The 72089-nt window shown below is 45.2% G+C and overlaps 1 protein-coding gene across 3 annotated transcripts; it reads left to right on the forward strand.

Annotated features, from left to right (window-relative positions):
* Positions 1-21990: 21990 nt before the first annotated feature.
* LOC109744387 (probable potassium transporter 14) lies at positions 21991-34505 on the forward strand. Of its 3 annotated transcripts, none has more exons than XM_020303500.4 (10): positions 21991-22438; positions 25577-25805; positions 25897-26145; positions 26294-26344; positions 26447-26707; positions 31156-31208; positions 31290-31404; positions 31584-31838; positions 32711-33321; positions 33771-34505. In XM_020303500.4, the coding sequence occupies exons 1-9, from the start codon at positions 22142-22144 to the stop codon at positions 33295-33297; spliced, it is 2097 nt and encodes a 698-aa protein (XP_020159089.1). In that variant the 5' UTR covers positions 21991-22141; the 3' UTR covers positions 33298-33321; positions 33771-34505. The 3 variants fall into 3 exon arrangements, with proteins under 3 accessions (XP_020159089.1, XP_020159087.1, XP_073364461.1); XM_020303498.3 differs by having other exon boundaries at positions 32711-33233; XM_073508360.1 differs by lacking the exon at positions 21991-22438 and adding an exon at positions 23487-23574 and having other exon boundaries at positions 32711-33233.
* Positions 34506-72089: the final 37584 nt, after the last annotated feature.

A 72089-nucleotide genomic window follows, 5' to 3' on the forward strand; every position in this document is an offset into this window, starting at 1 on the left:
TCATTCAAAGATTTAGTGCCAAACATTTTAATGAATTCTTCTTCTAACAACTTGGCACAATTTTCCTTTCCATCACACTCACGAAAGATATTAAAAATATGAAGCATATAAGGCAAACTCAATTCCATTTTTTTGTCGTTTTCTTTTATAGACTAAACTAGTGATAAAACAAGAAACTAAAAGATTCGATTGCAAGATCTAAAGATGTACCTTCAAGCACTCACCTCCCCGGCAACGGCGCCAGAAAAGAGCTTGATGTCTACCACGCAACCTTCTCCTTGTAGACGTTGTTGGGCCTCCAAGTGCAGAGGTTTGTAGGACAGTAGCAAGTTTCCCTCAAGTGGATGACCTAAGGTTTATCAATCCGTGGGAGGCGTAGGATGAAGATGGTCTCTCTCAAGCAACCCTGCAACCAAATAACAAAGAGTCTCTTGTGTCCCCAACACACCCAATACAATGATAAATTGTATAGGTGCACTAGTTCGGCGAAGAGATGGTGATACAAGTGCAATATGGATGGTAGATATAGGTTTTTGTAATATGAAAATATAAAAACAGCAAGGTAACTAATGATAAAAGTGAGCACAAACGGTATTGCAATGCTAGGAAACAAGGCCTAGGGTTCACACTTTCACTAGTGCAAGTTCTCTCAACAATAATAACATAATTGGATCATATAACTATCCCTCAACATGCAAGAAAGAGTCACTCCAAAGTCACTAATAGCGGAGAACAAACGAAGAGATTATGGTAGGGTACGAAACCACCTCAAAGTTATTCTTTCCAATCAATCCATTGGGCTATTCCTATAAGTGTCACAAACAGCCCTAGAGTTCGTACTAGAATAACACCTTAAGACACAAATCAACCAAAACCCTAATGTCACTTAGATACTCCAATGTCACCTCAAGTATCCGTGGGTATGATTATATGGTATGCATCACACAATCTCAGATTCATCTATTCAACCAACACATAGAACCTCAAAGAGTGCCCCAAAGTTTCTACCGGAGAATCACGACGAAAACGTGTGCCAACCCCTATGCATAGGTTCATGGGCGGAACCCGCAAGTTGATCACCAAAACATACATCAAGTGAGTCACGTGATATCCCATTGTCACCATAGATACGCACGGCAAGACATACATCAAGTGTTCTCAAATCATTAAAGACTCAATTCGATAAGATTACTTCAAAGGGAAAACTCAATCCATTACTAGAGAGTAGAGGGGGAGAAGCAACATAAGATCCAACTATAATAGCAAAGCTCGCGATACATCAAGATCGTGCCAAATCAAGAACACGAGAGAGAGAGAGATCAAACACATAGCTACTGGTACATACCCTCAGCCCCGAGGGTGAACTACTCCCTCCTCATCATGGAGAGCGCCGGGATGATGAAGATGGCCACCGGTGAGGGTTCCCCCCTCCGGTAGGGTGCCGGAACAGGGTCCCGATTGGTTTTTGGTGGCTACAGAGGCTTGCGGCGGCGGAACTCCCGATCTATTCTATTCCTCGATTGTTTTAGGGTATATGGATATATATAGGCGGAAGAAGTACGTCAGGGGAGCCACGAGGGGCCCACGAGGGTGGAGGGCGCGCCCAGGGGGGTGGGCGCGCCCCCCTGCCTCGTGCCTTCCTCGTTGCTTCCTTGACGTGGACTCCAAGTCCCCCGGGTTGCTTTCCTTCCAAAAATAACTTCTCCAGAAGGTTTCATTCCGTTTCGACTCCGTTTGATATTCCTTTTCTTCGAAACACTGAAACAAGGGAAAAAACAGGAACTGGCACTGGGCTCTGGGTCAATAGGTTAGTCCCAAAAATAATATAAAAGTGCATAGTAAAGCCCATAAAACATCCAAGATGGATAATATAATAGCATGGAACAATCAAAAATTATAGATACGTTGGAGACGTATCATGCGCCCACCGGAGCTCCTCGTCGGTGCCACGCTAGAGCTTATCGGCCCACCTCCATGCAGCGACGAGGCGCCCAGCGCCTTTGTCCTTCCTCGTGAAGTACCCGTCTTCGTACACCTCCTCCGCACGACGACGCGCCTGGCCCCAAAGCTCCGCCGCCTCCTTTTTCCAGGCGCCATCACGGGCTTCATGGGCCGCCTGGTACCTGGCTTCCTCCTCCGCCATCTCCTTCTTGAACGCCACTTGCCTGGCTTTCTCAGCCGGCGGCAGCGACTTCCACAGACAAAGATTGTATTGGCCCCAAAACCAATCCAAAGTTGGGGGGTCCGGCGCAACCTCGTCCGGCGGTGCGTAGGGGTCCTCGTCACTGCTATTCGAGTGAGCGTCCTCGGGGGCGGCGACTCCTCGTCGGCGCGTGGGCTGACCGGCGGTGCCATGGCAGAGATTTGAGAGAGAGAGAGAGAGGGCGAGCAAGGGGAGGATGTAGATGAGAATGCAGGCGGGACGACGTGAGCAAGGTAGTATTTATTGGCGGCAGGAATCTAGATCGACGGGAACAGTACACACGCCGGTCGCCGGAATTTACGAGTACTGTAGTTTGAATTACACACGATTCCCGCAACAAAATCCGTGTGTGAACATAATAGCTGACGGTTTCCAATACAGAACCGCGTCTGATTAATGAACCCCGCCACTCACCTACCAAACCTCGAGCCACGAGATAGAGTGCCAATCGTGTGGGGGCGGTTGTCTTGCCAGATCTTTACATTTTCTTTTTTGAACAACAGGTATTTACATCGTTTGATGATTTTTTAACTCGCAAACAAGTACACAAAAATATGATTTTTCAAACCGTTATGGTTAGCCGTTGCACGTAGATGTAGTTCAAATTTGAATTACGGTCATTAAATGGCTAGAAAATCACTTAAATGTCTTTAAAAGGTCAAATGACCCCTAGAATTTTCCAAATTTTCACATGACAGTTGTAGTAGTGCACGTTAAATGTAGAAAAATTTTAAAGGCCGTAAGAGGAAGCTATCTCCTATTCGTCATCAAACATGCATTGTTCCCTCTCGGAACCACGAGCCTTCTAGTGAGTTGCTCCGGTTTGTGAGGGGGTGTGTGTCCAAACTTTTGTCAAACAGGCCAATTTTTTTACCACATCATCTTGGTGGCATGACATTACATCAAGCAAGGTTTCATGTTTTTCTGATCAATTTTTATTTTTTGGAATTAAAATGCCATGGCACTCCATGCATGTGTCCATGCCGTGAGACCAATATGTTTGAAAATTCCTTCTAATTTACTGCACATGGAATTAACTCGCACACAAGTACACAAAAATATGATTTTTCAAACCGTTATGGTTAGCCATTGCATGTAGATGTAGTTCAAATTTGAATTACGGTCATTAAATGGCTAGAAAATCACTTAAATGTCTTTAAAAGGTCAAATGACCCCTAAAAGTTTCTGAATTTTCACATGACAGTTGTAATAGTGCATGTTAAACATAGAAAAAATTGAAGGCCGTAAGAGGAAGCTATGTCCTATTCGTCATCAAACATGCATTGTTCCCTCTCGGAATTTAAATCCCATGGCACTCAATGCTTAATTGTGTCATAGCCGTTAGACCAATATGTTTGAAAATTCCTTCCAATTTACTGCACATGGAATTAAATCACACACAAGTACACAAAATATGACTTTTCAAACCGTTATGGTTAGCTGTTGTATGTACATGTAGTTCAAATTTCAATTACGGTCATTAAATGGCAAGAAAATCACTTAAATGTCTTAAAAGGTCAAATGACCCCTGAAATTTTCCAAAATTTGACATGACAGTTGTATTAGTACTACAAATTTTCTCATACATTTAAAACACCATCTGTTGCCACTTTACTCCAAATTCGTCTTTCACAGCTAATAAAAAAATATCTACAACATCACACAGTTGTTTTGTAGGAACCGTTTGCGATGAAAATATCTGGGTCTATTTAAGTCTTCCTCCTTAAGCTTCGCCGGCTCCAGTGCCGGCAACCCCTGAATCCATGAATCCCGATCCCCATTCCCGCACCCTCTTCTTGCAAAGATGACACCGTGGGAACGCTTCGTGAAGGCCCGTACGACGGTCGCGTCCCCCTCGAGCGCCGCCGCCTGCGCCGAGAGTGCTGCGCATCCGCATTGAGCACGGCCGCTTCCGCCGAGAGGGCGTCTGCCGCAGCCGACAGTTCAGCTACAGCAGCTGAGACGGCTGCAGCTGCTGCTGCAAACGCCGAGAGCGCTCGAGCTGCCGTCCGTGCTGCCGATGTCTCCCTGGCTCGGGTCGAGGCCATCCACGCCAAGATCGAGGATGCACACGCCTAGATATTCCAGGCCACATCGGAATCCAGCATGCAACCCACGTCCGAAAAGGCGGCGGTGGCCAAAGAGCACCTGCTTCCTCATGAGGTCGCCGAGCGGGAGCTGGAGATGCAGGAGGCGGTGGAGATCGAGGAGCGCCGGGAGGAGGAGTTGCGCGTGGCCGAGATCGAGGTAGAGAAGAGTCTGCCCGTCGAGAAATCAACGGTGGAGTACCAACGCGAGCTCTGGCGCAGCCACTACTACGAGTACTACAACCTTGAGGGCGGCGCCGAGGACGAAGACGCGGTCGACTTCAGCAGGGGGACGCGGAGTCCACCAACGGCGGCATGTCGCCAGGACAAGTCATCGATGTCTCATCTCACACCGGCGATGCATAGGTCGGCGCGGCGGCAGATTTGTTAAAATTATGCCTATTTAGGCTTTGTTTTTAATGCTGGTCTTTTGTTAGAGCAATGTTTAGGTCAACTGGCTCTGTTTAATTACTAAAATTGCTCGATTCAGTAAGTGTGGTCTGTCTGCTGTACGCTCTTTTGTGTGCCCAAATTAGCAAGCGGTGTTAAATTATGCAATGACGTACCCGGGGAAATTTCCACCAAAATTTGAATTATGAAACTCATCCCATACGCGTAAAGCAGAAGAGTCGTTTGCGATGCACACAATCGTTCAAAGTGAATGGTCCGGCGGCACCGCGCGCAAAGTTTCCCTCCACATTTCCAAAATTTTGGCCTACCGCCAAAATATCTACCCCCGCCCCCCTCCCCCTTCCCCACCCCCTTTTCTCCCCGACCACAAGTCACATTTCCCCTGTTTCCTCCTTCCTTCCTAAGCTATAGCCGCCTCCTCGCTTGCTTCCTCGCTCTCGCCGTCTCGCATCCTACCATCGGGGTCGCCATGGTCTTCTTCAAAGACCTCTCCAGCGGTTCCTCCTCCGGCGACGATTCCTTCACCACCCGGGTATGCCTCTCTCGGGCTATGACTTGGAATGTAGGATGTTTACCCGGCGATCGATTTGAGTCATTTCTTCCTCTTGTACCTCCCTAGGACCATCAGTGGCAACGAATGGAGCGGGGTGGCTGAAGATCTATTTGCTCGTTGTCACCATCAATCTCCATGCGTGAAGCTAGTTGCGTTTGAATCTGTGGACGGTGGAAGGAAGTTTCTGGCATGTGCACAGAAGGTTAGACCCTCTTTCGTTGTTACAAATCACTTGTTAGATGTGATTCAGACACTGTCACGGTCCCAACCCATTCATACCACACCTTCAACCAAACGCATCCTAAGACAGTGTCACAGTTTGTACCTAGCATCTAAAATTGTTGCCATCTCATCAGCGGTGCCATTAGAAAATTATTTGGCACCACTTCAGCAGTTTGTGCGGCCAACTTTGGTCCACACATTCGAGCAGCCAAGCAGTAAAATACTACTCCCTCCGTCCCATAATATAAGAGCATTTTTCACACTACACTAGTGTGAAAAACGCTCTTATATTATGGGACGGAGGGAGTAAATATTTATGGCACGAAGGAACTGGCAATCGGAGCAACTAGGTGCTCCGGAGTCCGGGTCCCTGATTTTTTTCCACTGCATCGGCTCGCCAGTGCAGGGCACCGGTGCGAGATGTAGCAACAATTGTCTTTACACCAGTTTTGGCATACATAGTGGACGGCCTTAGTGCTATTAGTTCTACGTTACTAAATTTGTGCATGTACACACGTGTTAGTATCAATTTGCTGTCATGCAAACACTGTCGCTATGTTGTTGCAGTTATATTACCTTCCTCATAAAATGTTCAATTTGTTATTTATTGTACATGAGTAAGAACTTGTACCGTTGTTGTAGTTAATTATAGCTTCTGATGTTTCAGAATTTGGTTGTTGTCTCAGTAGCAATTAATTCATTTGCACATTGATCTTTTTGAGAAGATATGTCACAATTAACATGTTTCTTCAGTTTTTCAAAATAAGCATTGGTGATTTTCTGTGTTGCTATAAACCCATTTCCCCTACAATTGTTACTGATCTAGATTTTAAATATTATAGGATGAATGGAAGTGTTCTTACTTGGAGTGGGTTGATCAAGAGTGGCCACAGTCTTTGAAGATGTGCCTAGCAAAGCTCTAGAGCATGTATGAGGAAGAGAATAGAGGTAGGCTTAGAGAAAGTGTTGTCAACACTGAAGAATATTTGAAGATGCGGGATAAAAAGAGGAAGGTGGAGAATGAGCTCAGATTTTTTAAATCAGACTTTGCTAAGATGGTGTTGGCGAAGGAGGAGGCACTTTCCCAGTTGGCCAGTGCAAAACAGGTTCTTACTAGACTGAAAGCAGAGGTGGATAAGACGGGCCTGGATGATCTCGATTAGGGAAATAAATATATTGTTCTTATGTAGTTGAACTAGCTATATGTTCTACTGTGCTGTTTTCATGTAGCTATCGTACTGTGATGTTATAATATATTTATGTGCCTGATATGAAATTGGCAAACAGTTGTTCGATATGAAATGTGAATTGGCGTAATACTGGAATTATTAATTATAAACTAATAAACCTGCTAAATGTGTCATGGAACTTTGCAAAAGGTTCTAGCAGTAAAAGTGCTTGTGATGGATAGTCCAATGCCACACAGTTTTCTTCATCAAATCGTGTGTGATGTAGTTGATAAAAGCAAACAGTTAACCAAGGAAGAGCGTGTGTAATAGTTACACCTTTCACACACGAGCCTACACATAAACTGTGTGGGATGTACATACGAACGGAAATGTTTTCCCTGGATTGACTATGTGGGATGTACATAAGAACGGAAACGTATTCCTTGGATTGACTGTGTCTGACATACATACGGACGAAAACGTTTTCCCTGGATTGACTGTGTGTGATGTACATAAGAACGGAACGTATTCCTTGGATGGACTGTGTGTGATATACATACGAACGGAAATGTTTTTTTGGGATTCACCGTGTGGGATGTACATACGAACGGAAATGATTGGGTTTCAATGCCTCGCCCGATCGCACACGAGCTCATTTTGCCCCAGCCTATGTCCCAGGAGGGCCTATCCCCGACGGTTTCTGGGTCATGTGGGAAGGACCCCCCTATCACCCACACTCACTTGGCGACGGTTCCAAATGTCATCACGGAAAGGGGTTAAAAACCGTCTGTATAGCACCGATGCGTACTAGTGGATCGAGATTAGGATTTGTCACTCGGGAGTATCGGAGAGGTATCTCTGGGCCCTCTCGGTAATACACATCATGATAAGACTTGCAAGCAATGTGACTAATGAGTTAGTTGTAGGCTGATGTATTACGGATGAGTAAAGAGACTTGCCGGTAACGAGATTGAACTACGTATGAAGATATCGACGAACGAATCTCGGGCAAGTAACATACCGATGACAAAGGGAATGACGTATGTTGTCATTACGGTTTGACCGATAAAGATCTTCGTAGAATATGTAGTGACCAATATGAGCATCCAGGTTCCGGTGTTGGTTATTGACCGGAGATGTGTCTCGGTCATGTCTACATAGTTCTCGAACCCGTAGGGTCCGCACGCTTAACGTTCGATGATGATTTGTATTATGAGTTATGTGTTTTGGTGACTGAATGTTGTTCGAAGTCCCGCATGAGATCACGGACATGATGAGGAGTCTCGAAATGGTCGAGAGGTAAAGATTGATATATTGGATGATAGTATTCGGACACCGGAAGTGTTTCGGAATGTATCGGGTACATATCGGAGCACCGGGGGGGTTACCGGAACCCCCCGGGGGAAGATATGGGCCATAGGAGGGAGGAAAGGCAGCCCACAAGGGGTGGTGCACGCCCCCCAGGGGAGGAGTCCGAATTGGACTAGGGGAGGGGGCGGCGCCCCCCTTTCCTTCTCCTTCTCCCTCTCCTTCCCCCTTTCCCTCTTCGATAAAAGGAAGGGGGCCCGAATTGGACTAGGAGCCCAAGTGGACTCCTCCCACTTGGGGCGCCCCTAGGCCGGCCTCCTCCTCTCGCCCTCCTTTATATACGGGGGCGGGGGGCGCCTCTAAGACACACCAATTTGTTCCAAGCCATGTGCGGCGCCCCCCTCCATAGTTTACTCCTCCGGTCATATTGTCGTAGTGCTTAGGCGAAGCCCTGCGCGGATCACTTCACCATCACCGTCACCACACCGTTGTGCTGACGGAACTCTCCCTCGACACTTTGCTGGATCAAGAGTTCGAGGGACGTCATTGTAACGCCCACGATGCGGCTATATCTCCCACGTGTCGAGGCACGACTTAGAGGCATAACCGCATTGTGGGCGTTACAAGTTGGTAATCAGAGCCATCCCCGACTTAGGAGCCCCCTACTTGATCGAACCGCTGGCGTTGTTGAGTCTAGAACAAAATGTTTTGAGTCTTAGGATTATATATATCGGAGAGTAGGATTCTTTTTACTCCTCAGTCCCTTCGTCGCTCTAGTGAGGTCTCCTGACGTAGAAGTTTTGACTCTTCTCTCCTCAAATTTCACTAAAAAAAATTAGGATCACGCGGGTATCTTAGAATCGTTCCGATGGTTTTGTGACGAGAACATTGTTCTTGGTGCCTCCTGACATTTAGGGGTTGTGGCAGTGTCCCGGGGAGTTGAGCTCCGAGGTGTTGTCGTCACAATTTTATCGTTGCAGTTCTGGAATACCTGAGTTTCGCCGACATCGAAAATCTCTTTTATGCAGTTGTTGGTGAGATCACCTCGACGCCACCCAGTACTGGGGCGGGAGTTCGGGGGTATTGCCATAACTCGTATAACGGATGCTTTTCGAAGGTTGAGGTACACGATTTCTGAAGGTTTCTTGGTTATGTGTTGACGGATGGATACGGCTGGATCTAGGGATTGCTAGTTTGGGTGATATATTTTTGTGTCCCCTGTATCCCCAACACCAGATTGCATAACCAGAAAGTTTCGGGAGTTTATAAGTGGGAATTCAAGTAGCTCCTAGGATATCTTTCCGACAGACGCATGATATGAGATTGGGGTTCGACATCTAGTGGTCCGCCTTTCCACGGTTGGTTTTACAGTGGTCTCATAGTGTCTTAAAGAGTCCTTGGCTATGCCGACTCGGGGACGCTTCGTATGTCATGTGCACTGCCTTGTACATGATGGTGCTGTACGATCGAGCCCGTGTGGGCCCCACCACGAAAACTTCGGACGAAATCTCTATCATATGTTTGTTCCGGCTTATTCTGCAAGCCAATACTTTGTTTTGTTTTGAATTGTGGTATTCTAGTTGCTTTGAAGTCAAATGTTGACTCCATACCTTTTTCTAAGTGGCTTCTCAACTTAATGGAAGTGTGATGATTTACTATGGAATTCATTCGTTCATCCTCGTTCGAATGTTTATTGTGAAGACTATATGTTGCAATTTCTATCCGTTGATTCAACTTCTCTATTTGTCTATCAAGATGCTAACGGATGTCACCCTCTTCAGGATGGCTCCGCCAACGCGTCAGAATTCGGAACGCAATGAAGGGAGTCAGGCGAACCCTCCGCCACCACCTCCGCCTCCGGAGGCATGGCAAGCTATCATGGTAGCCACCAACGCCAATGCTCAGATGATTCTGCAACTCTTGCAAGAACGCACCCAAGGGCAAGGCAATCAAGGCCAAAGCAACAATCAGCCTCACTTCGCTACCCTCAACCAGTTTCTCGCAAATCAGCCCCAAGTCTTTCAGCTACTGTGCCGAGGCCACAGATGCCGATGATTGGCTCATGGACATCAACAAGCATTTTGAATGTAGCAATGTCAGGCCTGAGGATTTTGTCAAGTTCGCTTCTTTTCAGCTCAAAGACCAAGCTGCTGATTGGTATCAACAATACAAAGATTCCAGAGGAGGTCGTGTGATCACTTGGACTGACTTCTGTCGGGACTTCAAAGCGCACCACATTCCACAAAGTGTTGTTGAGAGCAAGCGTGAGGAGTTCCGCAATCTCAAGCAAGGCAACATGTCTGTTTATCAATTCAACATCCAGTTTCAGAAACTTGCTCGCTTCGCTAAACAAGACGTTCCTTATGAAAAGAGCATGATCTATCACTTCAGAGGTGGCCTTAGAGAGGATCTGCAGTTAGCTCTCGTTCTTGTTGAGCCTACTCAGTTTGATCAATTCTATTACATGGCACTGAAGCAAGAGGCTGCTCAGCTCAAGTGTGAGGCTTCTAAGAAGAGAGTCAGAGACGCAGTTCAGTCTTCTTCTTCCTCACTTGTGGCTGCTAAGCAACAGAAGTTCTGGTTGCCTCCTCCTCCTCCGTTTCGTCAGCCTTACCAGCAGAAGAACAAAGGTGGCCATGGATCTTCCCACTCTTCCAACCCTGGCTATCAGAACAAGTCTCAGAATCAAGCTCCAAAGTCCAATGCTCCTTATCACCGTCCACTTTCAGAGGTGACTTGCAACAAGTGTCAGCAGAAAGGTCACTATGCTAACAAGTGCTTCAACCAAAGGCGCCTTCTGCCTCCTCCTCCTGTGAGATCTTCCAGCAATGCAGTGGTCAAGCATAATCCCAAGTCTGCAAAGGTGAACATGATGAATGCAGCTCAAGCGGAGGAATCTACTGATGTGATAATGGGTAATCTCTCAGTTAATTATATTCCTGCAAAAGTCTTATTTGATACTGGTGCATCGCATTCTTTCATTTCAAGACCTTTTGTGGCTATGCATGATCTGGTTACTGAAGTATTGCCGAGTCCTTTGTCTATTGTTTCCCCGGCTCGACAAATGACTTCTCGAGTATTCGTTCGGGATTCCGTTATCAAGGTGGGCGACTATAAATTTCTGGCCGAACCAATTGTTCTTGGTGACTCGGATATTGATCTAATTCTTGGGATGGACTGGCTTTCCAAGCACAAGGCTCAACTTGATTGTGCTGCCAAGGAAATTCAATTGACACACTCTTCTGAAGATGTTATCATTTATGCCGCTCGTGATGAAACCATTCAGTTATTTTCTCTCAATGAGAAGGGAGAATTGAATGCCATCTCTCAAATTCCAGTCGTTTGTGAGTACCAAGATGTCTTTCCAGAAGAGCTTCCGGGTATGCCTCCTCACCGGCCAGTTGAGTTCGTTATCGATCTTGAGCCCGGCACTGAACCCGTTTGCAAGCGTCCATACAAGCTTGGACCCAAGGAGCTGAAGGAATTGAAGAAATAGCTCGATGAACAAGAGCGTCTGGGTTTGATCAGACCGAGTTCATCTCCATGGGGTTGTGGTGTTCTTTTTGTCCAGAAGAAGGATGGCACGGACCGACTTTGTGTCGACTACCGTCCATTGAACAAGAAGACAATCAAGAACAAGTATCCACTTCCCAACATCAATGAGCTATTCGAGCAACTCAAGGGTGCTAAAGTATTCTCCAAGCTTGACCTTTGTATGGGTTATCATCAGATTCACATTCGTGAAGAGGATATTCCCAAGACAGCATTCAGAACAAGCTTTGGTTCTTATGAATATACTGTCATGTCTTTCGGCCTTGTCAATGCTCCTCCAACATTCTCTCGGATGATGAATTTCATCTTCAACCCTTATACCAATGAATTCGTCCTGGTGTATCTCGATGATATCTTGGTCTTCTCCAAGAATAAGAAGGACCATGCCAAACATTTGCGATTGGTGCTCGACAAGCTCAGAGAGTATCAATTTTATGCGAAGTTTTCCAAATGTGAGTTTTGGCTCGATGAAGTTCTTTACCTTGGTCATATCATCTCTGCCAAGGGCATCGCTGTTAATCCCGAGAAGGTGTCTGCAATTGTGAATTGGGAACCTCCTCAGAATGTCAAGCAGCTCCGCAGTTTTCTTAGTCTTGCAAGCTATTGCCGAAGATTCATTGAGAATTTCTCTAAGATTGCAAAGCCTCTTTCCAACCTCCTCCAGAAGCATGTGAAGTATGTCTGGTCTCCTGAGTGTGACGTTGCTTTCAACACTCTCAAAGAGAAACTCGTCACAGCTCCTGTCTTAACTCCTCCTGACGAATCCAAGTCTTTCGAAGTTTTCTGTGATGCTTCTCTCCAAGGTCTCGGTGCTGTGTTAATGCAAGAGAAGAAAGTTGTGGCCTATACCTCTCGTCAGTTGAAGCCCAACGAAAAGAACTACCCCACTCACGATCTTGAGTTGGCGGCAGTTGTCCATGCATTGATAACATGGAGACATCTCTTGTTGGGAAGACAAGTGGACATATTCACCGATTACAAGAGTCCCAAGTACATCTTCACTCAGCCCAACCTCAACCTTAGGCAGACTCGATGGGTCGAAATGATTCAAGAGTACAATCCGAGTATTGAGTATACTCCAGGCAAGGTCAATGTCATTGCAGATGCTTTGAGCAGGAAGGCTTATTGCAACAGCTTAATCCTCAAGCCATTCCAACCGGATCTTTGTGAAGCTTTCCGCAAGCTGAATCTCCAAGTTGTTCCTCAAGGCTTTCTTGCCAACCTCATAGTCTCTCCTACTTTGGAAGATCAAATTCGTGAGGCACAACTCCTGGATACCATGGTGAAGAAGGTGAAACGTGGTATCGACAAGGGTCTTTCCAAATACAAGTGCTATCGCATTGATGACAGAGACACTTTGTTCTTCGAGGCCCGGATTGTGGTTCCTAAAGGTGATCTAAGGAAAGTCATAATAAACGAGGCACATAATTCTCTTCTTTCCATTCATCCTGGAAGTACGAAGATGTACCATGACCTCAAGCAGTCATATTGGTGGACTCGAATGAAGCGAGAAATCGCTCAATTCGTGAATGAATGTGATGTCTGTCGAAGAGTGAAAGCAGAACACCAACGACTAGCTGGTCTCCTTAAACCTCTTGCTATCCCAGAGTGGAAGTTTGATCATATTGAAATGGACTTCGTGACTGGATTTCCAAAGTCCAAGCGCGGAAATGATGCTATCTTCGTTGTCATCGACAAGCTTTCTAAAGTGGCTCATTTCCTTCCAATCAAAGAATCTATCACAGCAGCTCAGTTGGCAGAGCTATACACCTCCAGGATTGTCTCCTTGCACGGCATTCCACAATTGATTTCTTCAGATCGTGGAAGCGTCTTCACCTCTAAGTTCTGGGACTCCTTCCAGAAGGCCATGGGCACCAACATTCGCTTCAGCACAGCTTTCCATCCTCAAACTAGTGGCCAAGTCGAGCGAGTCAATCAAATTCTTGAAGATATGCTCAGGGCTTGTGTCATTTCCTTTGGCATGAAATGGGCAGATTGTCTTCCATATGCCGAATTCTCCTACAACTACAGCTTCCAAGCAAGTTCGGGCAAGGCCCCATTCAAGATTCTCTATGGCAGAAAGTGTCGTACTCCTCTCAATTGGTCAGAGACTGGTGAACGCCAACTTCTTGGCAATGACTTAATCACAGAGGCTGAAGAAATGTGTAAAGTCATCCGTGATAATCTCAAAGCCGCGCAATCGCGACAGAAGAGTTACTATGATAGTAAGCATCGTGATGTGGCTTTCGAGATTGGAGACCATGTCTACCTCCGCGTCTCTCCAATGAAAGGCACTCGTCGCTTCGGTATCAAAGGAAAGCTTGCCCCTAGATACGTGGGTCCTTTCAAGATCATTGGCAAAAGAAGCGACCTCGCCTATCAACTTGAGCTTCCTTCCAACTTCGCGAACGTGCACGATGTGTTCCACGTGTCACAGCTTCGCAAGTGCTTGAAGACGCCTGAGCGCACCATCAACTTCGTAGAGATTGACCTCCAAGAAGATCTGTCTTATCATGAGCACCCAGTTGCTATTCTTGAAGAAACTGAGCGCAAGACTCGCAACAAGTCAATCAAATTCCTGAAAGTGAAGTGGTCGCACCATTCCGACCGAGAAGCCACCTGGGAACGCGAGGACCACCTCCGTTCCGAATATCCGGAGTTCTTTCAGTCCTAGATCTCGGGACGAGATCCTCTCGTAGTGGTGGAGTGTTGTAACACCCCGGATGTAACTTTCCATATTTGTAACTCCAACTCTTGCCATTTTCGGCTATGTGTTATGATATTCCCCTCGTGGTTGGGTTTTGTTTTTCGTTTTGCATTTTTTTCATGTCATGCATCTCATGTCATGTCATCATGTGCATCTCATTTGCATACGTGTTTGTCTCATGCATCCGAGTATTTTCCTCGTTGTCCGTTTTACAATCCGGCACTCCCACCTCCTCCGGCGCACCCCTCTTGTTTTCTTTTCATGAGCGGGTGTTAAACATTCTCGGAATGGACCGAGGTTTGCCAAGTGGCCTTGGTATAACACCGGTAGACCACCTGTCAAGTTTCGTTCCATTTGGAGGTCGTTTGATGCTCCTACGGTTAACCGGGTAACCGCAAAGTCCTTTTGTGTGTTGCAGCAAAAACCCCCTCCTAACAGCGCAAAACCCATCTAAGTCACTTCCATGCTCTAGGTCGTTCGATCATGATCGTGTGGGCGAAAACCGCACTCCATTTGGAGCGTCCTAGCTCCCTCTACCTATAAATATGTGAGCCTCCCCGAAATTCCGGATCCCCGAAACCCTAGCCCCGCTCCTCCGCGCCGCCGGACGTGTCCGCCCGGGGCCGGACGCAACTGCGCCGCCGCCCCCGCCCACTCACGGTGCGCCACGTGGTGCCCGTACGCCGCGCCGCCGCCGGCCCGCGAAGCCCGCGGGAGGCCCCCCCGAGCCCGTCTCCTCGCCCGCGCGCCCCGCCTCCTTCCTCCTCCACGCCCGACGCCGGTCGCCGCCCATCCTCCGCCGCCATCGTCGCCAGCGCCACCGCGCCTCGCCGACCGGCGCCGCCGCCGTCCTCCGCCGCGTGGACCCCGCCTCGCCGCCGCCTTCTCCGTCTTCCCCGACCCCGGCGCCTCCTCCTCCTCCTCTCCGCCCGAGCTGCCGTCTCAACCCCCGAGCTCCGGCCGCCCCGCCCTCCAACTCCGGCCGCCGTGCGCCCTGAGGTCCGGCGAGACCGAGCCGGCCCGAGCCAGATCCGATCTGGAACCCTAGGGTTGACCTCTCTCCCTCCTCAAATTCTCCAAGTCCTTATTTTTTTACAGTACATGCACCTATTCATCGCATCATAACTCTCTGCATATAACTCCGTTTCGCGCGTGTAATATATCGAAATGTTCTTCTCGAGATTCTCTTCATTTTGTTCCATTGCTCCATGTTCATTTGAGTCCATCTTGATGCCCAAATTTCTGGTGCAAGAGTGCTAGTTGCTGTTATTTGTTGTTACTTATCAGAACTTAGGGTTTTGTTATCTTTGTCGCATTTAATCTGTGCATCTTATGGGCATGAGCTCTACATGTGTTTTGTTGTATGACATGCCATGTTTACAGGGGTGTATGCCATGTATTTTTGTGATCTATGTGGTGACTAGCACAAGCATGCAAACTAGACTTCGTAATGTTTCTGATTTCAGAGACTTAGTAATTTCACAAAGTCTGTGACTGCTTTTATTTTGTTGCTATGTATCCATGTGGCTACAGAGAGATCCATGCTTATTTTGGTAATGTTCAGTAAGGATGTTTTGTAAATATTGTTGTAATTGATCCATTCATGCCCTTGTTGGCAATTATGGAGTGCCATAGCATGACTCAATCTTGCTCTACTTTTTCTATAAAATATTTCTGGCAGATTGTTTACATGATATTCAATTTTGCCAAGCTTGTTGTAGTTGTTGCATATATGGTATGTATTTTCTCTTGCCATGGATAGCTTCATAAATATTCCATCTTGCTGTAGGTATGCTTGTTTTGTCATGCATTACCTTGTGGTGAGTGCATCAAGCTCACCAAGATGCCTTCATATTATTGTTTCTGCCATGCTCTGTTTTCTGCTAAGTCTGAAACCTGTTAACGAAACTTGCTATGTTTCCATGGTTGCCATCATATCTTCTGGTCCTTTTTGGCTTATAGTCAGTAAGGGACTTTTTTCATATGCATTTAGTAGAATACTTTATGCCTTGTTTTGCCATGTTAAGTTCCTGTAGCATGTTGATTTCATGCTCTGAACATTGCTACCTGATGCTGTTTCAGGCATGTCCAGTAATTTCACCAAGTCTGTGAACCTGTTATCTTTTGCACTTTTGCCATGCCTGTTTGAACCTGCTGTGGTGTGAACTAGCCATAGCTCAGTGTTCATCTTTTGTCAAGCATCTCCTGTAGATTACTCTCATATGCTTTGTTGCTACGTTGGAGTGCTGTAGCATTGTTACTTGTTGCATTCTAAGTGCTATCATGCTGTTAATCACAGATTCGTGTCATTCTTGTTTTGCTTGCCATTTGCAAACCGTGCATCCGTTTCCGGTGATCTTTATATCGATTTCGACCAAAATCATCTCATCTTTCCAGTGGCATGCTTGGTTTGCCAAGTTACTGCCTTTTTCATTATTTTCCTTCCGGAGCACGCATATGCATCGCATATCCCATCTCGCATATCATTCATGTTTTGCATCATGTTGCTTGTGCATTTCCCGTGATTGATTGTGGTTCCATTTCTTGTGTTCTTATCTCGGGTAGAGCCGGGAGACGAGTTCGTGAACGAGGAACCTGTTGAGTACGCTTACGAGGATCAAGCTTTCGACAACTCTGAGAACCTTGCAGGCAAGATGACCATACCCTCGAAATCACTTCTATCTTTGCTTTGCTAGTTGTTCGTTCTATTGTCATGCTACGCTACCTACCACTTGCTATATCATGCCTCCCATATTGCCATGTCAAGTCTCTAACCATCCTTTCCTAGCAAACCGTTGTTTGGCTAAGTTACCGCTTTTGCTCAGCCCTTCTTATAGCGTTGCTAGTTGCAGGTGAAGTTGAAGTAGGTTCCATGTTGAAACATGGATATGTTGGCATATCACAATATCTCTTATTTAATTAATGCATCTATATATTTGGTAAAGGGTGGAAGGCTCGGCCTTATGCCTGGTGTTTTGTTCCACTCTTGCCGCCTTAGTTTCCGTCATACCGGTATTATGTTCCTTGAGTTTGTGTTCCTTACGCGGTTGGGTGATTTATGGGACCCCCTTGACAGTTCGCCTTGAATAAAACTCCTCCAGCAAGGCCCAACCTTGGTTTTACCATTTGCCACCTAAGCTTTTTCCCTTGGGTTTTCGCGAGCCCGAGGGTCATCTTTATTTAAACCCCCAGGCCAGTGTTCCTCCGAGTGCTGGTCCAAACTAGAGCCCTTTGCAGCGCCACCTCGGGGAAACTTGAGGCCTGGTTTTAGTTGTACGGACTGCTCATCCGGTGTGCCCTGAGAACGAGATATGTGCAGCTCCTATCGGGATTTGTCGGCACATTCGGGCGGCTTTGCTGGTCTTGTTTTACCATTGTCGAAATGTCTTGTAAACCGGGATTCTGAGACTGATCGGGTCTTCCTGGGAGAAGGTTTATCCTTCGTTGACCGTGAGAGCTTATGATGGGCTAAGTTGGGACACCCCTGCATGGTATTATCTTTCGAAAGCCGTGCCCGCAGTTATGAGGCAGATGGGAATTTGTTAATGTCCGGTTGTAGAGAACTTGTCACTTGACTTAATTAAAATACATCAACCGTGTGTGTAGCCGTGATGGTCTCTTCTCCGCGGAGTCCGGGAAGTGAACACGGTTTCTGAGTTATGTATGACGTAAGTAGGAGTTCAGGATCACTTCTTGGTCATTACTAGAAGATGACTGTTCCGTTGCTTCTCTTCTCGCTCTCTTTTGCGTATGTTAGCCACTTTATATGCTTAGTGCCTGCTGCAGCTCCACCTCTTTACACCATCCTTTCCTATAAGCTTAAATAGTCTTGATCTCGCGGGTGTGAGATTGCTGAGTCCTCGTGACGAACATATACTATTAAAACAGTTGCAGGTGCCGACGGTGCCAGTGCAGATGACGCAATCGACCTCAAGTGGGAGTTCGATGAGGAACGTGGTCGTTACTATGTGTCTTTTCCTGATGATCAGTAGTGGAGCCCAGTTGGGACGATCGGGGATCTAGCATTTGGGGTTATCTTATTTTCATTTGGATTTGACCGTAGTCGGTCTATGTGTGAATTTTGGATGATGTATGAATTATATTTATGTATTGTGTGAAGTGGCGATTGTAAGCCAACTCTCGTTATCCCATTCTTGTTCATTACATGAGATTGTGTGAAGATGACCCTTCTTGCGACAAAACCACAATGCGGTTATGCCTCTAAGTCGTGCCTCGACACGTGGGAGATATAGCCGCATCGTGGGCGTTACAGTCATCAAGCTGAACGTGTGCTGAACTCGGAGGTGCCATACGTTTGGTACTTGATCGGTTGAATCGCGAAGACGTTCGACTACATCAACCGCGTTAAACTAACGCTTCCGCTTTCGGTCTACAAGGGTACGTGCACACACTCTCCCCCTCTCGTTGCTATGCATCTCCTAGATAGATCTTGCGTGATCGTAGGAATTTTTCTGAAATTGCATGCTACGTTCCCCAACACCTCCAACATGTCCGACATGAAAATATATTCATTCAAGTCCTCAATATGCTTTTTAAGACATGACAAGCTCTTGGCCCATAGTTTTAGGGCTCTTCTTAAATTTTTGAGCTTAGCATTAATTTTCTTGGCATGGTGAGTAAAACCCACATGAATATTCCAGGCTGCTTGGACAATATCTTTGAAGGATCTGTGCTTTAACTAATAGTTCTCAAATCTGAAAACCTTTGACTTAGGAATGCTTGTGCCAACTTTGACTACACATGGGAGATGATCTGAGATGGGTTTTGCTAATGGAAGAGCAGTGGTTTCAGGCTAGCTTGTCATCCAAGCTGCAGAAGTGCAAAACCAATCCAATTTTTCAAGGAGTGGGTTGTCTTGCATGTTGCTCCAACTGAACTGTCTACCTTTGAGGGGGAGTTCAATTAGCCCCAAGTTGTTAATAGCTTCATTGAATAGTAACATTTGATTAACATCCCCACCAGGTCTGTTTCTATCCTCAGGTGATCTAATGAAATTAAAATCCCCCATGACTATCCAATCCACCTCATCAGGCATTTGAATATTACTGAACCAGTCTATGAATTCCAATTTTTCTTCAGGGTTGCAAGGCCCATAAATGTTTGTGAGAATCCAAGACTTAAGTGTGGTGTTGCAAGTGAACTACAGAGTTAAAGATAATTTATTCTGAAAGAGCATTTCACCAGTAAAAAGAGCTCCATTGCAAGCAGTTAGAATACCTCCAAAAGCCCCAATGGAAGGCAAGAATTCAAATTTGTTGAACCTCTGTGGGTAAAAGTTGTTGACATAAGCAAGGTCAAAATTTTCTCTCTTTGTTTCCTGAATGCACAAAATACCAGCAACACTTTCCTCAACTTTTTGTCTAATAGCCAACCATTTCTCTGGGGCATTCAAACCCCTTACATTCCAGTTTAAAATATTCCAAGACCTGCTTCTATTCATGATAAACCAGATGAAATTTTATTTGATATACCAGGAACCATCTCCTGGCATAAAACCCAAGTTGAGATTTGCTTGCAAAACTGTTGCATTTAAGTCTAGTGATCATTGTGTTCTCATGCAAGCTATTACAATTGAAGTGATGAAGACTTAGCATCAATATGATAAGATGTGACATAGTATTGCCAAAAGTAACCAGAGTAGTACCAATGTCAGCATACAAGCACCAGTTCCAGGATTCAGTCCTAGGGAACAAAAGACCATCATACAAAACATGCCACATTGTCTCATAATCAGACATGTTACGTGTTCTGAAATCAGTGACCACATCACACACGCATTGCAACCACCATCCAAACTAGACATATGCATTATTACTACCCTGTGACTGCTACTAAGTTGTGAGCTCATTATCTCACAATCTTGGAAGGATTTGCAACTCCTGTGGCCTTGGAAACCTTGGCCACATCCTCCTGTCCCTTCTTCTTGGGCCTTTTGGACAGCTTCTCTTCAGACACCTCAGTTTCCACCAGAGGCTCTTTGTCCCTTCTTTTCTTTGAGACAACTTCCCCTAGAGGCAGAGGTATCACCTTATTAGGAGACACTTGTCTTAATGGACTTCCAGCTCCACTAGAGAGAGTGGGCAGCAGGGCTAATGCCCTCATTCTCTTTGCCCAGGCCCTGCATTATCACAAACCTTCACACCAATATTCCTACTAAACCAAGATCATCCACTTATACACCCACATATTACCATCTCAATATCGTAAAACTATTGCAAGGAATCAAACCAACATATCGAGTGATCTACATGCAAGTTTTTATTATACCACCTTTCTATACCTGTCATTTTTGGAAAAAAACATATAACTCATGCAAATTACCACTTCCTATTTAACTCTGAAAAGGATATAAGTGCAACAAAAGAGTGCAAATAATTTCTATAAAACATCAGGCCGTGCTCAAACAAATATAAGTGAAGAACATGAGCAATTGCCTCAACTCAAAAGATGAAGTGGAACTCCTCACTAATGAGTAGCAAAAGAGCCTATAGAGCACCCAAATATCTCAACTAGATCTTCAGTCTCATGAGTATCTAAACCAATGGGGACTAGTTCACTTTTATTGTAATTGATCTTCATTCCTAACACTTGTTCAATGCAAGTAAGAATCCATTTTAAGCTGGTGGCCAGCTTAGGGTCACTCTCCACAAACATTATGGTATCTGCAGACTGATGACCCCCCAGGGTAAACATCATGACACAGATCTTTAATTGATTCTCACTAGCAGCTTTGATAAGCATCCTAGTTAACACAACCACAATAGATTAAAAAACAGAGGTGTCAAGGGATCACCTTGCCTCAGCCCTTTTTAATGAAGAAGAAATCAGTTTCAGAGTTATTACGTTTGACCCCAACAGACTCTTTATGGGCGATTTGATGAATCCAGCTAATTCATTTCTTACTAAAACCTCTCTTAGCGAGGAGTTCTTTTAAGAAATCCAGATTAGCCCTATCGAAGACTTTCTCATAATCTAGCTTCAAAACCACGCCTTTACTATTGGATTGAGCAAAGGGAATGGATAGCCCCATGAGCTACTCCAACAATGTCTAAGATATATGGTGAAATAGTACAACCAACTTATAGGAATGCCTTGTCAATCGGAGTTCTTGAGAAAACTACCGGGGAGCAACAAAAAAGCAAGCAACAAAGTGCCGTTCGGGATGGTCTGCACCAATTGAGGGTACACAGAAAATAAATGTTGATGCATCGTATTATGAAAGCATGGGTAGGGGAAGTATGGCAACTGTCATCAGAGATAGAACTGGGAATATGATCGCCGCTTCATGCAAGAAGCCAATGTTTGTCACTAATGCATTCGTGGCTGAAGTTTCGACGTTCAGAGAAGGATTAACACGAGCTCAATACTGTAGACTCAATAGATTTTCCATCCAATCTGGTAATGCATATGTTGTTGAAACAATGCTGAAGGGATGAGTGTCGATGACCTCTTCAGCGGCCATTTTCGAAGATTGCAGAATTCTAGCGTCAGGTTTTGCGAAGATCGTAATTGAACATTGTGAGAAGGATGTCGATGGAGCTGCTAATGAGCTTCTTAATTCATGTACTTATAAATAATGTATATAGTTGTACCAAATATGCGTAAATTATATATGGATCTGAGGGAGTAGTAACTCTTTTTCAAATGAATAAAGTTCGTTGTAGGTTTTCCTTTTATACGTATTCTAGTGATCTAAATGCTTTTTTTTTTCCGGAGGGAGTATTAGATAGAAAAAGAAAAACAAAGGAAAAAATTCAGCAGCACAGCTGTATCCTACAACTGCAGTTCCGTTTCTTCTCTCCTCGCCTCGCCTCTCCCCTCTTCGGAGTTCAGACCCCTGCTGGCCTGCCGTCACACGAACCCGCAGAACCCCACGCAAGCGCCTCTCAGCTGTGTACCTCGATCCGAATGGAGACGGGAAGCAGCGGCGGCCGGAGGCTGCCGAAGACGGAGTCGGCGGAGATGCGGTGGGTGGTCCCCGGCGGCGCTTATGAAGAGGATGAGATCGATAGCTCGGACGACGGCGACGGCGGCACAGACACTCCCACGGCCGCCCTGGGCTCCCGTGGCGGTGGAGGCGGCTACTCGGACGCTGAAGAGGATGAGGAGGACGCGCTGCTGCGCCAGCGCCTGGTGCGCACCGGCCCGCGCGCCGACTCCTTCGACGTCGAAGCTCTCGATGTCCCCGGTCTGTACCGCCACCAGGTCTGCCTCCCATCCGCCTCCACCGCGTTGATTAAATTGGCTTCAATTTCGTTGCGCGCTAGGTGGCTGGGGTATTGCCTAGGTGAGGCTGCGTGCAAGCTGTTCGTGGGATTGCGTTCTTGCCCCCATCTCTCTGATCGATCGATATCTCGTGTTAGAACTTAGACGTTCCTACTTAACGCTATTGTTTATACGAGCTTGTGGCATGGGGCTGATAAGCTTTACTGGGTTAGGAGTGTTAAGACCATGTATAGTATGATTGCTCACTAGGTGTTTGTGCATTTGATTATGAGCTTGCTTGGAGTGGGTTGCTAATGTTTGTTAGGTTGGTTCGGGCGGTGCATGTAGCACAGTCTTAGACGGGCTTGCTTGTGCAGTGCGGGTTCTATTGGGTGGTTTACGTCTACATGCGGGCGAGGTGTGTTTGCAGCGTTGTTCAGATGAACCTGCCTAATGCGAACGTCCAGTAAACCTTCGGTAAATTTGATGATCTTGCCTTCTGTAGTATCTATGCTGGTACTTGTGGTCTGCAAGCTAGATTTTGTTCTTAATTTTGTGAAGGCCTAATTGGGCGCATAATTTGTATCTTTTAGACATAATTTCTTTCCATGAAAGATTTATTTTGTTTCAGAAAAGTTAGGTTATGTTAATTGTCCTTATAATACTCATAAGAGTGTTTCGCAAAAGCTGAAGCATTTGAAACAAATCTTTGATGGTTTACTCAGACTTCCACCTCAAGATATCCATCAAACAAGGTTGTAAGTTTTAAAATTGAGTTGTGTCGCCATGCCACCAACTTGCCAATTTGTCATGACTATCTTTGACTACATGTCACCTCTATTTGTTGCCTGTTGCTGCTACAATTGCTAGGCAGGATCAGAGAGGGAAATAGAGAGATTGCTTTTTAATTCGGCATTAGCTTCGTTAGAGAAAGCCATGCGTGAACTACAAAGCATGGGATCCTGAACACCACGAAAGAAAGCGTACTACTTTTCAATGAGGTCCGACTTCAGAGAGTTATTTTAACTCATTTGGGCTCATACGACAGGCTCAAATTTGGATTTCGGGCCTGTGAATACTGGAAAGAGTGGCAGATCGTGCATTGAGGGGTGGTAGCCTATTTAGAGGTATTGGTGGTGAGTGATTGAGGTTTTTTTTCCCTATCTCTTTTTATTATGGTTCTTGGAAGCATGATTTGAGATTTACCTTTTCTGAGGTACATAATCTAAATTCCTCATGATTTTTTTAAGGCTCACTATGATTACCTAAGAATAGAGAGGTGATGCAATGAGCAATGGCAATTTGTGAACGACTTATATGCACTATGCCCTTTAGGTGGAATCAGGTTGAATGGACATCCAAAAAATCATGTAATTTTTTTTTAAAAAAAATAGCTTTGACACAAGATGCATCTACCATCAAAAATTTTAAAATCTAAATGACAGGTTGATGAAAAAAAGAATTCTTTGGGAAAGCTGAAAAGTAGCTAATTCTGATTTGACTGCCCCGCTACTATTCATGCTAGAATACCAAGTTAAACCCCCGTTTCTTTGAATCAGCTACTTTGATAGCCCCGTTTAATGAAGTTCTTCATTATGGTCTTGCTGTGTTGCACTTGTTGCAAGTATTTGCTCTTTGTTTGAACTGTGTGGATGTTAGAAGTTCGTAATAAAGTACCCGGCAGTTTAAACTTTCGAGTCATAATTCATTGAAATCAGGCCAGAGGCTAATAATTGTATCTATGGACTATCCTCTTGCTCCTACTAGCTAATTGCCCTTGTGTTGCAAGGGGAGCAAACATATTTTAGTGATTCAGCATCAATTACGAGTGCCTCAACAGAGATGTCACAAGTTTTTTTTTCTATGGCACGTCCCACATCGACATTGTTGGGTAAGATCGTGTGGCAGAACGTGAATATGATGGAAAGGAAACGAGAGATTTTAGGAGGAGCCCACATAAAATGGCACTTTCCCTAAATTAAGGTGATCCTCGCTTGAGGTATTTATAACCGCAGTACGCATGCTATAGTCAAAACCGGAAAAGAATGATGCTCTCCATAATTAATGTGATTCTTCCGTCCAACACTAGATGATACTTTCCATAAATTAATGGATGTTGTTTTTTGTTTTTTGTTTTTTGTTTTTTGTTTTTTGTTTTAAGGGAATGAGTAGGATAAGGAAAGGAAAGTATCGATTTGGTTCAGATTATTTCTAGTTACTCCATATATGTTTTTTGTTTTTGTTTTGTGTGGCATCGGTTGAGATTACCGACAAAATCTACAAAAAACCAAGCGGGATGGGGACACGGGGATGAAAAAACTGGGGGAAGAGGCGAGGCGAACCTACCAACTTCCCTTTAATAGTAGAGATAAGTTTTTTTTGTTACTTTGTAGATAAACCGGGGAAGGGGAGCCTTGGCACAGCGGTAAAGCTGGTGCGTTGTGACCATGAAGTCATGGGTTCGAGTCCTTGAAATAGCCTCTTGCAGAAATGTGGAAGGCTGCGTGCAAAAGACCCAAAGTGGTCGGACCCTTCCCTGGACCCTGCGCTAGCAGGAGCTACATGCACCGGGCTGCCTTTTTTTTGTAGACTCTAATACACATCCTAGAACCCATGTAGTTGAACAACTTTTCTTTTACCCACAACCTCTTTGCAAATTTCTAGATCGGCCATATGAAATTGGTATAAGTAGATTTTTGTCATAATATTATACCTTTAAGAAGTAAAATACTGCTTCCATTCTAAAATATAAGGCGTATTATTTTTTTGCAGAAGTCAAACTTTTCTATGCTTGACCATGTTTATAAAAACAAATATCAATATCAGAATAAAAATTCTAGTTAGGATCATGTTTTTGCAGAGCAGTCAATGTGCAAAGGCCCACTTTTTGTGATGGGATCTAAGCAATTTTTTCTAGTCTTTGTTAAATTTTCCTAAATAATTATTGGAATTTGCTGTGTCATGGTAAATTGGTATATTTAAGAAGCAACTTTCATGGATCATACATTGCTATTCCAGCTGCTATATCCGCCATGCATACGCCATCTCTGCACAGGATGTTGCTATCAGATGTGCATGAGTATGTTGATTGTTGAGCCCTTGACTTTGCTGATATCTCGATTCTTCATTTCCTTTCAGGAATTTACCATGGGAAGGAGTATTGTTTTGGCCCTTCAGACGTTAGGCGTTGTCTTTGGGGATGTTGGCACCAGCCCACTATACACTTTCGATATAATGTTCAACAAATACCCCAATACTTCGAAGGAGGATGTGCTTGGAGCACTCTCACTTGTAATATACACTCTGATTCTAATTCCATTGCTGAAGTATACTCTGATTGTTTTATGGGGAAATGATGATGGAGAAGGTATTAATACCACACCACTGGAACTAGATTAGAGAATAGTACTTTTATTTGAGCTTTATGTTTGATAATGATTGTTCTGTATATTTGGCAGGAGGGATATTTGCTTTATACTCTCTAATATGCAGGAATGCAAAGGCTAGTCTGCTCCCTAACCAACTGCCCTCTGACACCCGCATATCAAGTTTCCAACTCAAGGTACCATCGGTCGAACTCGAGAGGTCTCTGAGGATCAAGGAGCGCCTCGAGACTTCATCTATGCTAAAGAAGCTACTTTTGATGCTTGTTCTTTTTGGTACTTCTATGGTGATAGCGGATGGTGTTGTTACACCAGCGATGTCAGGTTCATATATTTCTGATCCATTGTTCGTCTTATTTCTCTTCACCTAGTCTGATGATCTTGCATATTTGCTTTCAGCAGTAGTATTGTGTTATCACTTTTCATCTTATCACAGTATTTAATTCCTTTCTTTTGTTGGTAAAATCTGCAGTGATGTCTGCTGTTAATGGCTTGAAGGTTGGAATATCTAGTGTTAACGAAGGTGACCTTGAATATATTGCTTGGTATTAATTGGTTAAATAGAAAATTGTGGTACTGCTTAAAAGTGCAGGATGCTCACCTTCTATTGTATTTTTTTTGGCAGGTGAAGTGGTCATGATAAGCGTTGCATTTCTCATTGTTCTATTCAGTCTGCAAAGGTTTGGAACAAGTAAAGTTGGGCTTGCTGTTGGACCTGCCTTGTTCATATGGTTTTGCTGCCTTTCTGGGATAGGAATATATAACATTATGCAATATGGTACAGAAGTATTACGTGCATTCAATCCTATATACATCTACTACTATTTTGAAAGAAACCCAACTCAAGCTTGGATGTCTCTTGGGGGCTGCCTTTTATGTGCAACAGGTATGTTTTTTTGACCATATTCCTAATGTTAGTTATGATTAAACATTTAAACTTGTTTGAAGTTCTCTAAGGTGTGTTTGCTTGAGGTGCATTGTTTGTTTCAGTTACAGTCTATCATGTGTCCTTTTGTTTTTTCTTCTGTTATAGGAATTCTGCAACTTAAAAGTATGCTGACTGCGTTTGTGGTGGTACTAAACATAATTAGACCTCTTTCTTGTTCTTACTAGTAACTGTGCCATGTGCAACGCATGCCATGAGCCCATGACCAAATTGAACATATCGCAAGCACAGGAATTTGAAGAAACCCTCTTTGATGTTTTTTTCCTCAAGAAAACGCAAAGTTCCACTTTGCGTTTCTTTTCACTGAAAAGGTAGAAGTTCAGTTACAATCCTCCGAGGAGGTGCGGTGTACAAAAAGATGAAAGAAAATCAGTGAACATCCCAGGTTGAGGGTAGAACGACCCTGAGTCCTGGAGCACCAGCCTTTGCCCAGGAGGAGGCCTCATCTTTGGCCCTGCCAACTAGTGTAGCGATTGAAGGTCTGGCATTCTCGAAGACGCGCTCGTTCCGGTGTTTTCAGACCATCCAAGGCACGAGCAGGGCGATAGATGCCAGAGCCTTGCGTTGCAGCGGCGGCGTGTCCTGTTGCATGCGCAGCCACCCATCCATCAGCGTGGCTTCATGGTCTGGAGCCCAGATCGGTATTCTTAGCCAAGCTAGGATTTCATGCCAGGTTTGGCGGGCGAAAGGGCAGTCCAGCAGTAGATGACGAATAGTTTCCGGGGTTTGCTCGCATAGGAGGCAGCGGGGATGGTGCTGCAGTCCATGGCGAGCAAGCCTATCAGCGGTCTAGCTTCGATCCTGGTTGGCCAACCAGTGGAAGAACTTCACCCGCGGCGGCACCCAGCTTTTCCAGACGAGTTCCAGGAGTAGCACAGCGTGGACCCGTGGAAGGTGGTCAAATAGCAGGACTGCGCAGAGTTGGTGCCATTACAGACCACTTCCAGAGCAGCCGTCAGGCTCGTCGGAGAGGATGGTGTGCTGCACAGCCTGCCATAGCTGCAAGTATTGGCTGATCTCATGTATGCCAAGGACCCCGTGTATGTCTTGCGCCCAGGTATTGCCTTGGAGCCCGTCGTCACCGTTCTGATCTTGCGGCGCCTCTTTTTTTTCCGAAACGGAGGCATAAGATTTGCCTCATCTATTAAATAAGGAGAGAATAGAGTTTAGATTTTTACAGGACACCCCATACAAGCGACATGACAATTACTCACACACAATGATAGTCCCTAGCTTCTTGGCGCCGGCAGTAACCCATAACTTTGCCTCACCAATGATGGTTTGGAGGAGAATAGGCGGTGGCGCAAATTTTTGCCGAAATACCCTAGCATTTCGCTCGTTCCAAATGGTCCAAGAGGTGAGCATGACGAGAGAGGACATGGCATGCCAATTCGGGTTTCGGTCATCGGTACGCTTGACCCACCACTCCTTGACGGATTCATCAAGATGCCAATCGGGAATGTTGACGTGAGGTAGCCCAAGCTTCTCGATGATAGATCTCCAAAGCCTAAGAGTGTAACGACACTTGAAGAAGAGGTGTGGCCCCGTTTCTTGCTCTCTGTTGCATAGTGGACAAAGACCACAATTGACCCAACCACGCTTCTCCAGACGATCGGCGGTCCAAATTCGGTCTTGCAGGGCAAGCCACGCAAAGAATTTAACCTTAGGGGGTGCCCAAGCCTTCCAAACCATACGGTCCATGGGAGAGAGAGTCAATCCAAGGAACAGAGCCTTGTACGCGGCGCCTCTTGTGGATGCATTGGTGGAGCAGGGGCATGATCTCGCTGACAGACCGTCCGTTGAGCCATCGATCTTCCCAAAATAAGGCGGTGGCACTGTTGCCAACGGACATGGTTGTGGATGCGAAGAAGAGTGCACGCTCCTCGGCCGAGAACTGTAGGTCGAGCCCCTGCCGTGCGCGCCTTGCATCTGTGTGAGAGAACCAAAGCCAGCGTAGCCGAAGTGCAAGCCCAGCGTGTTCCAGATCCTGTACCCCCAAGCCACCATTCGCGAGAGGGCGTCAGACATGGCGCCAGTTCATGTGACAGTGCCCTCCGTTGGCGACGGCGCGTCCAGCCCAGAGAAACCCTCGCTGAATCTTCTTGAGCTGCTTGAGGGTTTTCTTTGGGGGTGCAAACGCCAGAAGCTGGTGAACCGGGATGGTGCTAAGGACGGACTTGACCAGGGCTAGGCGTCTGGTTTTGTTCATCAGCCAGGCCTTCCACGCTGGGAGTCAGCCAACCGCCCCATCGACGAGGGGCTGCAGCTGGGCGGCAGTGGGGTGGCGCGCCGTCAAGGGGATGCCAAGGTAGGTGATTGGGAGCTCCACGACAGGGCATCCCAGCTGGGCGATCATCAGCGCGGTTACCTTGGGGTCGCCTTGCAGAAGAGTGGCTGAGCTTTTTGCGAAGTTGACCCGGAGGCCAGAGGCATCGCCAAACAGGCCCAAAATATCTTTGACTGTCGCAACATCGTCCTGCGTGGGGTGGCAGAACAGCATCACATCATCGGCATACAGATATAGCCGGGATCTCACACTCTGGGTGTAGCTGCTGCAAGATGTTGAGGTCATGGGCACGTTTCACAAGCCGACCCAGGGTGTCGATGGCGAGAACGAAGAACTGCGGGGCCAAGGGGTTGCCTTGGCGAAGCCCACAACGGTGCCAAATTGGCGGGCCAGGCTCTCCGTTTAGCAGGATTGCGGTGCTGGCCGTTGATAGGAGGATGGCTAGCCACTCCAAAAAACGGGCGCCGTAACCATATTGGCGCAAAACCTCAAAGACAAATGGCCAAGATATGGAGTCGAAGGCGCGCCCTAGGTCGAGCTTGAGCATAGTCCTTAGGGCCCCAAGTTGGTGTAGCAGCTTAAGCGATTGCTTGACAAGGACGAAGTTGTCGTGGAGGCTTCACCCCGTGATGAACACGTTCTGGTTATGGTTGACCAGGCTGTTGAGCTTGGGGGTGAGGCGCAGCGATAGGACTTCAGCGAAGATCTTGGCCATGAGATGGATCAAGCTTATCAGGCGGTACTCTCTAAGCTGGCAGGTATTAGTGCGTTTGGGCAGCAGGGTGAGGAGGGCCTGGTTGAGATTGCAGAAACTGCGGCCGCGCATCTCGAACAGCTGCTGGAAGAAATCCACAAAATCCTGCCTGACCGTACCCCAGCAGGCGCACAGGAATTCGGCAGTGAACCCGTCCGGTCTGGGTGCCTTTCGTGTGGGCAGGCGCTTAATTGCATCCCAAATCTCGTCCCCGCTGAAGGGGGCGTCGAGGTCAGTCAGGTCTCAGGGATCGATGAGCTGCGACAGGTCCAGCGCGTGGTCGTGCTTGACGGTGGTGCCAAGAAGCACGTCAAGGTGCAGGAATGCCGCTTCCACTATCTCCTCGTGCTCGGTGAGCACGTGTCCAGGCTGAACGCACGTTTTTTCTGCTGGTGGAAGGTGCACTGCCGGTGGAAGAAAGCGGTGTTAGCGTCGCCGTCCTTGAGGTTGGTGATGCGAGCACGCTGCTTTGATGTTTTCAGATAGTGGAACCTCTGTCGAAGGCAAAACATCATGTACATCTGAATGCGACATCATGGAAAAGAGAAAACTTATTCATTTTATTGCTAACAACACATTATTGCTAAAATTATTATTTCGAGATATATGCTATACTCAGCATACACTTCTAGTTTACCAAGACACTAAAACTATTTGCATCAGTTACCAATATGACGCATTTCTGAAACCTCAGGCCCTCACAGAGATCCTAGAAAAGTTTGAAATGGTTTTCCCCCTCTTCTATTTAGAGACAGCATCCAGTATATTCACAGGCTCCTTAGTTAATAGTTAAATCTACTTCAACTTAAGATGAGAGGTCGAACATCAGGCTAAGCAAATGGCAGTCAAGTGATACTGGATTTTATACCAGTTATTAAATAAGTGCTGCTATGGTTCTTGTGTTAGTAAAGTAAGTACTAAGTAAAGGGAGGTGAATGTCAAATTCTTTAAGAGGATAATGCCGGAGATAACCATCACCTAGAACATCAGAATCCTCTCTATTGGTGTGGTGCAGAGATCCTACAAACAGTGTGGGCTCTTTTATGGACTCTTCTTGTCATTCTACCTTTACTTATGTTTGCAATACAAAATATGTCATTCTACCTTACTTGCCTCAGTTTGGAAGTAAATTATTGTAGTTTGTAGCATAGATGGAGAAAGCTTTCTGTACTAATGGAGGAGGGAAAATAGAAACAATAGAACGAGGGGAAATGTACATCCATATCTTGGTGTGCCCACACCCTATAATGGTTTGCGCTTTCTGTGTTAAAAAATGAAAACAAAATCATGGATATAGAATGCGTGAACACTTGGGTTATAAAGATATTTACAAGTTTTTTTTTGCAGGATCCGAGGCAATGTTTGCTGATCTATGCTACTTCTCTGTTAGATCTGTCCAGGTAGTCTTTTGTACTGTCTGAGGGCTCCATGCTACACTTCCAGTACATAGTTGATAACTTACTGTTGCTCATATGTTGCAGCTTACCTTTGTGTGTCTTGTTCTTCCATGCCTTCTACTGGGTTACCTAGGGCAAGCTGCATTTCTTATGGAAAACTTGACTCAAAATGAGCAGGTCTTCTTTTTATCTATCCCGAGTAAGACAAACTGGTTTGTTTGAAGCCCATTTCAAATCTGATATGTTTATTGCCATGTAATGTTTCAAGCATTATGAAATTATTATATTATAGTAAAACTAAGCTTCTTTTTATTTAAAAAATTAAGCTTCGGTTTACCACTTGTCCCTTTTTGATAACTGTTTCGTTCCATGTTTCAGGTCAGGTGTTTTGGCCAGTGGTGTTCATAGCTACTCTGGCAGCACTAATTGCTAGTCGTACAATGACAACTGCTATTTTCTCAATCATTAAGCAGGCCACAGCTCTTGGCTGTTTTCCCCGCCTCAAGATTATTCACACTTCAAGAAAGTTCATGGGTCAAATATACATCCCAGTGATGAACTGGTTTTTGCTAGTTTCCTGTCTCGCGTTTGTTACGACATTTGGGAGCATTAATGAGATTGGCAATGCATATGGTGCGTAAGTTTAGAATAAGGGGCCACTTTGTTTATTCACATAGAATATTATCTGCTGGTTCATTCCTCAGTGCACTAGTTCCTCTGATTATTTTCGTGTGCTGTAGTTTCGCTTCGTTTATAAATGATGTTTCATTTAATTTTTTATACCAATGTAAGACATAACCTCATGTCCTTACTAGGATTATATTCCGCTGAAGTGTAAATTTAATAAGCTATGTAGGATATGAGGAAAGGAAGAGAGTTCTAAGCATTTGAAAATTTACTCAAAGGCATTTCATAAGAACTTTATAGGCAGCCAAATGAGATACACAAAATGATAGATGTAACCATTGTTTGATAGCACTCCTATTTGACCGCAAGAAATATTGCTTTTATTGGTGTTTCATTTTATGAAGAGTTTTGACTTGTTTGGTGAATTAAAACATTATCAACCAGCCGTTTCTCATTGGAAGTTCTGAGATGTACATTACCTCATTGCATAGGTAGGGGCTAAATTATGTTTCTATGCTGACTTTACAGTGTTTCTCCTAATATGCATAGTGTTGAAATTGCTAGAACTGGATATGTTCAATTTGTGCTTATCATGTATGTATAAATTGAATTTGGTTGTTTAGAACTGTTGTCAGTTCAATATTTCTCTGTGCTAGGTTTACTTGATGGACTTGGTAATGCTTTAGTATGGTACTATATAAAGTACATGTTATTGTGGATTGGCAAAAAATATAACATTCATGACTTGTGTTATTCTGAATAAAAACCAATGTCCTACGTCATTCAAGCACTGATTTGTTATATACAATTCCTTTCTTTCACTCTAATTGTCACCACTACCGCCACATAATCTTTCTAATGCCCAATATTTATTACAGGTATAGCTGAACTTGGGGTCATGATGATGACTACTATATTGGTGACCATCATAATGCTTCTGATTTGGCAGGTCAACATCATTGTCGTTCTATGCTTTCTCACCCTCTTCCTGGGCCTGGAGCTATTTTTCTTTTCTTCTGTATTGGGCAGTGTAGCAGATGGCAGTTGGGTTCTTTTGGTATTTGCGGCTGTACTGTATCTGGTAATGTACATATGGAACTATGGGACCAAGTTGAAGTACGAAACTGAGGTTAAGCAAAAACTTTCGATGGATCTAATGATGGATCTAGGCTGCAATCTCGGTACAGTCAGAGCGCCTGGAATTGGATTGCTTTATAATGAACTGGTGAGGGGGGTTCCTGCAATCTTTGGTCACTTCCTGACCACAATGCCAGCCATTCATTCGATGATCATTTTTGTCTGCATCAAGTGGGTTCCTGTTCCTGTCGTTCCTCAGAATGAAAGGTTTCTCTTTCGCCGGGTCTGCCCAAAGAACTACCATATGTTTCGCTGCATTGCTAGGTATGGACATAGAAAAAGTTCTGCTTGGCTTCAAACCTTCCGACTCATAATTATGTTATACTGACTACACTGGCTTGAAACCTTTAAGGTATAATGGAATGCATCTATTTATTTTTGGTATCATTACTGTCACAACAATCTATTTATTCTGACATCTTCACGAATACGTAGGCAGGCAGGTGCTTCTGGGAATACTATAGTTTAGTATCCCCTAATGCTGTCATTCATATTTCACACCGTAGCCAGTCAAAATGTTTTTTTATCTCTCAACTGATCATATCAGGGGATTCTTGGCTCTTGGGCAGAGCACCTTTTTACTTAGTGATCGATTCCTTTGATTTGGAACTTCATTTTTATTCCTCACAACAGTGTAGGTGATATACACTAGCTTGAAATGTGCCAGGTTGGCCCTTGGTGGTATTTTCTTAACCTATGCATAGCTTGATATGGACATAGCAAAGCTGTGTCATATATATAGAATAACTTTATGGTGAGGAGAGTTTATTTGCTACCTGTGCTAATCATACATGTCTGCAGGTATGGGTACAAAGATGTACGCAAGGAGAACCCCCAAACATTTGAACAGCTTCTGATAGAAAGTCTAGAGAAATTTATACGGCGAGAAGCTCAAGAGCGCTCCCTGGAGAGTGACGAGAATGGTAACACGGACTCTGAAGAGGAGGTTGCGTCAAGCTCATCAAGAGTTCTTGTTGGTCCAAATGGTAGCATCTACTCTCTTGGTGTTCCACTCCTTGCGGAGTGTGGTGGTGTTTCAAATCCAAACTTTGGATCAAGCACATCATTTGATGGATCTCTGGACGGGACAATGGATGGAAGGCGAAGCCTGGACAATGAGCTGTCTTTCATTCACATGGCCAAGGAGTGTGGCGTGGTTTACCTTCTTGGACATGGCGACATCCGAGCTCGGAAGGAGTCATTCTTTGTCAAGAAGCTAGTGATCAACTATTTCTACGCGTTCCTGAGGAAGAACTGCCGGAGAGGCATAGCAACGTTGAGCATACCGCACACAAGGCTGATGCAGGTCGCAATGCAATACATGGTGTAGGGTTGTTTTTACCCCAAATTTTCTCTCTCCGATGGCCAGGGTGCTAACTCGTGGTTGATACAGAGGCACTGTTTACTGGAGCTACTTTTCTGCTGTAGATTCACCATGTAGTAGTGGGCATTAACAAAGGCACTGTTTAGTGGAAGGCTGTCGGAGACTGACCCGTTTAATGAAAACATGAAATCTCCGTTTCTCCCTTTTCGTCAGCTTATGTTCCCCTCCTTGGTCGAAAGAAGTATATCCAAGTATACACCTGTGCGTGGACTGCTGCTCTGATGTTTTAATTTTTTTTTCCGACACAGTACAGACGCAATCGCTCATATACACGCGTATACACTCACCCCTATGAACGCACACACGCACACTCTACTCATATGAGCACTTCCGATAGACTGAGCTGGCATATCATTTTGAAATTTATGAAGTCACCGTAGTCACCTCGTCGTCGACGGGAACGTCTCCTCTCACTGAATGCGCATCGCCGGAAATCCTGAAATAAATGCGAGCATCAGGATTTGAATCCTGGTGGGCTGGGTATGTGTGTGTGGAGAGGAATGAAGTATCCAAGTATACACCTGCACCAGTAACAAGACTAGAAGGGTATCACCTAGTCACCTACTAAGAGGAATGTGTACCTGCTGCAAACTGGACAAGGTCCATGTTCCGTAAAACTGATTAGTACGATTAGAAATCAAATGCATACATTATGTTCTTGGTGGTGCCAACTAGGAGCGAGCATGATGAGACGATACGATTGATCCCATGCACGGTCTCACCTGCCGCGTTTGTCAATTTATGCGTGTCCGTACGTGTGATTCTGCGCGGGGTCAATCGGGGAGATAGGACGGGAGGTTGATGCCTGCGTTGAACATTGTCTCCTCACATTGTCTGTCGAGGAGCCGAGGAATCTCCGGAGCGCTTGTTTCGGACTTTGGATATGAAATCGGCGGCAAAATTTCGTGTTTTGACATTTTTATATGTTTAGCTGGATCTGACCCCGGTTCGAAAATATTTTGACATTTGACCATTTTTCTTACCGCCACACATCATGGCGGTAGGTATGCATAGGCTACCGCCAGCGACCGTGGTGGTAGTTAACTAATCCACGTCAGCAGGCAACTGACGGCCGCCGTGAGCTCTGCTCGACCCTACCGCCACAGGGTCCGGCGATAAGATGGGAGACCCTACCGCCGGACTGTCTGGCGGTAGGGTCGGGGCACATATAAGCCTGGCGCTGGTTCGCCCTCCCCCTCCCCATCTCTCCCCACCCCGCCGCCCTCTCTGTTCTTCCTCTCTCTCGTCCCATCCACTCTCCCCCTCGGATCTCTCTCGTTTCTTCGTCATTCTTGCGGACCGAGATGGCTCTGAAACGTAAAGTAAGCTCCTTCGATCCATCCAATTAGTTTTTTTTAAATAGCTTCCGATTCGATGCATTATTTGATTCAAGCCCACACTAGTTCATGTAAAAAAATCTTGATGTGATGCTTATTGAAGGAATGAACTAATAGGTTTGTTTTGATGTGATGAACCTTGATATGTATCAACCATATGAACCTTTGTGATGAATCTTGATATGTATTTACTTATTTTGAACTACATGATGAACCCTAGTTCATGTTAACAAAAATCTTGATATACTTATTGAAGGAATGAACTCATATGCTTATTGAAGGAAGGAACTACATGATGTGATGAACCTTTGTGATCAACCATATGCATATAGTGGATATTGGCGAAAGATTGTATGTATTTACTTATTTTTTATTGAAGAAATGAATGAATAATGTTAAGACAATCTTATGTAAAATGAATGAATCATGCTTATGAGAATCATGTTTACAAATGAATGAATAAAAATTGTTACAAATATGTGTTGAATTATGCTTATGCTTATGTTTATGCAATTTTTTTAGGAGGCCACCTCTTGCGGACAACATCGGCACTGAGTATACCATGCTTGATCCTGCGTTCGACAAGGGTTATCGTGCCTGTTTCATTGAGGATGGAGTGGTAATTACCATTCTTGAACCAAATCTTTTGAATTGATGAAAATAAGTTGCTAATTATTTGGTTCTTCATTCTGACAGATGCTCCCGCCACTGTGGATGAGGGGTCACAAGACGACCATTAAGATGGAGTAGGACGACCGATACACACCGTTCTACAGGAGAGCCCGACTGTTGGGTTTCGTCCTGCAGTTCAAGCGTAAGCCGTCGACGCTCGTCCACTCAGCTCTGACAGCTTTGATCGACCGATGGTGGCCAGAGACGCACGGTTTCCGTCTTCCATGTGGGGAGATGACGGTGACCCTCCAAGATTGGGGGATGATTACGGCCCTATCGCTCGAGGGTCGTGCTCTCACTGGACAAGTGGAGAGGAAGAACTGGCATGATAGGGTTATCGCCATCATCGGCGACTGCCCCCCGCTAAGGGTAACCAGAATTCCGGTGTATCGCTGGCCTAGCTCCTGAAGTACCGGAGCAAGTGCCCGGAAGGTGCCGAACCCCGGGTGGTGGAGCAGCACGCCAGGGCCTACCTGTGGTATCTCTCACAGATGTCGTGTTTCCATACTGCTCTGGGGACAATGCCCTATGGATGTATCTCGACTTCCTAAAGGATTGGGATGCGGGGTATAGCTGGTGGTCCGCCGGCCTCGCCTACCTATACCGTTTGGTAAGAGAATATCACATTGTTGCAAATATCATGGACGTGTGCTGCTTTAGATTATGTCATCTTATCATATATACTTTTTTTGTAGCTTGACGACGCAACCCAGAGGGCGGAAGACATGTCCAGTATGTGTGGATGTGTCTGGGGCCTCTCCATTTGGATGTGGGAGCAAATCCCGGTGGGGCATCCGGAGAAGCTGCACCAGCATGAATGGACTGACTATGGCGAAGTGACGAAGATGATTGATACCCGACCGTCGCATATGCTTGGGACGTGGTGGGTGTCTACACGGGAACATCCAAGTCTTTGTACAAGGTCTTCACCAACGAGCTGGATGCTCGACTTTCCAGTTATAAGAATTAGATTTTGAATATTTTCGACGACACTTTCATGTGAGCTTACAATTTTTTGGTACTAGGTTCATTGGCGGCCGTATGATGAACGAGAGTGGGGGTTCGAGCTGAACGTGATGTGCAGGCATGACCAGCTTCTCTGGCGGTGCATCGTGCCCATGATTTGTATCTATGCCGTTGAGTACCACTTGCCACATCGCATTGCCGTGCAATTTGGCAAGGCACAACGTACACTACCAGGCAGTCTCACCGATACGGGTGGCTCCGACCTACACTTGTGAGTGCATTCTTCTCCATTTCCGTGTTTTTGTTTTGATATTTTACATTCTTTCATATGGTGTTTTACATTCTTTCTTATGGCTTGCAGGATGGGCAGGCAAAAGAATCAGTCGATCATAGATTGGGGAGAGCAACATGCCAGATACGTGAAGGAATGGAACGAGTGAAAAACTCGCAAAGATGTGGAGAGGAAAGTGATGGACTGGAATGAGTACGTGAATGAAATATGCCCTAGAGGCAATAATAAAGTTATTATTTATTTCCTTATATCATGATAAATGTTTATTATTCATGCTAGAATTGTATTAACCGGAAACATAATACATGTGTGAATACATAGACAAACATAGTGTCACTAGTATGCCTCTACTTGACTAGCTCGTTGAACAAAGATGGTTACGTTTCCTAGCCATAGACATGAGTTGTCATTTGATTAACGGGATCACATCATTAGGAGAATGATGTGATTGACTTGACCCATTCCGTTAGCTTAGCACTCGATCGTTTAGTATGTTGCTATTGCTTTCTTCATGACTTATACATGTTCCTATGACTATGAGATTATGCAACTCCCGTTTACCGGAGGAACACTTTGTGTGCTACCAAACGTCACAACGTAACTGGGTGATTATAAAGGTGCTCTACAGGTGTCTCCGAAGGTACTTGTTGGGTTGGCGTATTTCGAGATTAGGATTTGTCACTCCGATTGCCGGAGAGGTATCTCTGGGCCCTCTCGGTAGTGCACATCACTTAAGCCTTGCAAGCATTGCAACTAATGAGTTCGTTGCGGGATGATGTATTACGGAACGAGTAAAGAGACTTGCCGGTAATGAGATTGAACTAGGTATTGAGATACCGACGATCGAATCTCGGGCAAGTAACATACCGATGACAAAGGGAACAACGTATGTTGTTATGCGGTCTGACCGATAAAGATCTTCGTAGAATATGTGGGAGCCAATATGAGCATCCAGGTTCCGCTATTGGTTATTGACCGGAGACGTGTCTCGGTCATGTCTACATAGTTCTCGAACCCGTAGGGTCCGCACGCTTAAAGTTTCGATGACAGTTATATTATGAGTTTATATGTTTTGATGTACCGAAGGTTGTTCGGAGTCCCGGATGTGATCACAGACATGACGAGGAGTCTCGAAATGGTCGAGACATGAAGATTGATATATTGGAAGCCTATGTTTGGATATCGGAAGTGTTCCGGGTGAAACCGGACTTTTACCGGAGTACCGGGAGGTTACCGGAACCCCCCGGGGGCTTAATGGGCCATAGTGGGCCTTAGTGGAAGAGAGGAGAGGCGGCCAGGGCAGGGCCGCGCGCCCCTCCCCCCTAGTCCGAATAGGACAAGGAGAGGGGGGCGGCCCCCCCTTTCCTTCCTCTCTCCCTCCTCTTTCCCCCTCCACTCTAGTCCAACAAGGAAAAGGGAGGGAGTCCTACTCCCGGTGGGAGTAGGACTCCTCCTGGCGCGCCCCTCCTGGCCGGCCGCACCTCTCCCCCTTGCTCCTTTATATACGGGGGCAAGGGGGCACCCTAGAGACACAACAGTTGATCGTTTGATCTTTTAGCCGTGTGCGGTGCCCCCCTCCACCATAGTCCACCTCGATAATACTGTAGCGGTGCTTAGGCGAAGCCCTGCGTCGGTAGAACATCATCATCGTCACCACGCCGTCGTGCTGACGAAACTCTCCCTCAACACTCGGCTGGATCGGAGTTCGAGGGACGTCATCGGGCTGAACGTGTGCTGAACTCAGAGGTGCCGTGCGTTCGGTACTTGATCGGTCGGATCGTGAAGACATACGACTACATCAACCGCGTTGTGCTAACGCTTCCGCTTTTGGTCTACGAGGGTACGTGGACAACACTCTCCCCTCTCGTTGCTATGCATCACCATGATCTTGCGTGTGCGTAGGATTTTTTTTGAAATTACTACGTTTCCCAACAGTGGCATCCGAGCCTAGTTTTATGCGTTGATGTTATATGCACGAGTAGAACACAAGTGAGTTGTGGGCGATATAAGTCATACTGCTTGCCAGCATGTCATACTTTGGTTTGGCGGTATTGTTGGATGAAGCGGCCCGGACCGACATTACGCGTACGCTTACACGAGACTGGTTCTTCCGACGTGCTTTGCACAGAGGTGGCTGGCGGGTGTCAGTTTCTCCAACTTTACTAACCACTCTTAAATATGTGAAATACACGGAATCGATCCAAAACTACAAGCAAGGGAATCAACTCTTATTGCCGTAAAGGAAAAATAACCCCTTTCCTTTATATATATATACAAGGAACAAGTAGCCTTCGCCACCTATTCCTGAATTAAGGGAACGCGAGAAAGATTTCTCTATGTCAATTCAAAACAAAACAAACGGACGACTTCCGGTCCTTGCGAAGGTTAAAACAACACCAACTTGACAAACTATCATTGTGGTTTTGATGCGTAGGTGAGAACGGTTCTTGCTAAGCCCGTAGCAGCCACGTAAAACTTGCAACAACAAAGTAGAGGACGTCTAACTTGTTTTTGCAGGGCATGTTGTGATGTGATATGGTCAAGACATGATGCTAAATTTTATTGTATGAGATGATCATGTTTTGTAGCCGAGTTATCGGCAACTGGCAGGAGCCATATGGTTGTCGCTTTATTGTATGCAATGCAATCGCCCTATAATGCTTTACTTTATCACTAAGCGGTAGCGATAGTCGTAGAAGCATAAGATTGGCGAGATGACACCGATGCTACGATGGAGATCAAGGTGTCGCGCCGGTGACGATGGTGATCATGACGGTGCTTCGGAGATGGAGATCACAAGCACAAGATGATGATGGCCATATCATGTCACTTATATTGATTGCATGTGATGTTTATCTTTTATGCATCTTATCTTGCTTTGATTGACGGTAGCATTATAAGATGATCCCTCACTAAATTATCAAAGTATAAGTGTTCTCCCTGAGTATGCACCGTTGCGAAAGTTCTTCGTGCTGAGACACCACGTGATGATCGGGTGTGATAGGCTCTACGTTCAAATACAACGGGTGCAAAACAGTTGCACACGCGGAATACTCAGGTTAAGCTTGACGAGCCTAGCATATAACAGATATGGCATCGGAACACGGAGACCAAAAGGTCGAGCGTGAATCATATAGTGGATATGATCAACATAGTGATGTTCACCGTTGAAACTACTCCATCTCACATGATGATCGGACATGGTTTAGTTGATATGGATCACGTGATCACTTAGAGGATTAGAGGGATGTCTATCTAAGTGAGAGTTCTTAAGTAATATGATTAATTGAACTTAAATTTATCATGAACTTAGTACCTGATAGTATCTTGCTTGTCTATGTTAATTGTAGATAGATGGCCCGTGTTGTTGTTCCGTTGAATTTTAATGCGTTCCTTGAGAAAGCAAAGTTGAAAGATGATGGTAGCAATTACACGGACTGGGTCCGTAACTTGAGGATTATCCTCATTGCTGCACAGAAGAATTACGTCCTGGAAGCACCGCTGGGTGCCAGACCTGCTGCAGGAGCAATACCAGATGTTATGAACGTCTGGCAGAGCAAAGCTGATGTCTACTCGATAGTTCAGTGTGCCATGCTTTACAGCTTAGAACCGGGTCTTCAACGACGTTTTGAACGTCATGGAGCATATGAGATGTTCAGGAATTGAAGTTAATATTTCAAGCAAATGCCCGGATTGAGAGATATGAAGTCTCCAATAAGTTCTACAGCTGCAAGATGGAAGAGAATAGTTCTGTCAGTGAGCATATACTCAAAATGTCTGGGTATAACAATCACTTGATTCAACTGGGAGTTAATCTTCCGGATGATAGCGTCATTGACAGAATTCTTCAATCACTGCCACCAAGCTACAAGAGCTTCGTGATGAACTATAACATGCAAGGGATGGATAAGACGATTCCCAAGCTCTTTGCAATGCTAAAGGCTGCGGAGGTAGAGATCAAAAAGGAGCATCAAGTGTTGATGGTCAATAAGACCACCAGTTTCAAGAAAAAGGGCAAAGGGAAGAAGAAGGGGAACTTCAAGAAGAACAGCAAGCAAGTTGCTGTTCAGGAGAAGAAACCCAAGTCTGGACCTAAGCCTGAGACTGAGTGCTTCTACTGCAAGCAGACTGGTCACTGGAAGCGGAACTGCCCCAAGTATTTGGCGGATAAGAAGGATGACTAGGTGAACAAAGGTATATGTGATATACATGTTATTGATGTGTACCTTACCAATGCTCGCAGTAGCACCTGGGTATTTGATACTGGTTCTGTTGCTAATATTTGCAACTCGAAGCAGGGGCTACGGATTAAGCGAAGATTGGCTAAGGACGAGGTGACGATGCGCGTGGGAAATGGTTCCAAAGTCGATGTGATCGCGGTCGGCACGCTACCTCTACATCTACCTTTGGGATTAGTTTTAGACCTAAATAATTGTTATTTGGTGCCAGCGTTAAGCATGAACATTATATCTGGATCGTGTTTGATGCGAGACGGTTATTCATTTAAATCAGAGAATAATGGTTGTTCTATTTATATGAGTAATATCTTTTATGGTCATGCACCCTTGAAGAGTGGTCTATTTTTGTTGAATCTCGATAGTGGCGATACACATATTCATAGTATTGAAGCCAAAAGATGCAGAGTTGATAATGATAGTGCAACTTATTTGTGGCACTGCCGTTTAGGTCATATCGGTGTAAAGCGCATGAAGAAACTCCATACTGATGGACTTTTGGAACCACTTGATTATGAATCACTTGGTACTTGCGAACCGTGCCTCATGGGCAAGATGACTAAAACGCCGCTCTCCAGAACTATGGAGAGAGCAACAGATTTGTTGGAAATCATACATACAAATGTATGTGGTCCGATGAATGTTGAGGCTCGTGGCGGATATCGTTATTTTCTCACCTTCACAGATGATTTAAGAAGATATGGGTATATCTACTTAATAAAACATAAGTCTGAAACATTTGAAAAGTTCAAAATATTTCAGAGTGAAGTTGAAAATCATCGTAACAAGAAAATAAAGTTTCTACGATCTGATCGTGGAGGAGAATATTTGAGTTATGAGTTTGGTCTTCATTTGAAACAATGCGGAATAGTTTCACAACTCACGCCACCCGGAACACCACAGCGTAATGGTGTGTTCGAACGTCGTAATCGTACTGTACTAGATATGGTGCGATCTATGATGTCTCTTACTGATTTACCACTATCATTTTGGGGTTATGCTTTAGAGACGGCCGCATTCACGTTAAATAGGGCACCATCAAAATCCGTTGAGACGCCGCCTTATGAACTGTGGTTTGGCAAGAAACCAAAGTTGTCGTTTCTTAAAGTTTGGGGCTGCGATGCTTATGTGAAAAAGCTTCAACCTGATAAGCTCGAACCCAAATCGGAGGAATGTGTCTTCATAGGATACCCAAAGGAGACTGTTGGGTACACCTTCTATCACAGATCCGAAGGCAAGACTTTTGTTGCTAAATTCGGAATTTTTCTGGAGAAGGAGTTTCTCTCAAAAGAAGTGAGTGGGAGGAAAATGGAACTTGATGAGGTAACTGTACCAGCTCCCCTATTGGAAAGTAGTTCATCGCAGAAACCAGTTTCTGCGACGCCTATACCAATTAGTGAGGAAGTTAATGATGATGATCATGGAACTTCAGATCAAGTTATTACTGAACCTCGTAGGTCAACCAGAGTAAGATCCGCACCAGAGTGGTACGGTAATTCTGTTCTGGAGGTTATTACTAGACCATGACGAACCTACGAACTATGAAGAAGCGATGGTGAGCCCAGATTCCGCAAAATGGCTTGAAGCCATTTTGTCTGAGATGGGATCCATGTATGAGAACAAAGTGTGGACTTTGGTTGACTTGCCCGATAATCGGCAAGCAATTGAGAATAAATGGATCTTCAAGAAGAAGACTGACGCTGACGGTAATGTTACTGTCTATAAAGCTCGACTTGTTGCAAAAGGTTTTCGACAAGTTCAAGGGATTGACTACGATGAGACCTTCTCACCCGTAGCGATGCTTAAGTCTGTCCGAATCATGTTAGCAATTGCCGCATTTTATGATTATGAAATTTGGCAAATGGATGTCAAAACTGCATTCCTGAATGGATTTCTGGAAGAAGAGTTGTATATGATGCAACCGGAAGGTTTTGTCGATCCAAAGGGAGCTAACAAAGTGTGCAAGCTCCAGCAATCCATTTATGGATTGGTGCAAGCCTCTCGGAGTTGGAATAAACGCTTTGATAGTTTCATCAAAGCATTTGGTTTTGTACAGACTTTTGGAGAAGCCTGTATTTACAAGAAAGTGAGTGGGAGATCTGTAGCATTTCTGATATTATATGTGGATGACATATTGCTGATTGGAAATGATATAGAATTTCTGGATAGCATAAAGGAATACTTGAGTAAGAGTTTTTCAATGAAAGACCTCGGTGAAGCTGCATATATATTGGGCATCAAGATCTATAGAGATAGATCAAGACGCTTAATTGGACTTTCACAAAGAACATACCTTGACAAAGTTTTGAAGAAGTTCAAAATGGATCAAGCAAAGAAAGGGTTCTGGCATGTGTTACAAGGTGTGAAGTTGAGTAAGACTCAATGCCCGACCACTGCAGAAGATAGAGAGAAGATGAAAGATGTTCCCTATGCTTCAGCCATAGGCTCTATCATGTATGCAATGCTGTGTACCAGACCTGATGTGTGCCTTGCTATAAGTCTAGCAGGGAGGTACCAAAGTAATCCAGGAGTGGATCACTGGACAACGGTCAAGAACATCCTGAAATACCTGAAAAGGACTAAGGATATGTTTCTCATTTATGGAGGTGACAAAGAGCTCATCGTAAATGGTTACGTTGATGCAAGCTTTGACACTGATCCGGACGATTCTAAAATCGCAAACCGGATACGTGTTTACATTGAACGGTGGAGCTGTCAGTTGGTGCAGTTCTAAACAAAGCGTCGTGGCGGGATCTACGTGTGAAGCGGAATACATAGCTGCTTCGGAAGCAGCAAATGAAGGAGACTAGATGAAGGAGTTCATATCCGATCTAGGTGTCATACCTAGTGCATCGGGTCCAATGAAAATCTTTTGTGACAATACTGGTGCAATTGCCTTGGTGAAGGAATCCACATTTCACAAGAGAACCAAGCACATCAAGAGACGCTTCAATTCCATCCGGGATTTAGTCCAGGTGGGAGACATAGAAATTTGCAAGATACATACGGATCTGAATGTTGCAGACCCGTTGACTAAGCCTCTTCCACGAGCAAAACATGATCAGCACCAAGGCTCCATGGGTGTTAGAATCATTACTGTGTAATCTAGATTATTGACTCTAGTGCAAGTGGGAGACTGAAGGAAATATGCCCTAGAGGCAATAATAAAGTTATTATTTATTTCCTTATATCATGATAAATGTTTATTATTCATGCTAGAATTGTATTAAGCAGAAACATAATACATGTGTGAATACATAGACAAACAGAGTGTCACTAGTATGCCTCTACTTGACTAGCTCGTTGATCAAAGATGGTTATGTTTCCTAGCCATAGACATGAGTTGTCATTTGATTAACGGGATCACATCATTAGGAGAATGATGTGATTGACTTGACCCATTCCGTTAGCTTAGCAATCGATCGTTTAGTATGTTGCTATTGCTTTCCATGACTTATACATGTTCCTATGACTATGAGATTATGCAACTCCCGTTTACCGGAGGAACACTTTGTGTGCTACCAAATGTCACAACGTAACTGGGTGATTATAAAGGTGCTCTACAGGTGTCTCCGAAGGTACTTTTTGGGTTGGCGTATTTCGAGATTAGGATTTGTCACTCCGATTGTCGGAGAGGTATCTCTGGGCCCTCTTGGTAATGCACATCACTTAAGCCTTGCAAGCATTGCAACTAATGAGTTTGTTGCGGGATGATGTATTACGGAACGAGTAAAGAGACTTGCCGGTAACGAGATTGAACTAGGTATTTGTTGGGGAACGTAGTAATTTCAAAAAATTTCCTACGCACACGCAAGATCGTGGTGATGCATAGCAACGAGAGGGGAGAGTGTTGTCCACGTACCCTCGTAGACCGACAGCGGAAGCGTTATCACAACGCGGTTGATGTAGTCGTACGTCTTCACGATCCGACTGATCAAGTACCGAACGTACGGCACCTCCGAGTTCTACACACGTTCAGCTCGATGACGTCCCTCGAACTCCGATCCAGCCGAGTGTTGAGGGAGAGTTTCGTCAGCACGACGGCATGGTGAAGATGATGATGTTCCACCGACGCAGGGCTTCGCCTAAGCTCCGCGACGATATTATCGAGGTGTAATCTGGTGGAGGGGGGCACCGCACATGGCTAAAATATCGTATATCAAGTGTGTCCATGGGGTGCCCCCTGCCCCCGTATATAAAGGAGCAAGGGAGGAGGAGGCCGGCCCTAGGAGGGGGCGCACCAAGTGTGGAGTCCTACTAGGACTCCCTAGTCCTAGTAGGATTCCACCTCCCATATGGAATAGGAAAAGAGGAAAGGAAAAAGAGAAGGAAGGAAGGGGGCGCCCCCCTTCCCTAGTCCAATTCGGACCAGACCAAGGGGAGGGGTGCGGTCACCCTTGAGGCCCTTTTCCTTCTTTCCCGTATGGCCCAATAAGGCCCAATACGTATTCCCGTAACTCTCCCGTACTCCGAAAAATACCCGAATCACTCGGAACCTTTCCGAAGTCCGAATATAGTCGTCCAATATATCGATCTTTACGTCTCGACCATTTCGAGACTCCTCGTCATGTCCCCGATCTCATCCGGGACTCCGAACTCCTTCGGTACATCAACATACATAAACTCATAATAAAACTGTCATCGTAACTTTAAGCGTGCGGACCCTACGGGTTCGAGAACTATGTAGACATGACCGAGACACGTCTCCGGTCAATAACCAATAACGGGACCTGGATGCCCATATTGGCTCCCACATATTCTACGAAGATCTTTATCGGTCAGACCGCATAACAACATACGTTGTTCCCTTTGTCATCGGTATGTTACTTGCCCGAGATTCGATTGTCGGTATCTCGATACCTAGTTCAATCTCGTTACCGGCAAGTCTCTTTACTCGTTCCGTAATACATCATCTCGCAACTAACTCATTAGTCACAATGCTTGCAAGGCTTATAGTGATGTGCATTACCGAGTGGGCCCAGAGATACCTCTCCGACAATTGGAGTGACAAATCCTAATCTCGAAATACGCCAACCCAACAAGTACCTTTGAAGACACCTATAGAGCACCTTTATAATCACCCATTTACGTTGTGACGTTTGGTAGCACACAAAGTGTTCCTCCGGTAAACGGGAGTTGCATAATCTCATAGTCATAGGAACATGTATAAGTCATGAAGAAAGCAATAGCAACATACTAAACGATCGAGTGCTAAGCTAACGGAATGGGTCAAGTCAATCACGTCATTCTCCTAATGAGGTGATCTCGTTAATCAAATGACAACTTATGTCTATGGCTAGGAAACATAACCATCTTTGATTAACGAGCTAGTCAAGTAGAGGCATACTAGTGACACTCTGTTTGTCTATATATTCACACATGTATTATGTTTCCGGTTAATACAATTCTAGCATGAATAATAAACATTCATCATGATATAAGGAAATATATAATACTTTATTATTGCCTCTAGGGCATATTTCCTTCAGTCTCCCACTTGCACTAGAGTCAATAATCTAGTTCACATCGCCATGTGATTTAACATCAATAATTCACATCACCATGTGATTAACACCCATAGTTCACATCTCGATGTGACCAACACTCAAAGGGTTTACTAGAGTCAATAATCTAGTTCACATCGCTATGTGATTAACACCCAAAGAGTACTAAGGTGTGATCATGTTTTGATTGTGAGATAATTTTAGTCAACGGGTCTGTCACATTCAGATCCGTAAGTATTTTGCAAATTTCTATGTCTACAATGCTCTGGACAGAGCTACTCTAGCTAATTGCTCCCACTTTCAATATGTATCTAGACCGAGACTTAGAGTCATCTAGATTTAGTGTCAAAACTTGCATCGACGTAACCCTTTACGACGAACCTTTCGTCACTTCCATAATCGAGAAACATATCCTTATTCCACTAAGGATAATTTTGACCGCTGTCCAGTGATCTACTCCTAGATCTCTATTGTACTCCCTTGCCAAAATCAGTGTAGGGTATACAATAGATCTGGTACACAGCATGGCATACTTTATAGAACCTATGGCCAAGGCATAGGGAATGACTTTCATTCTCTTTCTATCTTTTGCCGTGGTCGGGCTTTGAGTCTTTACTCAATTTCACACCTTGTAACACAGGCAAGAACTCTTTCTTTGACTGTTATATTTTGAACTATTTCAAAATCTTGTCAAGGTATGTACTCATTGAAAAACTTATCAAGCGTCTTCATCTATCTCTATAGATCTTGATGCTCAATATGTAAGCAGCTTCACCGAGGTCTTTCTTTGAAAAACTCATTTCAAAACACTCCTTTATGCTTTACAGAATAATTCTACATTATTTCCGATCAACAATATGTCATTCACATATACTTATCAGAAATGCTGTAGTGCTCCCACTCACTTTCTTGTAAATACAGGCTTCAGCGCAAGTCTGTATAAAACTATATCCTTTGATCAACTTATCAAAGTGTATATTCCAACTCCGAGATGCTTGCACCAGTCCATAGATGGATCGCTGGAGCTTGCATATTTTGTTAGCACCTTTAGGATTGACAAAACCTCCTGGTTGCATCATATACAACTCTTCTTTAATAAATCCATTAAGGAATGCAGTTTTGTTTATCCATTTGCCATATTTCATAAAATGCGGCAATTGCTAACATGATTCAGACAGACTTAAGCATAGATACGAGTGAGAAACTCTCATCGTAGTCAACATCTTGAACTTGTCGAAAACCTTTTGCGACAATTCTAGCTTTGTAGATAGTGATACTACTATCAGCGTCCGTCTTCCTCTTGACGATCCATTTATTCTCAATTGCTTGCCGATCATCGGGCAAGTCAACCAAAGTCCACACTTTGTTCTCATACATGGATCTCATCTCAGATTTCATGGCCTCAAGCCATTTTGCGGAATCTGGGCTCACCATCGCTTCTTCATAGTTCGTAGGTTTGTCATGGTCTAGTAACATAACCTCCAGAACAGGATTACCGTACAACTCTGGTGCGGATCTTACTCTGGTTGACCTACAAGGTTTAGTAACAACTTGATCTGAAGTTTCATGATCATCATCATTAACTTCCTCACTCATTGGTATAGACGTCACAGGAACCGTTTCTTGTGATGAACTACTTTCCAATAAGGGAGCAGGTACAGTTACCTCATCAAGTTCTACTTTCCTCCCACTCACTTCTTTCGAGAGAAACTCCTTCTCTAGAAAGGATCCATACTAAGCAACGAATGTCTTGCCTTCGGATCTGTGATAGAAGGTGTACCCAACTGTCTCTTTTGGGTATCCTATGAAGACACATTTCTCTGATTTGGGTTTGAGCTTATCAGGATGAAACTTTTTCACATAAGCATCGCAACTCCAAACTTTAAGAAACGACAACTTTGGTTTCTTGCCAAACCACAGTTCATAAGGCGTCGTCTCAGCGGATTTTGATGGTGCCCTTTTTAACGTGAATGTAGCTGTCTCTAATGCATAACCCCAAAACGATAGTGGTAAATTGGTAAGAGACATCATAGATTGCACTATATCCAATAAAGTACGGTTATGACGTTCGGACACACCATTATGCTGTGGTGTTCCAGGTGGCGTGAGTAGTGAAACTATTTCACATTGTTTTAACTGAAGGCCAAACTCGTAACTCAAATATTCTTCTCTACGATCAGATCATAGAAACTTTATTTTCTTGTCACGATGATTTTCCACTTCACTCTGAAATTCTTTGAACTTTTCAAATGTTTCAGACTTATGTTTCATCAAGTAGATATACCCATATCTACTCAAATCATCTGTGAAGCTCAGAAAATAATGATACCTGCTACGAGCCTCAATATTCATCGGACCACATACATCTGTATGTATGATTTCCAACAAATCTGTTGCTCTCTCCATAGTTCCGGAGAACGGCATTTCAGTCATCTTGCCCATGAGGCACGGTTCGCAAGCATCAAGTGATTCATAATCAGGTGATTCCAAAATCCCATCAGTATGGAGTTTCTTCATGCGCTTTACACCAATATGACCTAAACGGCAGTGCCACAAATAAGTTGCACTATCATTATTAACTTTGCATCTTTTGGCTTCATTATTATGAATATGTGTATCACTATGATCGAGATCCAACAAACCATTTTCGTTGGTGTGTATGACCATAGAAGGTTTTTATTCATGTAAATAGAACAACAATTGTTCTCTAACTTAAATGAATAACCGTATTGCAATAAACATGATCAAATCATATTCACGCTCAACGCAAACACCAAATAACACTTATTTAGTTTCAACACTAATCCCGAAAGTATAGGGAGTGTGCGATGATGATCATATCAATCTTGGAACTACTTCCAACACACATCGTCACCTCGCCTTTTACCAGTCTCTGTTTATTCTGCAACTCCCGTTTTCGAGTTACTACTCTTTAGCAACTGAACCAGTATCAATTACCGAGGGGTTGCTATAAACACTAGTAAAGTACACATCAATAATCTGTATATCAAATATACCTTTGTTCACTTTGCCATCCTTCTTATCCACCAAATAGTTGGGGTAGTTCCGCTTCCAGTGACCAGTCCCTTTGCAGTAGAAGCACTCAGTCTCAGGCTTAGGTACAGACTTGGGCTTCTTCACTTGAGTAGCAACTTGCTTGCCGTTCTTTTGAAGTTCCCCTTCTTCCCTTTTCCCTTTTCTTGAAACTAGTGGTCTTGTCAACCATCAACACTTGAAGTGGTCTCGTCAACCATCAACACTTGATGTTTTTCTTGATTTCTACCTTCGTTGATTTCAGCATCACGAAGAGCTCAGGAATTACTTTCGTCATCCCTTGCATACTATAGTTCATCACGAAGTTCTACTAACTTGGTGATGGTGACTAGAGAATTCTGTCAATCACTATTTTATCTGGAAGATTAACTCCCACTTGATTCAAGCGATTGTAGTACCCAGACAATCTGAGCACATGCTCACTAGTTGAGCGATTCTCCTCCATCTTTTAGCTATAGAACTTGTTGGAGACTTCATATCTCTCAACTCGGGTATTTGCTTGAAATATTAACTTCAACTCCTGGAACATCTTATATGGTCCATGACGTTCAAAACGTCTTTGAAGTCCCGATTCTAAGCCGTTAAGCATGATGCACCAAACTATCAAGTAGTCATCATATTGAGCTAGCCAAACGTTCATAACGTCTGCATCTGCTCCTGCAATAGGTCTGTCACCTAGCGGTGCATCAAGGACATAATTTTTTCTATGCAGCAATGAGTATAATCCTCAGATCACGGATCCAATCCGCATCTTTGCTACTAACATCTTTCAACATAATTTTTCTCTAGGAACATATCAAAAATAAACACAGGGAAGCAACAACGCGAGCTATTGATCTACAACATAATTTGCAAAATACTATCAGGACTAAGTTCATGATAAATTTAAGTTCAATTAATCATATTACTTAAGAACTCCCACTTAGATAGACATCCCTCTAATCCTCTAAGTGATCACGTGATCCATATCAACTAAACCATGTCCGATCATCACGTGAGATGGAGTAGTTTCAATGGTGAACATCACTATGTTGATCATATCTACTATATGATTCACGCTCGACCTTTCAGTCTCCGTGTTCCGAGGCCATATCTGTTATATGCTAGGCTCGTCAAGTTTAACCTGAGTATTCCGCGTGTGCAACTGTTTTGCACCCGTTGTATTTGAACGTAGAGCCTATCACACCCGATCATCACGTGGTGTCTCAGCACGAAGAACTTTTGCAATGGTGCATACTCAGGGAGAACACTTATACTTTGATAATTTAGTGAAGGATCATCTTATAATGCTACCGTCAAACAAAGCAAGATAAGATGCATAAAGGATTAACATCACATGCAATCAATATAAGTGATATGATATGGCCATCATCATCTTGTGCTTGTGATCTCCATCTCCGAAGCACCATGCTTGTGATCTCCATCTCCGAAGCACCGTCATGATCACCATCGTCACCGGCGCGACACCTTGATCTCCATCATAGCATCGTTGTCGTCTCGCCAACTTATTGCTTTTACGACTATCGCTACCGCTTAGTGATAAAGTAAAACTATTACATGGCGATTGCATCTCATACAATAAAGCGACAACCATATGGCTCCTGCCAGTTGCCGATAACTCGGTTACAAAACATGATCATCTCATACAACACATTATATCACATCATGTCTTGACCATATCACATCACAACATGCCCTGCAAAAACAAGTTAGACGTCCTCTACTTTGTTGTTGCATATTTTACGTGGCTGCTACGGGCTTAGCAAGAACCGTTCTTACCTACGCAACAAAACCACAACGATAGTTTGTCAAGTTGGTGTTGTTTTAACCTTCGCAAGGACCGGGCGTAGCCACACTCGGTTCAACTAAAGTGAGAGAGACAGACACCCGCCGGTCACCTTTAAGCAACGAGTGCTCGCAACGGTGAAACCAGTCTCGCGTAAGCGTACGCGTAATGTCGGTCCGGGCCGCTTCATCTCACAATACCGCTGAACCAAAGTATGACATGCTGGTAAGCAGTATGACTTATATTGCCCACAACTCACTTGTGTTCTACTCGTGCATAGCATCAACGCATAAAACCTGGCTCGGATGCCACTGTTGGGGAACGTAGTAATTTCAAAAAAATTCCTACGCACACGCAAGATCGTGGTGATGCATAGCAACGAGAGGGGAGAGTGTTGTCCACGTACCCTCGTAGACCGACAGCGGAAGCGTTATCACAACGCGGTTGATGTAGTCATACGTCTTCACGATCCGACTGATCAAGTACCGAACGTACGGCACCTCCGAGTTATACACACGTTCAGCTCGATGACGTCCCTCGAACTCCGATCCAGCCGAGTGTTGAGGGAGAGTTTCGTCAGCACGATGGCGTGGTGAAGATGATGATGTTCCACCGACGCAGGGCTTCGCCTAAGCTCCGCGACGATATTATCGAGGTGTAATCTGGTGGAGGGGGGCACCGCACACGGCTAAAATATCGTATATCAAGTGTGTCCATGGGGTGCCCCCTGCCCCCGTATATAAAGGAGCAAGGGAGGAGGAGGCCGGCCCTAGGAGGGGGCGCACCAAGTGTGGAGTCCTACTAGGACTCCCTAGTCCTAGTAGGATTCCACCTCCCATATGGAATAGGAAAAGAGGAAGGGAAAAAGAGAAGGAAGGAAGGGGGCGCCCCCCTTCCCTAGTCCAATTCGGACCAGACCAAGGGGAGGGGTGCGGTCACCCTTGAGGCCCTTTTCCTTCTTTCCCATATGGCCCAATAAGGCCCAATACGTATTCCCGTAACTCTCCGGTACTCCGAAAAATACCCGAATCACTCGGAACCTTTCCGAAGTCCGAATATAGTCGTCCAATATATCGATCTTTATGTCTCGACCATTTCGAGACTCCTCGTCATGTCCCCGATCTCATCCGGGACTCCGAACTCCTTCGGTACATCAACATACATAAACTCATAATAAAACTGTCATCGTAACTTTAAGCGTGCGGACCCTACGGGTTCGAGAACTATGTAGACATGACCGAGACACGTCTCCGGTCAATAACCAATAGCGGGACCTGGATGCCCATATTGGCTCCCACATATTCTACGAAGATCTTTATCGGTCAGACCGCATAACAACATACGTTGTTCCCTTTGTCATCGGTATGTTACTTGCCCGAGATTCGATCGTCGGTATCTCGATACCTAGTTCAATCTCGTTACCGGCAAGTCTCTTTACTCGTTCCGTAATACATCATCCCGCAACTAACTCATTAGTCACAATGCTTGCAAGGCTTATAGCGATGTGCATTACCGAGTGGGCCCAGAGATACCTCTCCGACAATTGGAGTGACAAATCCTAATCTTGAAATACGCCAACCCAACAAGTACCTTTGGAGACACCTGTAGAGGACTTTTATAATCACCCATTTACGTTGTGACGTTTGGTAGCACACAAAGTGTTCCTCCGGTAAACGGGAGTTGCATAATCTCATAGTCATAGGAACATCTGTAAGTCATGAAGAAAGCAATTGCAACATACTAAACGATCGAGTGCTAAGCTAACGGAATGGGTCAAGTCAATCACGTCATTCTCCTAATGAGGTGATCTCGTTAATCAAATGACAACTTATGTCTATGGCTAGGAAACATAACCATCTTTGATTAACGAGCTAGTCAAGTAGAGGCATACTAGTGACACTCTGTTTGTCTATATATTCACACATGTATTATTTCCGGTTAATACAATTCTAGCATGAATAATAAACATTCATCATGATATAAGGAAATATATAATACTTTATTATTACCTCTAGGGCATATTTCCTTCAGTATTGAGATACCGACGATCGAATCTCGGGGAAGTAACATATCGATGACAAAGGGAACAACGTATGTTGTTATGCGGTCTGACCGATAAAGATCTTCATAGAATACGTGGGAGCCAATATGAGCATCCAGGTGCCGCTATTGGTTATTGACCGGAGACGTGTCTCGGTCATGCTACATAGTTCTCGAACCCGTAGGGTCCGCACGCTTAAAGTTTCGATGACAGTTATATTATGAGTTTATATGTTTTGATGTACCGAAGGTTGTTCGGAGTCCCGGACGTGATCACGGACATGACGAGGAGTCTCGAAATGGTCGAGACATGAAGATTGATATATTGGAAGCCTATGTTTGGATATCGGAAGTGTTCCGGGTGAAATCGGAATTTTACCGGAGTACCGGGAGGTTACCGGAACCCCCCGGGGGCTTAATGGGCCATAGTGGCCTTAGTGGAAGAGAGGAGAGGCGGCCAGGGCAGGGCCGCGTGCCCCTCCCCCTAGTCCGAATAGGACAAGGAGAGGGGGGCGGCGCCGCCCCTTTCCTTCCTCTCTCCCTCCTCTTCCCCCCTGCACTCCTAGTCCAACAAGGAAAAGGGAGGGAGTCCTACTCCCGGTGGGAGTAGGAATCCTCCCTCCTGGCCGGCCGCACCTCTCCCCCTTGCTCCTTTATATACGGGGGCAAGGGGGCACCCTAGAGACACAACAATTGATCGTTTGATCTTTTAGCCGTGTGCGGTGCCCCCCTCCACCATAGTCCACCTCGATAATACTGTGGCGGTGCTTAGGCGAAGCCCTGCGTCGGTAGAACTTCATCATCGTCACCACGCCGTCGTGCTGACGAAACTCTCCCTCAACACTCGGCTGGATTGGAGTTCGAGGGACGTCATCGGGCTGAACGTGTGCTGTACTCGGAGGTGTCGTGCGTTTGGTACTTGATCGGTCGGATCGTGAAGACGTACGACTACATCAACCGCGTTGTGCTAACGCTTCCGCTTTCGGTCTACGAGGGTACGTGGACAACACTCTCCCCTCTCATTGCTATGCATCACCATGATCTTGCGTGTGCGTAGGATTTTTTTTGAAATTACTACGTTTCCCAACAGTACAAGGATGACATGCTGTGGTACGACGATGGCATCAAGCATCGTCTGCGCCTGAGGCCCCAGTGGACGACAGCAGATGCCGAAGAACTGTACGATGATGACTCCGAGAATGAAGCCTACCATGACAACGTTAGAGAGCTAAAAGGCGGATCTAGGGAGTATGGACCTCTCATGAACAGAATGGTAAGTTGTTTTTATCCGTATTCAACCGGCGGGTGGATGAAATCTACTTTAGTAAGTGTGACTCATTTATTGTTTTGCAATCTTCGGAGCTGAACAAAAGTATTTTTTAAGCCTCAGATGCTCTAAGTTCTATCCCCGGGACTCGAGATAGTGAGAAGAAGTTGAGGGGAACGGTGAAAGTAACATCGAGCCTCCTACAATTACATTGTTTCTTAAGTTCATTTTCATTTTAACCATAAACTTGATCCATATTATGTTCTTGTTTCGTTCTTATTGCAGAAGATCGTCAACAAATGTTGCAAGCTTGTGGGCCTGCTTGGGTGCGCTACCTCCTCTGCTGATGCTTATGCTCCTGCGGCCCCGATGCATAGCCTCGCTTCATTGAGCCATGCCGCCTCGTTGTCTAGGGTGGTTGAAGAGGAGGAGGAGGAGTACGAGGAGGAAGAAGGTGAAGATGAAGAAGAGGACGAGGAGCGAGTAGAAAAGGAACAAGAGGATGAAGAGGAACAGAGCGATGAGGAGGAGGAGTACGACAACGGACCTCAACCAACTCAGACAACCCAGCATGAGAAGAGGAATGTGCCGAAGAGGGATTGGGCAAGTCCATCCCCGTTTCAGAGAGTGCGTCCTCCTCAGCGCACGAAGAAGGCGGCTGAGAACCGTTCAAAGAACAACGAGGACTGTGCCTCGAAGAGGGGAAGGAGCAAGTGAAGTTGCTGCCGTTGAACTAGTCCGTTGAACTAGTTAAACTTTTTATGTTGGCTTCGTGAAACTATTTGATATTTGTTGAACCATTTTCTACGTAAAACTTTTTGCTACATGTGTGGATGTGTGCTATGTTTCTTAGTTGAACCATTTGCTTTGTGAACTATTATTCATATGGAGCTGTGATACATGCTTATCGTTTTTAAGTCTATAACATTGCCGTGGCAAAAAAATTGAAGACAACATACAAGTTGTGTGCAAAAAATGCACTATGATCAGACCCTACCGCCAGGTCCCTTGGTGGTAGGGTTGCCCAACCTACCGCCAAGGCCTCCGGCGGTAGGGGGCCTCACTCCACGGCCCCGAGTACTGGAACCTGAAGTGGCAGAAATATTTCGGTAGGGTTGCACACCCTACCGCCGGGGCCCATGGCGATAGGGTTGCACAGCCTACCGCTAAGGCCTCTGGTGGTAGGTCGTCTGCCAGGTCAGCATCGGGACGTTAGCGGGACGGCGGCTGCCGTTACTCTGCCGCCAAATGTTCTGGCGGTAGGCTAGGTAATCCTACTGTCGGGATCCCTGGCGGTAGGAAAAGGGTCAAGTGTCAAAATATTTTCGAACCGGGGTCAGATCCGGCGAAACATACCCAAAAGGGTCAAGACACGAAATTTTGCCAAAATCGACAGTCGTGGTCTCGTGGAATAATCACGAGTGATGGAGCTGAAAATTGGGTATTAAATGAGCGATGATAGGCGCCGGTCCACGCAGCTATCTGATTGGAGCGAGCTAGACCACATGATTTGTTCTTCTTATCCCTCCATCTCTTCTTCCTCCGCACACGGAATAGAAAAGGAAATCCTCCATGCCTCCGCTCCCCGCAGTGAGCTAGCCGCGCCCCTGCCACCACCCAAGCTCGTTCGCAACCGCTGGCCCTTTGTCCCCGCGCTCGCAGTCTCCTGTCGCCACACCTCGTTGGTTGAAAAAAACATGGCCGTCGTCGTGGTAACATTTTCATTGCCGGTCGTAGCAAAACTGAGACGCAATTGCAACAAAAAACATCGTCCTCGTCACTTCCGGTTGTAGCTCGTGGTGCAGGTCGCAAACATGGTCGACACTCGTTGGCGAACAATTTTCATTGCGGTCGTAGCATCGTGGCTGCTGCAAAAAACATCATGGTCGTCGCTGCAGGGTGCATGCCACTCGCGACTCCATTGTCTCCTAGTCGCTGATTCCACTTGTCATAGTTGTAGCAAAAAAACTTGCTGGTGGGAGCTTGTGGGTTGCCGGTTGCAACAAAAAACAGTTCTCGGCCTGTTCGTCGTTGCAGAACCAACAAACAATTGTAGGAAAAAAAGTTGTTGTTTGCAACTCCTATTTTTTCTGTTTCCAGCAAAACCAAATGCTGGTTCCACCTCCCGACTTCCTCTGGTTGCAGCAAATCTGGTTCCAGGTTCATCCTCGGCTGGTTGCAGCAAAAAACTACCGGATCTAACTTGAACTCTGCTGGTTCCAGCAAAACCAAAGCACAACGTGGCACAACGTCCCTGACCAAGCATGGCAGCTCCGGTGCACCCCCTCGGTTGCAACACTTGGCGTTTGGTTGTAGCAGGGGGAGGGGAGCAGCGAGGAAGAGAAGAGAGGCAACATAGATGAGCCCTGCATCCTACGTGTTGCCAGTTGCTTCGCTGGGAACGTGCGCGCATGGACGCGCCAGCCATGCCAAGGTGTGTGTGATGGGTCCATCACTGGACAGTCGAGGTACATTCCTTTGGACCCATGCCAACGTCTCGCATATCTCCTTTTCTTTTCTTTTTCTTCCGTGCCATTTTTCTGTGCCTAATATACATAGCAAGGACTTTTTTTGCAAGAAAGGGTGTTTCATTCACCAAGAATTGTCATTACAATCTGATTGGCACAACTGGCGAATCTCATCTGGGCTGTGTCACCGTGCAAGATGATGTCTTCCCCATTTGGGTAAATGCATAAGCTACATAATTCCGATTTCCATGTACATGCAAAAGTTGATGTTCTTGGCTTGAACACAACAGTTGTTTGGATTCCTCAATGAGTGTAGCCACCGGAGATCAGTTCAACTCATGGTCACGTAACATAACAATGATGACACTGTAGTCTGACTCCAAGATAAAAGGCTCAATACTCCACTCTAACACAAGGGCAATGCTCTCTGCACATGCCGACGTTTGAGCTTCCACGACACTTGAACAAGTATGAAGGAATCAACAAAATGCGAATATGACACTGCCCTTATTATTCCTCAAAATCATTCCCACTCCTCCAGTTCCATCCTCCTCACTAAATGCTCCATCAATGTTCAGTTTGTTCCAACTCGGCGGAGGCCGACTCTGGCTAGTAGGGGAAGTAGTCAGGCAATCAGGTGGTTCCTGGGGCACATGACATCGAGGATCGTGTTCATATGACACCACATCTTGCCCTTCTCCAAGTTAGCTCCAAGGAGTCGCTTGATACATAACAGTGAATCGGTGCAGCTGTTAAGAAGCCTTCTAGAAGCAGCGATGGGAGGGGCTGGTTTGTTATGAGTAACTTCATTATGCACATGCCAAATCCTCCATAGCGTCATCTGGACAGGGAGCCGACTATCAATAGGGCACTAGTGAAGAAGATGTACCAGCCACTCCGTTCGGTGTTATTTATCTCCTCGAGCCTCGGCAGGCACCACTGTTCGTTCTCCTGCCAAAGACCTTGCGCCAAAGGACATCTGGAGAACGTGTGGAATGTGTCCTCGCATTCCACCCCACGAATCATACATATATCAGATTTCTCGATGTGCCATTTCTATTTATTTTCCATCGTTCCCAACGAATTCGTAGCAAGGTGCCATGCATACAACGCTTACCTTAGGAGGGGCAGGCCAGCCCCACAATGCTTTCCAAACAGCATGTGTGCCGTCTGGTGCGCTGCTCGTGGCACACGATGATGTGAAGGTATGTTCGTCCAGAGCGAGACAGTAGGCGCTGCGCACAGTGAAGACACCTTTGGGACCAGGAGCCCAAGAAAGGATGTCGTCCATATTTGTCGGTGCTGGCTTGATCGTCATGATTACCACAATGTCCATAGGGAGGAAATGTCACTGTAGTAGTTCAGTATTCCAGCCACCAGCGCCATTTAGGAGCTCTGAGACATGCCGAAGACGACATGTTCCCGCTGAGATATCGGCCTATAAGAGACGGGCCTAGGCAGCCATCGGTCCCTCCAGATCTTGATTTTCTCGCCGTTGCCGACACGCCAAATCAATCCCTTTTTGAGCAGTTCAAGGCCATGATGAATTGCATGCCATGTAGACGATGCATTACCTGAAAACACAATATCCTCAAGATTCCCGTTAGGAGAATACTTCGCTTTTAGTGCCCGAGCACATAGCGAGTCGGGCTAGGTAACGAGTCTTCATACTTGCCTTTCCAACGAACTTGGTTGAAAAGGTGAAAGTCCCTAATATCGAGTCCTCCTCTGCATTTGGGCCGAATAATTTTCTCCATGACAGCCAATGTGCCTTGCATTTGCCCTTTTTTGATCCCCACCAAAAATTCTGAACCAGCCTTGTTAAATCGTGGCACATCGACATCATCAATTTGAACACGCCCATAATCATTTGCGCAACTGCCTTAATCAAGTTTTCTTTAGCGGCTTGAGATATGATGCCCCCCATAACAAAATATGCCATGTAATTCTTTCTTGCAAGTTTTGAAATTTCCCTTTGTGCATTCCGCCATCGGGAGAAAGGAGACCAAGATACTTGGATTCAAAATCTGTATTCATTATCTCCAGGACCTGGAGAACCTCCTGTTGAACAACCATGGGGCATTTCTCACTGAACATGATCGAACATTTTTGAGGATTAATAAACCGACCAGTAGCCTCGGCATAGCTAGCGATGACTCTCTTAACATAATTTGATTGTTATGGATTCACTCTAAAATACAACATTGCGTCATCCGCAAAAAAAGATGTGACACACCTAAAGCTCTTCTACAAATTTTGACTGGATCAAAAGCCCTTGTTTTCGCACTGTTTCTGACCAACGTTGACAAACCATCAGCTACAAATAAGAATAAGAACGGGGGATAAGGGATCACCTTGCCGAAGGCCACGGGTTGGTGCAAACGAGTCCAAGATGGCTCCATTGAAATTTACAGAGTATCTCACCGAGGTCACACATGTCATAATCCATTGTACCAATTAGTGAGCTAAGCCTAGCTTTTCCATCCCTGCCTCAAGAAGTCCCAATCCACACGGTCATATGCTTTGGAAAAATCAAGTTTGGACACACATAAGCTATTATCTGGATTTTGTTCATTTTGAATGAAGTGAAGACACTCAAACACAACAGAAACATAGATGCCTGCATATACACACATACACTCATCCCTATTAGCGCGAACACGCATACCCTACCCTGTAGATATTGAGCGCCTTCATAGTCAACAGGAATGTCTCGTCCCACTGAACAAACATCATCGGAATGCCTGAAATAAATCCAGAAAAATGCAGGCACCAGTTTCAAGTATATGACTTGAACCTTGGTCTGCTGGTTCCACCACAAGGACCTAACCATCCGAGTTATGCTCAGTTGGCAAATATCTAGCAAGGACTAAAAGTTACTTATAAGTTAAATTATGGTAAATTAAAGTTTTGACATGCATCATTCAGCTCCACTACAGTTATGTCCGGTTCATGCAGATGACGACAGTTGATGACGGTGAGCAAGCACAAAGTCAAGATTTTATCACACTGATGAACTAAAGGAAAAATGAGATTGATAATTAATGAATAGACTTTGTAATGTTGGAAATATGTCCTAGAGGCAATAATAAAGTTGTTATTATCATATTTCCTTGTCCACGATAAAATTTTATTATCCATGCTAGAATTGTATTGATCGGAAACTTAAATACATGTGTAATTACATAAACAGACATCGTGTCCCTAGTGAGCCTCTACTAGACTAGCTCATTGATTAAATATGATTAAGGTTTCCTAACCATGGACATGAGTCACTACTGCAGGATGCTGCTAACGCGATACTGCAATCAGAGACCCTTCGACAAAACTGTGTGCGATGCATTAATCGCAAACGGTGATGTAAAAAACCGTAAAAAAGATGCAAAACGTTTGCTATGGTGGATACATCAAACACGGTTCAGATTTTAGATGCGTGTGCGATCCGGGGCATACAGTTGATCCATTTGGACTATTTGCGATGAGACAGAACAAAAGAAACGTGCAGCCAGATCAAGGTGTGTGTGATATACGGATACAGTTCACCCCGATAAACTGTTTGCGATAAGGCGGAACAACAGAAACGGGCAGCCAGATGAAGGTGTGTGCGATATACGGCACACAATTCACTTGGATGAACTGTTTGTGATTAGGCAACACAAAAGAAACGGTCAACCCGATGAATGTGTGTGCAATATACGGCATACAGTTCACTTGGATGAACTGTTTGCGTTGAGCCAAGAGAACAGAAACGGTTCAACTAAACAAGATGTGTGTGATATGCGGCAAACAGGTCTGCAATCAGAAATGTGTGGGAAGACCGATAACAACACAGACGATTCCTGTTAACAAGCCGTGCGTGTTGTGAGAAAATGATTGCTGGTATACAATTGTGAGTGATTGATGAAACATCACCTACGGGTTCCATTGTTTAGTCCGTGTGCGATGTGATTTGCTCTGTCCGCACAACATCTACGTACGCTCTGTCTACACAGCATCAACATATATACTTAAAAAGACAGCATTGCATAACCAAATTAAGCATACAATTACACAAGTGACTACACACATAACATTTCCACACACCAAAGTAAGCAATTACATGCATACTAAACTAGGAGAAACGAGGATCTAATCATCTACTTCTTGCTGCGATGACGCTTGCCATTGCTCTGCTTCCGGCTGGATCCCTGGCCGTTTTGGGGAAGGAGGCACTTCCTCATGTCAACGATCCTCCTGTACATCTCTGAAAGCACAAGTGCTCCCTGGGTGATTTTGGTAATTAATGTCAACATATCTCTTGTTGGACTAATGCTTTTATCTAGTGTATTTCAGACAAGTTCAACAATGGCATGGAAAGGACAAGAGGATGTGGATCCCCTTCAGAATGCTAAGGACACATATTCGCAAAAGCTCAAGATTTAGTGATCCAAAATCACATGGACTCCATAGGAAAGCCAATACTATTAAAAGAGGATGATGTGTTGCTTAATGGCTTGCTTGCTTAAATGATTAGTGATATTGCTCCAAAGCCCTCAACCACTTTGTCATCCCAAATATGTCAAAACCCTAAACTACAACTCGGCCCCACCAATTCTTTCTATCCGGCGCCACCGAGTTCATATGACATAGCCACTGCCAGTGTTGTGGACTTAACACGACAGATGCCCTAGCAAAAGGACTTAGGTGTGGAGCCATCGCGACGTAGTTAGCTTGAAGGGGTTAAAACCGGACAAAGGACACATAGAGTTTTACCCAGGTTCGGCCCCTCTCAACAAGGTAAAAGCCTACTCCTGCTTTAGGTTGTATTGCTTGGGTTTCGATTACTAGGGAGCGAATACGCTTGACCTAGCTCTCGATTGATTGTTATCTCCCCTAACCCACCACCGAGTCACCCCTTTATATACACAGGTTGATGCCTGATGGCTCACAGAGTCCCGGCCGGCTCATACACAACGTGTCCGGCTCGGTGACTAACTAAGCTTACCTTACAATACAAGTTACACATATGGCGGTTCATCCTCTTGGGCCTCAAGTCGCCTTTGGGTCTTGGGACTTCAATAGGCTTGCTTCATGACCCGCCATCTTCATCTTTAAGTCGCCAGTGGTATGACCCGACCCCTCCTAGACGGGTCATACCCAATAGTTATATCCCCAACATTAGGCCCCAGGTTTATTTGAACTTGTTCACATCAATCTTCGGTGCTTAACTTGGCAAAATCTTGCATCGTCAATTTTTATGAACTTGCTATAACCCGCCACGACGTCAGCTCATAGAATCACGTTAACCCACCATGCCGTCACCTTGCATTAACTTCGCACGAAGCCCCGAATATCTCAACATATCTTTATCTTTAATGGACCTTCCGAAATTCGAGGCGCCCATGCAACCACATAATCATTTTTTGGCCTCCTCGATTCCCGCGCATGCCATCCATCCATTGCCTTATAAATAGGGACAGGGGTCCTTTGTTTTCACTTTTACCCCCTGCCGCTGCCTCTTCTCCTTCCTCTCGACGCTACCGCGACCAGAGCTCCGTCGCCACCGTCGACTTTCTTCAACAGCTCGAATCCTGGCCGCTGCATCAACCTGAACGCGTCCAAAAATCGCAGCACTTGTCTGCTGTCCATCAGCACCAACAGGTATTCATCATCCCTTGCTACAGATCTGCATTAGGGTTCCGCTATTCGTCGGAGTTCTTCTTTGTTCTTCTCTAGATTGTGTAGTTGATTCTAAACATGACACTGAAAAACACACAATAGTAGTTCTAGCATCTTTTTCCAATCGTAGCAGATACTTTTCCTGCACAAGATCCATCTGAACATATTCGTTCTTCCACTGACCTTACTTTAGGTCTAGAATTTGTTTTGTTTTCTGAACTGCCACAGATCCAAAATGATAGCACCAAACTTTAGAATCTGTTTATCCAACACTTAGCAATTCCTCACTTATAGATCTGAAACATAACTGTTTGTGCGGCTTAACTGATAAATCGTAACCCGCCATGTATCATTAGTCCCCTTTTAAGCTGCCAATAGATATTTATGCATACCTAAATGCTATCTTTCGGCTTAACATATCATCACTTTATTTTTGAATCAATCGGCCGACTTAACAACACAATTTTAAACCAGCAATATTTCTTTCTTTTTAGGCCTTCATTCTCAAAATGCCTAAGACTGTCACTGCTTGCAACTAGGTCGTTTCCCGGGTCACTGAGGAAGCATTAAACAAATATGTTCAAACAGGCATCCTAGCCAAAAAAGATGTCATCCATTGGAGAGTTCCAGGCACAAAGACCCCTCTTGAGCCCAAGGACGGTGAAGTAATTGTCTTCACTGATCATCTGCTCCGGGGTTTTAGCCCTCCCGGCTCAAAATTCTTCCGTGGTGTGCTGCACTTTTTTAAGCTCCATCCTCAAGATATTGGACCAAATTCCGTTTCAAACATCTGCAATTTTCAAGTGTTCTGCGAGGTGTACCTTCAACAGGAGCCCACCGTAGAACTATTCAGGGAATTTTATTATTTAAACCGGCAGACAGAGCTCACAGATGGGCCCAGCCTAGAGTTAGGTGGCATTTCGATTCAGATACGAAAAGAAGCCACTTTCCCAGCCGCCAAACTGCCCAGCCATCCCAAGGACCGAAACCAAACTTGGTTTTATTGCCAAGACACCTCTCCAGAAGGGGAAAATCCTCTGCCTGGTTATCGCGCCAGCCGGCTTAGCAGCATGCATCCTCTTCCAAACCGCATCAGTATAGCGGAATGGAAAAAGTATATGCTCATCTTTCCCAAGATCCGAGCCTTAATGGCCAATGGCTTGACCGGAATCGATCTGGTTCGATGCTGGGTCGCCTGGAGAGTCCTGCCCTTAAGCCGCTGCCCCAACTTAATGTGCGAGTATACCGGCGATTTAAAAGATCCACAACGCCACTGCCAGATTCAGTTGACTGAGGAAGATATCAATAACATGACCAAGTCTCTATTGAACAAGAGCTTGGCAGATTGCAGCAAAGCCGGACTGAACCCTTTCTGCACTCTCAACAAGCCGCCATCTGTAAGTTTTATACAAAATTTTTAGTTGAATCATATTTTCATTTAAACTGTCCTCTTATAATCGTTGACTTCCATAGGCCGATTCTCCTTTTTGGATTAAGAAGCTGCAGGACAAGCCGGCTAAGACGACCTAGACGAAGAATAAGGCTCAGAAAAAGCCTGCCAAGAAAAAGACCAACACCTCCGAGCTATTTGACTTGGAGGACATTGAGTCAGAGGTAGAACTTGACTCCCTTGGCTCATTTTTTGTACATCTTATTGACAATGATCACTATCAGGATGACGCAGAAGGCAGCCACGCAGATGGCGAACAGGTAACTATCCTTTCCTCCGACTCAGAACCTCTGCCAAGATAGAAAGTTCGTCAAGCAAACCGAAAAGTAAGGTTTTCTCATCCTTTAGCTTATTTGGATCCCAACTTTATTTTGAAGAAGCAGCAACATGAAGCTCACCGCACGACCCAGAACAGCGGAGGCGGGATTCTCTCCTCCGGCTTACCGAACACACCAGCTCCTCGCAAGCGTCGTCCAAAGGTTTGACCGATTTCCGACTTAGCTTATCGCAAGGCGGGTCTTTTTCGACAACCTCTTAACCCTTCCGACTAAATTACCAGGAAACATCTCATTCCTCCTCCGGTGACTCAACGGGGACTCAAATCCCAGTCTTCAAGACCGTGCCCGGGGTAAGAATGTTAAGTCTCTGCTTTCAATCATGCACTCAATTGTCGTATTAACCCCGTCTTGTGCTTCATTTTCAGAGCTATGGCAAAGCCTAGCAAAAAGCTAAAGGTGACCAAAATAGCTGAAGATCTTAATGAACGGGAGAAGCAAACGACAGAAACTTCTCTCCAAGCTGCTGAGGCCACCATTGATGACCCGCCACCAGAAGAGCACAACGTCACCATCGATCATATGGATGTTGAACCGGCCACTACCAAACCACCAAGTCCCATCAAGCCTACTGAAGAAAAAGCTGATGATGTTGTCATTACTGGGCTTGGTTACACGGCACCGGGCAACCCCACTGTCTTGTCAAAGCATAGTGCTAAGGAAGTGTTATCCCTTGCTGACAAAGGCAAATGGTCGGTAAATTTGGAAAGCTATGCCCAATATAGCGCTCAAGAGATCCACTCTGGGTATCTGAACCGTCTGCACACAAGCCGCGACTTTGAGGCCGGCTTAGTCAATCTTATGAAGGTACGTTTTGAGGTAAACGCTATAGTCTTCTTCATATAAATATACTTATATCAGCTGCCAAGTCTACTGAATATGATGTAGACTTTAGATAGCCTTATAGATATCAAGATCAAAACAAGAAGGCCCCAAGGGCCAGCTTAAACTGTCAAGTTAAACTGGGACTTTGAATAGTAGTGAGAAACTTTTGCACCTGTAGCCCCCAAGGGCCGGCTTAATCAGCATGGATAAGACGGGACTTATCACCATAATTGTCAGTAAAATCCAAGTATGTAGCCCCCATGAGTCGGCTATAGTCATAATAGTGTAGCCGGGTCATCATAGAATTGCCTTCAAAAAAGAGCAATGTGCATTAGCCCCCAAGTGCCAAGTGAAATATTTGTATTGTGCTTGGGACTACAAAGAAAATGATTGTAATGCTGCCTATCATTTGCATATTACAGGCGGAGCTAAATATGAAACAATCTCAAGTCGCCGATCTTCAGAAAAATATCAAGTGTCAATAATCTGAAACTTCCAAGGCCAAATCAGAATTGATAACCGCCTTGGAAAAGATGGAGAAATTCAAAAAGGACTTCAAGGCTGACAGGACAAACTGGGAGACTGAGAAGACATCTCTGTTGAAAAGAGCAGAGGAAGCAGAGGCTGCCCTTAAGCCGGTGGCTAAAGAGCTTTCCGGCTTAAAGCATCAAATTAACACCATGACAGCCGCCATCTTTGGTAAGTAACAATGTACTTCAATCTTTCCATAGCAATTTATATCAACCATTACCCGGTTTATCAATACTTGTCATTGAAGCAGGCCCAAGAAGCTCCAGCCTTGGTCAAGATATGCGCATCAAACTCAAAGCCACATATACTCTTGTGGAGCAACTTTAGGCGCTCAACGAGCCATCTCTGCCGCCTTACACAAAAAATCACCACCCTCTCTCATCAAGGAAATGCTGGAGAGGCTATATGTGCTGCCGCAGAGAATCGAAGAGTTGAAGCTATTAGCCGCCAGGGCCAGTGCCATCACTGCATTAAGCCGGGCAAAGGCGTGGCAAGCAGATCTTGATCCAGAAGATTTGGCCAATGGCTGCCCAAGCGTAAAAGAAGACGGGTCTCCCTTCAATGCTGATGACTTTGCTGAAATAGTAAGCAAAATGCGTCCATTAGCAAGCAAGCTGGCTGAAGACACAGACCTGTCCCAATATCAGGTGGTTTATGACGCTGAAAACAAGAAGGTGAAAGTGTCGGTTCATAAAGCCTAGGTCCTTATTCCGCCAATTCGTAAGCACACCTTTGCCCCTGATATTGACCCGTCAACACTTATTGATGACGAAGCTGTGTTCAAAGCTTTGACTGGGATCAATTGGGCCACATCTGACTTCCAGTCAACGGGTGAAGAAGAAGATGAACCGGTGCAAGATGACCTGGAAGCATCAACCCGCCAAGACCAGGAGTCTTGATCCATGAGACGGTTTACCAGCCACAGCGTTTGGATGCCGTGTGTCTCAAAATACTTTATTCTTTTGTGGCCACATGATGCCTTGTAATAGGCTAGTTGAAAAACCATGATCTGCCACGCCATCGTGTGTGTTTATTTGCATAACACTTATGAGCCGTTTGATCTGATTTGAAGATCCACTATTTATGCTCATAATCATTGTCAACCTTGCTGATCATGTTGTCATAAGCCCTGCATACAAACAGAGAACAAGTGCCCTGGCGGTTTACCCCAAGGCGGGCCATAATGCCCCATATAAAATCCACTGGTGACTGTATCGTCCATAACCAGGGCAGGTTTATCAAAACCTCATATAACGATAACAAAGTAAATATCATACCTGTGATACTTGTTCATACTGTCGGCTTACAACACCGCACGTAATAGGGGCAACAACCCAAAAACTCAGAGCGCAACGCCCTGTGCAATTTATTCATACTGCCTGCTTACAACACCATAGGCAGCAAAGGGTAACATCCCAAAACTTAGAGTGCAGAACTCCAAGCACATAATCATCACACACTGGCGACTTAACGTCCAAAGCCAGGCCAGGTTAGCAAAACACCGGATATATTCAAATATGAATCATAAGGATCAAGGCAACATGGCCCTAATCAATTGTCAACCATATGTCAATATGGTACAAACAGAAACCTCAAAAAAGACTCAAAGCCAATATAAGCCAGAAAACAAGGCGTTCATAGGCTACCAAGCCTTAATGTTGTTGGGAATCGTAGCATAATTTTAAAATTTTCCTACGCTCACCAAGATGCATCTATGGAGTCTACTAGCAACGAGGGGAAAGGAGTGCATCTACATACCCTTGTAGATCGCGAGCGGAAGCGTTCCAATGAACGTGGATGACGGAGTCGTACTCGCCGTGATCCAAATCACCGATGACCGAGTGACGAACGGACGGCACCTCCGCGTTCAACACACGTACGGTGCAGCGACGTCTCCTCCTTCTTGATCCAGCAAGGGGGGAGGAGAGGTTGATGGAGATCCAGCAGCACGACGGCGTGGTGGTGGATGTAGCGGGTCTCCGGCAGGGCTTCGCCGAGCTTCTGCGAGAGAGAGAGGGGTGTTGCAGGGGAGGAGGGAGGCGCCCAAGGCTGTAGGTTGTTGCCCTCCCTCCCCCCCTTTATATAGGCCCCCTTGGGAGGGGGGGCCGGCCAAAACCCATCTAGGGTTGGGGGGGGCGGCGGCCAAGGGGTGGAAAGGGGTGCCTTGCCCCCCAAGGCAAGGGGGAAGCTCCCCCCTAGGGTTCCCAACCCTAGGCGCATGGGGGGAGGCCCAAGGGGGGCGCCCCAGCCCACTAAGGGCTGGTTCCCTTCCACTTTCAGCCCACGGGGCCCTCCGGGACAGGTGGCCCCACCCAGTGGACCCCCGGGACCCTTCCGGTGGTCCCGGTACAATACCGGTAACCCCCGAAACTTTCCCGGTGGCCGAAACTTGACTTCCTATATATATAATTCTTCACCTCCGGACCATTCCGGAACCTCTTGTGACGTCCGGGATCTCATCCGGGACTCCGAACAACTTTCGGGTTTCCGCATACATATATCTCTACAACCCTAGCGTCACCGGACCTTAAGTGTGTAGACCCTACGGGTTCGGGAGACATGCAGACATGACCGAGACGCCTCTCCGGTCAATAACCAACAGCGGGATCTGGATACCCATGTTGGCTCCCACATGCTCCACGATGATCTCATTGGATGAACCACGGTGTCGAGGATTCAATCAATCTGTATGCAATTCCCTTTGTCAATCGGTATGTTACTTGCCCGAGATTCGATCGTCGGTATCCCAATACCTTGTTCAATCTCGTTACCGGCAAGTCTCTTTACTCGTACCGCAATGCATGATCCCGTGACTAACGCCTTAGTCACATTGAGCTCATTATGATGATGCATTACCGAGTGGGCCCAGAGATACCTCTCCGTCACACGGAGTGACAAATCCCAGTCTCGATCCGTGCCAACCCAACAGACACTTTCGGAGATACCCGTAATGCACCTTTATAGTCACCCAGTTACGTTGTGACGTTTGGCACACCCAAAGCACTCCTACGGTATCCGGGAGTTGCACGATCTCATGGTCTAAGGAAAAGATACTTGACATTGGAAAAGCTCTAGCAAACGAAACTACACGATCTTTTATGCTATGCTTAGGATTGGGTCTTGTCCATCACATCATTCTCCTAATGATGTGATCCCGTTATCAACGACATCCAATGTCCATAGTCAGGAAACCATGACTATCTGTTGATCAACGAGCTAGTCAACTAGAGGCTTACTAGGGACACGTTGTGGTCTATGTATTCACACATGTATTACGATTTCCGGACAATACAATTATAGCATGAATAATAGACAATTACCATGAACAAAGAAATATAATAATAACCATTTATTATTGCCTCTAGGGCATATTTCCAACAAATGTCTAGTGCTATTCAAGGGCTGCACAACCACTGAGTTAAACCTCAATTCAAACCCGTAAGCCGGACCTCACATGACCAATCGCCGTTTTAACTTTGACAAATTCAGGGTCTTTTTAGAAGATTGATTGTCAAGAGTACAGCGAGTCATTCCAGGATTACCTGGTCAGAGTGGCTGGCAAACAAAGGCAGGATAACTCAGATTTTTGGTGAATACACCTGAGTCCAAGCCTATTACAAGGGACAACAAAGCTCTGTTCATTAACAAGGAGCCCCCAAGTAATATGTCATTCCAGGCGTATAAGCCAGATCAGTAGGGTAGTCATAGCTATGCTCAATGAGCAGGAAGCCCCCAAGTAATTTGCAATCAAGGTGTACAAGTCGGATCAAGAGGGTAGTCATAGCTATGCTCAATAAGCAGGAAGCCCCCAAGTGATCTTATGAGGAGACAATAAAGACTTAGATTCTCAGAAATGAAACGACAGAGGCCCTGAAATATCAGGGATGCCGACTTTATTATACTAGTCATAATATATACATTGGTAGAAATATGTACATCACAAGAGCCGGTGGCTCAGGTGTAATAAGGCCGAAGATGAGCAATATTCCATGGCCGGCGGGTCTCCTCCTCCGATGTGCGTGAGTCCTTGTGGTCTCGAACATTGATAACGTGGTATGACCCGTTGTTCAGATTTTTGCTGACCACAAAGGGCCCTTCCCAAGGTAGGGATAGCTTGTGCATGTCAGTTTGATCCTAGATGAGCCGGAGCACCAAATCCCCTTCTTGAAAGGTCCTGGTTTTAACCCGGCGGGTGTGCTAACGACGCAAATCTTGCTGGTAAATCGCCGACCGAGCCGCCGCAAGGTCACGCTCCTCATCCAACAGGTCAAGAGCATCCTAACGTGCTTGTTCATTATCAGCTTTAACATAAGCAACCACATGGGGCGAGTCGTGACAGATGTCGCTAGGGAGAACCGCCTCTGCTTTGTAAACCATGAAGAAAGGCGTGTAACCTGTAGATCTACTAGGGGTAGTATTGATACTCCATAACACTAAGTGCAACTCGTCCACCCAACAACCCGGCGTCCTCTGCAAAGGGACTATAAGCCGGGGTTTGATGCCTCTCAAGATTTCTTGATTGGCTCTTTCAACTTGACCATTGGACTGGGGGTGAGCCACAGATGACACATCAAAAGATGAATATGTTCACGTTGACAAAATTCTTTCATAGCACCCTTAGATAAATTAGTACCATTATCAGTGATGATGCTGTGAGGGTAGCCAAAACGGAAAATCACCTTTTTGATGAATTGAACTGCCGTTGCCGCGTCGCACTTACTGACCGGCTCTGCCTCAACCCACTTGTAAACTTGTCAACCGCCACCAAGAGGTGAGTCCTTTTGTCCTTGGATCGTTCAAAAGGCCCAACCATATCCAGCCCCCAGACTGCAAACGGCCAAGTAATTGGAATCATCCTCAATTCTTGAGCCGGCACATGAGCTCGTCTTGATTTTTTTTTGACAACCATCACATTTGCTGACCAAATCCTCTGAATCAGCATGATCCGTCAGCCAATAAAACCCATGACAAAAAGCCTTAGCCACGAGAGACTTAGAGCTGGCATGATGGCCATAATCTCCTTCATGAATCTCTCGTAGAATATCATGACCCTCTTCAGGAGAAACACAACGTTGAAATGCCCCTGTAACACTGCATCGGTGCAACTCTCCATTGACAATATGTTGGGGAACGTAGTAATTTCAAAAAAATTCCTACGCACACGCAAGATCATGGTGATGCATAGCAACGAGAGGGAAGAGTGTTGTCCACGTACCCACGTAGACCGAAAGCGGAAGAGTTAGCACAACGCGGTTGATGTAGTCGTACGTCTTCACGATCCGACCGATCAAGTACCGAACGCACGGCACCTCCGAG

The sequence above is a fragment of the Aegilops tauschii genome, chromosome 2 (assembly GCF_002575655.3).
Source record: "Aegilops tauschii subsp. strangulata cultivar AL8/78 chromosome 2, Aet v6.0, whole genome shotgun sequence".
In the NCBI taxonomy this organism is placed as follows: Eukaryota; Viridiplantae; Streptophyta; class Magnoliopsida; order Poales; family Poaceae; genus Aegilops; species Aegilops tauschii.

Bases quoted from the DNA above. Each gene is read 5' to 3' on its own strand.
- LOC109744387 (XM_020303498.3), top strand. From the start codon at position 22,142: ATGGAGACGGGAAGCAGCGGCGGCCGGAGGCTGCCGAAGACGGAGTCG. The intron at 22,439-25,576 runs GTCTGCCTCCCA...ATTTCCTTTCAG, and splicing joins CCGGTCTGTACCGCCACCAG to GAATTTACCATGGGAAGGAG. The intron at 31,839-32,710 runs GTGCGTAAGTTT...TATTTATTACAG, and splicing joins TGAGATTGGCAATGCATATG to GTATAGCTGAACTTGGGGTC.